This window comes from Stomoxys calcitrans, chromosome 1 (assembly GCF_963082655.1).
Source record: "Stomoxys calcitrans chromosome 1, idStoCalc2.1, whole genome shotgun sequence".
Lineage (NCBI taxonomy): Eukaryota > Metazoa > Arthropoda > Insecta > Diptera > Muscidae > Stomoxys > Stomoxys calcitrans.
In genome coordinates, this window is record NC_081552.1 from 205,364,913 (window position 1) to 205,417,940 (window position 53,028).

Sequence of the window (53,028 nt, forward strand, 5' to 3'; positions counted from 1 at the left end):
ATTTTGTCTTTAGAGAAAATTTCACTGAAATTTTGTCTTTAGAGGAAATTTCACTGAAATTTTGTTGTTAAGGAAAATGTTACTCAAACTTTGTCTTAAGAGAAAATTTAACTTAATTTTTGTCTTTCGAGAAAATTTCACTAAAATTTTGTCTTTAGAGAAAATGTCACTGAAATTTTGTCTTTAGATAAAATTTCACTGAAATTTTGTCTTTAGATAAAATTTCACTGAAATTTTGTCTTTAGATAAAATTTCGCTGAAATTTTGTCTTTAGATAAAATTTCACTGAAATTTTGTCTTAAGATAAAATTTCGCTGAAATTTTGTCTTTAGAGAAAATTTCGCTGAAATTTTGTCTATAGAGAAAATTTCACTTAAGAACGCCATACGCCGTTGCTTATGGCACCCCCCATCGGAACCATCCTGTCTCGTCAACAAATCTCAGTAGACCTACAAGAGGTACGTTCGCAAGTCCACCCAGGTCGCAGAAGAAAAGGCTTTCCAAAAAGGAGAGCCTACGTCCCTGTAAACACGGATATGAACACAGCAATTGCTCGATAGTGTCCTCATTATCCTCATCGAGCCAACTCCTACAGAAGTCTTTGTATGGTATTCCCATGCGCGCCGCCATGTGGCCTATGGCACAGTGCTCGGTTATAACCCCTGCTAAGGTACTCATATGCATCTTATCGAACGCCAGCAACGCCCTCGTTCTCCTCTGGTCGATGACTGTCTAGAGCGCCTTTGCAGTTCAGCAACCATCAATCGAGTCCCACCTTGCCACCGATGCCGCCCTGATCATCCACTTCTACTATGTTGAGTGGCTTGACAACTCCTCCTGGCGCACTCATCCGCCCTCTCATTTCCTAAAATCCCCTCATGTCCAGGAAATCGACCCGAAGCCTATCCGGGGGCTCCAAACAATCCGCCACGCATCTCGACCTCACCATCCTCGAACTTGAGCACCGCCATACTGTGCACATAAATCCTGAGTTTTGAGGGCGGTAAATCCCTTATCACCGTCACGCAGAGGTTAGCATGACGCTGAACGCCTGGGTTCGAATCCTGGCGAGTCCATCAGACCATGCGGCACGCCGTTCGGACTCGGAGGCCCCTTATCATTGAGCTTAGACTTGAATCGGATTGCACTCTTTGATATGTGAGAATTTTGCCCCTGTTGGAATGTTCATGACTGAAATTAGCAATTTGTAAATCCCTTTCCAGAATTTTGCTTGAGACTACTGTAATGACATAGATCTCTGCCTGAAAGACCGTACACTCGTCCGGTAGTCTCAGAGACATACCGATATTGAATGCGTCAGAGTAGACCCCCAATCCATTCCCTGACACCATCTTGGAGCCATCATTGTAGATCGAAGTCTCATTCTCCTCAATTACAGCATTCGCTCTCCATTAATTTCAACCAGGAAAACGAATCACGAATGCCCTCACCTCAGTCACTGGTGGCAATGGTGCCAGGTAGTCGGAGATCCTCCTCAGTCTACCCTCCGCATCCTTAACACCCAGAATAGAACTATGGCCGCAACCGTCCTCCTTCTGCATGCCGAGCTTCCTCAGGCAAGCTCGACCTTGGCGCCACAGTTCCGAATATAGGCCTCAATGGGCTGCATATCCAGCAGCGCATCCAGGCCTACCAGCGGTGCGGATTTCAATGCCCCTGTGACCCCGATGCACACCAGTCTCTGAACATTCACGAACTTTCTCGTACGTGTCTTGTGACTCACATCTTCCGTTGAGACTGTAGTCCCCCGAGACTGTAGTGTACATTGGCGTCACCCCCTAGCACAAGGTCATGCACCTTCCCCTCGCACCAACCGACCAGGGCCCGGACTGTGTCTGTAGGGGATTATCCACATCGTTAGGTAGGTACATGGTGTCCAGGACCAGCAATGATTTGCGGGGTCTCTCCAAGGCCACTACCGTAAGGTCTTCATCGCTGAAACGAGAAATCAGAGTAAGGTTCAAATCCCTATTGGCTACGATACAGTTTCTAATCTTACTTTCCGCTGGGGGGAGATGAGATTCAGAGTCGTGATCTGACTCCAAGCAGCTTGTTACCTCGCAACCAAGGTTCCATTTCTCCCCATAACCCTCAGCAGCTTATCCGTGGTTGCCTCTGAGTGGTGCAGGTTAATCTGCACTAAATATAGCCAGCCCATGCCCCCTAGTTCCCTGGGTGGTGTTGTCATTAACGGCGGGCAGGACCATTCTTACCAAACTTGATCTTTCTCAGCTGGAAGCCACCGTGGCGCAGAGGCGCAGACCATCAGAAAAATGTTTCAGCTGTGGTTTTCCCCTCCTAATGCTGGCAACATTTATGAGGTACGATGCCATGTAAAAACTACTCTCTTAAGAGATGTCGCATTGCGGCACTCCATTCGAGCTTGGCTATAAAAGGGAGGCCCCTTATCATTGAGCTTAATCTAGAATTCATTGATATGTTAGAAGTTTGCTCTTGTTCCTTGGTGAAGTGTTCATGGGCGAAAATTTTTTTTCATCTATCCCAGCTAGGACTTTAGGAGTGACAAAAATTCTGAACCAACCCTGATGCAGCGATCCTTGCCATAACCTTTATCCCTCGCTCGCCCCCTTACAATTGTCTCCGCTAGAAAATGCTTATTCTGCCCTTTAGGCAGCCTGAGTATGGCTTCGGAATCCACACTCGCAATGTCGTCCATCGGGGGATCTGATCAATCGGGACCAACTCTATCTTCATGCTAGGCCAAAGAAGGTAAAGGCCACCGATGCAGGTCGATGGAAAATCCTTTCTTATTACCGCATCCGATGACTTTGACGCCCTTGGGCCACTTTTCGCCATTGAAAGCCGCAACGGAATCATCCTCGCCTTTCCCAATGGCTTGCGATAGAACTCGGAGAAATCTTCGCTTAGCTTATTCCCTGGATTGGGCCTGTCATTTAAGTGACAGCGTTTCCTTGCCGGGAGGACCCTCCTGACCACCCTCTCTGGCTCTAGCGGCAGAATCAATAAAAGGCCGCAGCTTAATAATTTTGACCTTTCCTGAGCCTGTTGCTATGCGCTCGGTGCTTCCACCGGCGGTCTCGCTCTTGTCTGTAGCGTGTGTGATATGTCCACTGGTAGTGTTTGCGTCGGTGTCAGTTCCGGTATCATCCGATGTAGGGCTGCTTACGTTCCACGACAGTACTGTTCATCATAGTCTCGTACTACCTGACGTGGAACCTTCAGAGTGGATGGCTGTAGACCCTCCATCTTCCTCAGATACCGTAACGAGCGTTTGTAGCCTTCTTCCCTTTTCTGCGCGTCCGTCTTCTGTACTTTCCGCTTGTCCCCCTGTGAGGTACCCGCCACTCCACCAGGAGTTGAGGTTCCAGCTGCTGTCGGGCTTGAGGAGATCATCTTGGCGTCCTCTTCCTCTTTTTCCCACACGGGGTAACACTGATATATTTTTTTTGAAAAAATTTCGCTGAAATTTATTCTTCCTAAGGAAAAATTTAAGTGAATTTCAGGGGGCATGAACAGCCTGAAGTTAGTGCAGATTATCCTGCACAACTCAGAAGCGGCCACGGATAAGCTGCTTAAAGCTATGGGGAGAGATGGCGCTGATGTGGCCCTCGTTCAGGATCCGTAGTTACGAGGTAAAAAGGTTCGTGGACTCAGATCACGAAATCTGTATCTCATCTCTCCCCCTAGCGGAAGTTAAGATTAGAAGCCGTATCGTAGCCAGTAAGGATTTGAACCTTACTCTGATTTCTCGTTGCAGCTTTGAAAACCTAATAACGGTAGTGACCTTGGAGAGACCCCGCAAACCATTACTGGTCCTAGCCTCCATGATGTACCTACCTAACGATGTGAACCACCCCCCTATAGCCACAGTCCGGGCCCTGGTCGGTTGGCGCGAGGAGATGGGGTGACGCCAATGCACACCACAGTCTCTGAGGAAGCATGGATACCAACGGAAAAAGTGAGTCACAGGACACATACGAGGAAGTGCGATAATGTTCAGAGATTGGCCTGCGTTGGGGTCACTGGAACACTGAGATCCCCACCGCTGGCAGGCCTGGAAGCAATGCTTGATATACAGCCCATTGAGGCCTATATTCGGATCGGCGCCGCCAAGTTCGAGCTTTGGCTGAGGGAGCTCGGCATGGTAAAGGAGAACGGTTGTGGCCACAGTTCGATTCTGGGTGTTATGAATGCTAAGGGTAGACTGAGGAGGATCTCGGACTACCTGGCACCAGTGCCGATTGGGGTGAGGGCGCTCCCGATTTTCCTGGGTGAGATGAATGGAGAGCAAATGCTGCAATTAAGGAGAATGAGACCTCGATCTTCACCGATCGTTCCAAGATGGAGTCAGGGACTGGATTGGGGGTCTACTCTGACGCCCTCAATATCGGTATATCTCTGAGACTGCCGGAGGAGTATGCGGTCTTTCAGGCAGAGGTCTATGCCATTACAGTAGCCTCAAGAGAAATTCTGGTTAGAGATTTACCGCCCTTAAAACTCAGGGTTTATGTGGACAGCATGGTGGCGCTCAGGTCCTTGGGGGCGCTTAAGTCACTGAAATTTTGTCTTTAGAGAAAATTGCACTGAAATTTTGTGTTTAAAGAAAATTTCACTGAAATTTTGTGTTTAAAGAAAATTTTACTGAAATTTTGTGTTTAAAGAAAATTTCACTGAAATTTTGTGTTTAAAGAAAATTTCACTGAAATTTTGTGTTTAAAGAAAATTTCACTGAAATTTTGTGTTTAAAGAAAATTTCACTAAAATTTTGTGTTTAAATACATTTCACTGAAATTTTGTGTTTAAAGAAAATTTCACTGAAATTTTGTGTTTAAAGAAAATTTCACTGAAATTTTGTGTTAAAAGAAAATTTCACTGAAATTTTGTGTTTAAAGAAAATTTCACTGAAATTTTGTGTTTAAAGAAAATTTCACTGAAATTTTGTGTTTAAAGCAAATTTAACTGAAATCTCCCCTGTTGGATTTCATTTAGTCGTACACGACTGTGCTATGCACCAAGTCTCTTGTGTGCACTTGGCTATTGGATTTCCTTTGCAGCTTGGCCGTGGGATGTTGAGGGATTTCGGTTAATTTAACTGCACCAAACATCGAAATATTTACGGAATGCAAATTAATTAAGTCATGTTCCGCTCGCATTGTGCTTGCTGATCATAGCAAAAATTTGTTTGTTTGTTTCCACACTGGTCTTTGAGGGTTGGTGGTTGGCGGTTAGTGTGGAATGATTTGACTCGAATTCATTTCGATTTGATTTGGCCAAGACAAGTCGAGTCTATTTAAATGTACAAATTATTGTCATATCTTGGCTTTGGTATTTATTGCATTTTTATTTATATATTGTCTTATATTATTCGAATGCTAATGGCAATTTACATTAATTGCTGTTGATAGCTGAATGGGAATTTGAAAAGTTGGATTAATCTTAAACTCGAAAGGTGATTGTTAAAAAGTTTTTTTTTTACTCTTTAAGCAAGAAGAAGTATGCCATGTGTTACACTTACACTGGTAATCGTTTTGGCATTTAAAAATGTAACTCTCAATGGAAAACGATATACTTTGATTGAGCACCTAAACTATTGGGTTGCCCAAAAAGTAATTGCGGATTTTTTAAAAGAATGTAAATGCATTGTTAATAAAACTTTGAATGAACTTTAATCAAATATACTTTTTTACAATTTTTTTCTAAAGCAAGCTAAAAGTAACAGCTGATAACTGGCAGAAGAAAGAATGCAATTACAGAGTCACAAGCTGTGAAAAAATTTGTCAACGCCGACTATATGAAAAATCCGCAATTTCTTTTTGGGCAACCTAATACATTAACATAACGAAGGAGCCCAAACAGGGGCAAACTTTTCTCTTCTGAACAACTAGCGAAAGACTAATGTGATTGCATGACAGACAATTTGACCTTATAATGCTATTGCGGAAAATTTTCCTATAAGAGCAAACTGCGCCTGTACCAGTTATGAGTGTTGGTAAAACACAAACTGAATCCTCCGCTTCTGTTTTTCGACCAAGGGCACCCTTGGCCAACACCCTTTGTGTTAGAAAGAAACGAGTGTTAAGGAAAAATATTAACACCTCACTGGCCTACATGGTAATATAAAAATGATTTTTTTCAGGGCCTAGCAAAGTCCCTTTTTTATAAACTCGTTCAATTTTTTTATTCCTTTCCATAAGAAGCCATTCCTATGCATGGAGGCCACCGTAACAAAGAGATAAGCATAGCTTATCACATATCAATGAGTGTAGTCCGATTAAACTTTTAAGCTCAATGCCTATGCGCTATGGTGGCCTCCTGGGAAAAGGTTAGACCCCCAGAAAATTTGTCCTGAAAGGGGGGTAACAATTTCGTGCTCTACTCCCCAGTACCTTTCATTTGAGCCCCACTTTGAAATGGTTGGTAAATTTGTCCGATTTAGGGGTGTTTTGGTGAGTGTGGTGGTCCCCCAAACACTAAGCCCTGAAAATATATCAGCATCGTGCTCTACTCTCAAATATCATTTATTTGAACCTTATATTGCCATTGGCCTCAAAATTGGATATCAAATTCGTTTTCTAATCTCAAATATCTTTCATTTAAACCCCTTATTGCAAAAGTCAGCAAATATGTCCGGTTTGGGCTATGGACCCTAACAACTAAGAATAGCGAGCTCCACTATCTTTAAGACCCCAATTGTCTTGGTGAGCAAGTACGTTCTATTTGGAGGTTGTTATGGTGGTGGGACGACCCCTTTGACATTTGGTGCCGAATGTTGATATCAGATACGTGGTCTCCCCCAAATACCTCTCATTTGAGCCCCACTTTTCCATAGTCGGCACACATGACGGGTTTGGGGGGTGCTTTGGTGGAGGGGGCGGCCACTCAGTCACTTGGCCTTGAAAATATATATCGGATTCCTCTTCCACTATAAACTACTTCTTATTTGAGCCCCATATTGCAAGGGTTAGGAAATACCCCCAATATGCCCCATAGACACTTTCCCGACTTTTGATATCAGATTCAAAGACTTTTCATTTGAGCCCCATATGGCTATGGTCGTAAATTTGTCCACTATGGGGGATGTTTGCGGGGAGCGGCAGTCCCCAACCACTTGGTCCCACATTTATAGATCAGATTTGTATTCTACCCGCAATTACCTTTCTTTTGAGCCCTATATTGCCATGGTCGGTAAATATGTCCTATTTAGGGGTGTTTTGGGGGTTAGGGTGCTCCCCCAAATATTTGGTACGACAATTTTCTATCAGATGCGGTTTCTAAAGCACCAGTCAGAGTAAGACACATCGCAGATCCTGACTCACCATCCACCACCCTAACTCCCTTGGACGATTGACCGGTTCCCCATCCGAAAACCACAATCTATAAGCAGAGTACTTAGCCAGGTCTCCACCCACACCTCTCTCCCCTGAAGATCGCCAGTCCCGTGCAAGAATACATTGCCAGGCCTCCACGAGCCACACTATCCGGAGCGTCACCAGATCCACGTTGACGGGAGTACGTATCTAGGTCTTCTTTATGCCAGATTAACCACGACGTCACCCCGAACCGCTAGCGGAGTGCTTAGTCAGGCCTCCCAGTTACACGAGGCTCTGAATACCTCTGTAATAATCTGAAGATTCTGAAATAACACGCTAGACTTAAAAAACTACTACACCGTCTTTCTCTTCCACTGTCTCTGAAATTATAAATTTCTGTGACAAACCCTTCCCCCGTGAGGCTACCCCAGCTAATGGAGGAAACTCGTCGTTACAGGAGGTGGGGCGTTCCCCCTAGGTACCCCATCCAAAATTTGGATACCAAATTTTTGTTTCTAGGTTACAATAAGAGAGCACACACCCATCTCCGAGATCTGGGATCTTGTAACACCTCGAAATATTCGTTTAAAAGGCGCATTTATTGTCCGATTTCGCCGAAATTTGGGACAGTGAGTTGTGCTAGAACCCTCGACATTATTCTGCAATTCGGTCTAGATCAGTTCAGATTTGAATATAGCTCGATTTAAGCTTTTGGGGCCATAAAAGGCTCATTTGTTGTCCGATGTTGCCGAAATTTGGGAAAATGAGTTGTGTTGGGCTCTTCGATATATTTCTGCAATTTGGCCTAGATCGGTTCAAATTTTGGATATAGCTGCCACATATACCGATCGGCCGATTTAAGGTCTTAGGCCCATAAAAGGCGCATTTATTGTCCGATTTCGCCGAAATTTAGGACAGTGGGTTGTGCCAGGACCCTCAAATTTTTTCAGCAATTTGGCCTAGATCGGTCCAGATTTGGATATAGCTGTCATATAGACCGATCTCTCGATTTATGGTTTTGGGGCCATAAAAGGCGCATTTATTGTCCCATGTCGCCGAAATTTGGGACGGTATGGATGTGTTGGACTTTTCGACATATTTCTGCAATTTGGCCTAAATCAGTTCAGATTTGGATATAGCTGTCATATTGACCGATCTCTCGATTTATCGTTTTGGATCAATAAAAGGGGCATTTTTTGTCGGATGTCGCTGAAATTTGGGACGGTGAGTTTTTTAGTGCATTCAACATCCTTCCTCGTTTTGGCCCAGATCGGTCCAGATTTGGATATAGCTGCCATGTAGACCGATCTCTCGATTTAAAGTCTTGATCCCTTGGTCCCAGCGACTTATGGTAGGCTTTTGGACATCCATATTCTATGTGGTTCGGATCGGTCTATATTAGGATATAGCTGCCAAAAGGACCAAAATTGAACAGTGAGTTTTATTTATTAGAGCACTTAGTGTCCGTGCCGAATTTAGTCCAAATCGGACCATATTCCGATATAGCTGCTATGGGGCATGAATTATGCATTTTTCACCGGATTATGACGAAAGGTGATTTACATATATACCCAAAGTGGCGGGTATCCAATGTTCGGCCCGGCCAAACTTAATGCCTTTTTATTTGTATACATAGTATTTGGTTACGACTTTCAACAGTTGTTACAAGTATGACATCTTAAGCCCCTGGATGCCGCATTTGTTATTCGATTTGGCCGAAATTTCGTACGTAGTGTTCTGTTATGATTTCAAACAACTGTGCCATGTACGGTCCAAATCGGTGTATAGTCTGATATAGCTCTCTTATAAACCGATCTCCCGAGATGACATCTCCAGCCCCTGGAAGCCGCAATTGCTATCCGAATTGGTTGAAATTTTGTGCATAAAGTTCTGTTACAATTTCAAACAACTGTGTCATGTAGGGTCCAAGTAGGTCCACAACCTGATATAACTCCTATATAAGTCTTTTCGCGGAGTTGACGTCTTGAGCATTTGAAAATTGCGATAGTTGTCTGATTTGATGGAAATTTTGCACATAGTGTTTCGTTATAACATCCATGATAAGTAAACCATATACGTAGTTCAATCTCCCAATTATCCTTCAACGGACACTAAAAGGTTTAATTTTTCCCTTTTTTGGCAGAAATTTGGTACGTAAAGTACAGCTACGCCCTTCAACTTTGTGCATACTTTTGGCAGAATCCACGGTGGTGGTTTTCCAAGATTCGGCCCGGCCGAACTTTACGTGCTTGCTTACTTGTTATACCCTCTACTGTAGGATGGGGATGTACTAATTTCGTCATTCCGTTTGTAGCACCTCGAAATATTCGTCTAAGACCCCATAAAGTATATATATAATGGATAGTCATGACATATTTAGTCGATCTAGCCATGTCCGTCTGTCCGCCTGTCCGTCCCTCTTTCCGTCCGTCTGTCGCAAGCACGCAAACTTTCGAAGGAGTAAGGCTGGGAGCCTACAATTTTGTTTCCTATTGTTATAGGTCGGTTGGGATTGTAAATGGGCCATACGGTCCATATTTTGATATAGCTGCCATAACAACCGATCTGGGATTTTGACTTCTTAAGCATCTAGAGGGCGCAATAATTATTCGAAATGGCTGAAATTTTGCGTTAAGTGTTTTTTTTTTGTCTTGCAGCAACTGCACCACATAACTGTTCATAACCTGGCATAGCTCAGATATAAACCCACCTCCCTATTATATATCTTGACCCACTATAGGGTGCAATTCTTATCCAATTTTGCTGAAATTTTGTACAACGACTTCTCCTATGACCTTCAACATACATACCACATACAATCTTCATAGATTCATTATCTGATATTACACCTTAATCTCCCTGAACGATTTCAATATCATGGGCGGGACAACGGTCGTATTCTCTTTCTAGGCGTTCGTTGAAAATATCCTTGATCTGTTCGCTCTTGTCCTCTGTCGGGTGCATGGACGCAAATAAGGCTGATGTTGACTATTTTGGCCTTTATGCGGATTGTGGCTAGACTCTCATCCACCAGAATAAACCTGGAGACAAGCTGTTTCAGGGGGCAATTCTTATCCGATCACTTCTAACAACTGGTATGTTAGAAGTGATCGGAAATCGGTTCATAACCTGATATAACTGTCATATAAACCGATCTCCCGATTAGACTTTTTGAGCTTCTAGAGGGAGGGCCCTATTCTTATCCGATTTGGCTGAATCCGCGCTCATTCTAAAATCTCTGACACCAAGTTTCGAGGTGTCTCCCACCACTTGATCTTTCCATCGGGCTGTTGGTCTTCCCGGTTTGCGTGTATCACCGTGTTTGCCTTCGAAAGACTTCTTTGTTGGAGCTTCTTCATCCATTCTGACAACATGACCTAGCCAACGCATTTCATACAGCGAGTGTTTCATACAACGCCTATATTCTCCATTAACGCAAACTGGTCCATATATTTTACGAAGAATCTTTCTCTCAAATACTCCAAGCACTGCCTCGTCTGCTTTCACAAGTACCCACGCCTCAGAACCATATAACAACACGGGTAGTATCACTGTCCTGTATAGAGTAATCTTCGTCTGTCGAGAGGTGGCCTTGTTTCTAAACCGCTTACTTAGTCCAAAGTAGCATCTGTTTGCCAGTATTATTCTTCGCTTAATCTCAAAACTGGTGTCATTCGTTTCGGTTACGGCGGTGCCGAGGTGATGAAGTTGAGGTTCCCAACTTTCTCCATTTTCTTTATCTGCTCGGTGTACAAGGCGTTTTGGGAGTTGAAACCATTCATTTTGTCTTATCCCCATTTACTGCCGAACCCATTTTCACTGACTCTCGATTCTTTCAAAGGCTGCAGTTACTACTTCCGCTGATGTCGTCGTCATAGGCGAGTAGCATGCGTTCTCTTGTGATTAGTGTGCCATATCTATTTACATCTGCATCTCGTATAATCTTCACCAGCAGAATATTAAAGAGATCACACGATAGGCTGCCTCCTTGTCTGAAACCTCGTTTGGTATTGAAAGATTCGGAGAGATTATTTCCCATTCTTGCTTGGGGAACACGTATCAGCAAGTGTCATCCTGCAGAGTCCTATTAATTTTGCAGGGATACCAAACTCAGACATGGCTTGAAATACCTTTGAACGTAAAGAAGTATCGAAGGCGGCTTTGTAGTCAACAAAGAGGTGTTTTGTCCTTCTCGGGTCTTTTTCAAGATTTGACGCAGTGTGAATATCAGGTCTAAGGTGGATTTACCAGCTCCAAAGCCGCATTGATAGGGCCCAATTATCACATTGACTTTAGGTTTTAATCTTTCACACTGTACGCTCAAGGGTATCTTGTATGCGATGGGGAGAAGACTTACTCCTCTATAGTTGGCACATTCCGTATTGTCTCCTTTCTTGTGTACGGGACATAGTATGTGGAGGTTCCAATCATCGGGTATCCGTTCTTCTAGCCAGATTGCCCAGATAAGCTGATGCATACGCCTTATCAGCGTGTCGCCTCTGGTCTTAAATAGTTAATGGGGTAACCCGTCGGCTCCTGCTGCCTTGTTATTTTTTAGTCGGGTCACTTCTACCTGGACCTCATTCTGACTAGAAGGTAAACATTTTATACCATCATCAGGGATTGGTTTTGCTGTATTCTCTTCGCCGCCAACTTCGGACACTAGCAGTTGGGTAAAATGTTCTTTCCATATCCTCAGCATGTTATTTGTGTCAGTTACCAGATTTCCTTCTTTGTACAATATTTGCAGTAGGATGTGCCTGCACCAAATCCATCGGTTTGATGTTTAATTCTTTGGTAGAATTTCTGAGAAGAATGCTTGAAATCTCAATATCTGAGAAGTTTGCTCAAAATCGATTCAGATTTAGATATAGCTCCCAAATATATTTTCGTCCGATTTTTAAGAAATATTGCAATAAAGTGCTCATTTGTTAACCGATTCTCTCGTAATTTGGCAGAAAGAGTTTTTTTATGACTTTCGACATTGCTGATGAATTTCATGGAAATCGGTTTAGATTTAGATATAGCTGCTATATATGTATATCGCCCGATTTTCACTTCTAGAGCCACTACAAGCGCATTTATTGACCAATCTTGCCATAACTTTGTACAACGCTTACCTCGACGACTACCATAATATCTGAGAAGGTTGCTCGAAATCGATTCAGATTTAGATATAGCTCACAAATATATTTCGTCCGATTTTGAGAAATACTGCAATAAAGAGCATATTTCTTAACCGATTCTCTCGAAATTTAGCAGGAAAGATTTTCTTGTGACTCCCGACTGATTACTGGTTAATTTCATAGAAATCGGCTCAGATTTATATATAGCTGCTACATATGTATATCGCCCGATTTTAACTTCTAGAGTCACAGCAAACGCATTTACTGGTCAATCTTGCCATAACTTGGTACAAGGCTTTCCTCGACGATTACCTCAATATCTGACCTCAATATCTGAGAAGTTTGCTCGAAATCGATTCAGATTTAGATTTAGCTCCCATATACATGTTCGTCAGATTTTTGGTAATTTGCAATAATGTTGTCATGTGTCAACCGTAGTTATTACAGTTTGAACATATTTGCTCGAAATTTGATACTGATTGTTCAATAACCCATCTGAAAACATCCGCCGAGGTCCATCAAAATTGGTTCAGAATTGGATATAGCTGCCACTTTGTGCTTTTAGTGTAGGTGTAGGGTATTATACAGTCAACAACGCCCGACTTTTGCTCTTCCCTTTTGGTTTTCTTATGAATTGTATCATAAATATAAGCATCCTACAGAAACAAGTGAGTTGTGCCTTTAGATTAGGTTAGGTTTAAACAGCAGTCTGCCATCAGATTCACTTAGACGTTTTCGTCCATTGTGATACCAAAGGAACAGAAGAAGGAAAATGCCTTCTAGTTCCTAACTTTTAACCATCCGGATAGCTTTAAAAAGCCCAATAACTTGCGAATGTCAACGTCCACATAAATCAGACAGATTCTCAAAGCAATAAAAACCTAAAGTGGAACTCCTTCTTACTGCTAGTGCGGGACACACCCACAGAAGGTGTTCTTCGATGCCCCTACAGCTTCGGCAAAAGTCGTTGCTGGCAACCTTCAGTCTTTCAGCATGTTTTCCGATTACACAGTGACCTGTCATGACGGACACAATGTCTGAGACGTCTGTTCTAGCCAGTGACAGCAAAGCAGTAGACCTCTTCAAGTCTAGATTAGACCACATAGTTTTGGAATGCTCACAGGCCCCTCTTTGTGACCTTCTACCAATCGTTGTCCTTCGGGACTGGTCCTGAAAACTTAGCTTCCATGTCGCTAGAGGCATACCCACAGATTCCAGTATCCCTGGAATGTGTGGGGTAGTTCCTAGTCTCGCAAGCTCTTCCGCTTTTCAATCCCCTACGATATCTCTGTGGCCCGGCACCCAGAACATGTGAATTTTGAACTCTTCAGCCATCTCGTTGAGAGATCTGCTACAGTCCAGGGCGGTTTTTGTGTTCAGAAACACGTTCTCCAGGGATTTAACGGGGCTGCCTGGCTGTCTGAGAAGATATTTATGCCAATCGTCGTAATGACATTATATCTTAGCCATTTCACCACTTCCGTAATTGCAAGGATTTCTGCTTGATACACACTGCAGTGGTCGGGTAAACTTTTTGATATGACCAGTGCTAGATCTTTAGAGTACACCCCAAAGCCCACCTGGTCATTTAGTTTGGAACCATCTGTATAGAAGTCTATTTAATTTCTGTTACCAGGGATATCGTAGTTCCAATCGTTTCTATCAGGAATAGAGGTACAGTACATTTTATCAAAAAGCAGTTCAGGTAGGGTGTAATCCGCACTGCCTGGAATTTCGGATATTGTATCAAGGATAACACAGTGTCCGTAGCCGCCTCATTGCCATTGAGAAAGCTCCCTTAACCTCACGGCAATGGTCGCTGCAATTTGGGTAGCCTTAATGTCCAGAGGCATTAGATGTAGCATTAAATTTAGTGCATCAGATGGTGTGGTCCTCAGTGCGGCTGTGATGCACAAACAAGCCATCCTTTGGATCCGGTTGGGTATTGAACAGTAGGTGGATTTTTAAAGCGCCATCCACCAGAGCACAGCACTATATAGAGTTATAGGTGCGACAACTGCAGTGTATACCCAATGCATGTTATGCGGTCTAAATCCCAACTTTTGTCAATGGCTCTTTTGCAGGTTTGTAGGGCAAGATTTGCCTATCTTGCCCTTTCCAAAATATAAGATTTTAATTTCAATTTCCTGTGCAGCAAAATACCCAGGTATTTTGCGCTTTCTATAAATGGAATATTCTCTCTCCACCCAAGGAGCCAGATTCCACTGTTGGCAACATGTATCTGCTGCTTTACCACTTTAGGTAGCCCGTAGCCACCACATGACCAATGAGAAATCTCCCTTAACCTCACGGCAATGGTCGCTGCAATTTGGGTAGCCTTAATGTCCAGAGGCATTAGATGTAGCATTAAATTCAGTGCATCAGATGGTGGGATGGGATCCGGTGAAGTATTGAGCATTAGGTGGATTTTTTAAGCGCCGTCCACCAGACCACAACACCATATAGCATTATAGGTCTTACAACTGCAGTATATACCCAATGCAAGACACGCGGCCTAAACCCCCAACTTTTGCCAATGGCTCTCTTGCAGGTGTATAGAGCAAGAGTGGCCTTTCTAGCCCTTTCCAATTTCCTGTCCAGCAAAACCCCCAGGTATTTTGCGCTTTCTGTAAATGAAACATTCTCTCTCCACCCAAGGAGCCAGGTTCCACTGTAGGCAACTTGTATCTGCTGCTGAAAAGAACTACTTTTGTCCTGCATGGATTTATACCCAGACCATTTTAGGTAGCCCACTTTGCTGTTGCACGTAGAGCTTCCTGAAGTATATCTCTTAGAGTGCTGGGAGACTTTCCCTTAAACACAATTGCCACGTCATCAGCATACGGGACCACTTTTACGTCTTTTTCTTTCAGAGACAATAATATATATGTTAATGGCTATATTCCAAAGTAGAGGAGACAGTACACCTCCTTGAGGTGCTCCTCCGCTGAGTTATCTTTTAAGATCTACTTATCCCAAGCCTGCCGTAATGCATCTTTTAGTAAGTATTGGATTGCCCAAAAAGTAATTGCGGATTTTTTAAAAGAAAGTAAATGCAATTTTAATAAAACTTAGAATGAATTTTAATCAAATATACTTTTTTTACACTTTTTTTCTAAATCAAGCTAAAAGTAATAGCTGATAACTGACAGAAGAAAGAATGCAATAACAGAGTTATAAGCTGTGAAAAAATTTGTCAACGCCAACTATATGAAAAATCCGCAATTACTTTTTGGGCAACCCAATATGTTATTAATAAACTTTCGTACGGTAGAGTTGATGCCGTTAATGCGGCTGCTTTAGCTGGAATGGTGTGTTGCCTTCTGTATCCTGTAAGGCGTTTTAGATGTTCTGGCGTATGGGTTTCCACCTTTTTGCCCAAAAATAATTTTGATGAAATACTTATATTGCCGTTACCTTAGCCTATTTCTTACCACTTGACAGTTTAATCATCAATATTGTCATACCCAAGGGAATTTCTCGTAACACTTCACGGATTATATAAAATAATTGTAGGGTGTTGGATAGGCTATTTTTATCATAATGGCGTGGCACTTCAATGTCTTGATTCCAATAAGGAGTGTACATAATTTTAGTCTTTCGAAAGTAGTGGCAATGATAAGTTTAACAAAACCTTCTTCATCCAAAGGGGTTTTCCTGTTCACATTAGTGTTTGGCCTCAGTTGTCAAGTTGCATACACCAAAGCAGTGATGACCATAAAAGATGACATTCAAAAACTCAATGAGAAGTATAAATTGCAAATGAATGTTGTCATTGATTTGAAGGGCAATCAGAGCATGGACCTGATGGAAAACCTTGGCGATCTTAATGTTCCAAAAATCCTTATAAGCCAACCTGAGGCGGCCAAACACAACCTTTACAAGCTGTTCAATATGCAAATGCTTGCCATAGTCCAACTGGATATGACAAATCTAAATCTAACCTTAACCATCATGGAAAAATTGTTGTGGCGTCGGCATTTCAGCAAAATTATCATACAGTTCAAAGGTGATGAAACATTGGATGTCAATAAGGACTTGCTGTATCTCTTCCACAGATGTTGGCTACAGGGGCATACCTCAGTTCTGGTCTATTGGCGCAATACCACCTACACCTATACACCCTATCCCAGCATTCAAGTGCAGTTGTTGCATAGCTTTGGGGATTTTACAGAGCAGCAACAGCAAGATTTCCAACAATTTGAATTTTTTATACCTTTTATAGAGCTGCCACCGCGTTGCTTTAGTTATTACAATCGCAAAGGCCAACTCATAAGATCGGGTATTTACTATAAAATAGTGCAGAACTTCATAACGCATTACAATGGCAGCATTAGGCATGAATTCTTCGACCCCTGGAGCACAAGCTTGAACCGCGAAACCACCAATGATCTGGTCACCCATAAGGGCTATAGATTCATTACCACTCTGTTGGCGCGCAATGAGAACTATGAGAGCAGCGATGCCTTTCATTTTGGAAAATTCTATTTCATGGTGCCCGCAGGCAAGGAGATCAAACAGAGCCTTTATCTGTTTCTATCCTTCCATCCGCACATGTGGTTGATGATAGCCATTCTCTTGGCCATACTGTTTTTGCTCCTAGTTGTTATCGACCATCGCAAGCATGGCAAACATGAATATTTGGAATCATTTTTCAATGCCTTTAGGATCATAATCTTCATGAACGATGAAATATTCCCAGGCAGGACATTCTTCAATTATATGCTGGACCTGCTGTTCCTGGTCATTGGCCTGTTTCTTACCAATAGCTATGTTTGCAATCTGTCCAGCATGTATACCTCGCGTATTTATGAACCCGGTTTGACCACCCTCAAGGACATAGAACGCACTAAATTGCGCATCCATGTGCATTCTTTGGACTACGATCAGTACATGGCTGTGGAGAATATGCCCGCTGTGGTCTATGAACGCATGTTTGCTGGCAACAATACCGAGTTTTATTGGAATCGCCAGACCTTGAATTTTGTCACCATGTTCGCCAGCGGTGCTGACATTGTTGAATATCTGCTATTCCAGCAGCTGTACATGAGAAAGCCCTTCGCCGAATATATTCCCGAGCCCATGAACACCAATCCCAGTACTATAATAATACCCCATCGCTCACCCTTCCTTGAGTTCTTCAATCGCTATTTGTCCTATCTGAAGGACAGTGGAATTTTGAACAAGTTTAGAACGGACAGCCAATGGGACGGTGTGTTGGGCTCGAATATTCATTTCTTTCAGGACACCGAAGTCAATCGATCTTTATCAACGGAATATCTGCAGTATGCTTTTGTCATATGGCTAATTGGTGTTTCTTCGGCATTCATAGCCTTTATTGGCGAGCTTATGTGGTTTAAGAAATATGGGAAAATTGATCAGAAGACTCTAAAGAAAACTGTCCGAGGAGCACACCCAGATAAACGTATTCAATTTACTAATTAGTTTACACAATACAGATAAACTTTTGATGAAAATAATAAAATTTTTAATAATAAATGAGTGGATGCCTTGCTAAGGTTAATATCTTGCTTTGTAGTGGCTATACTAAATCATTCTCCGTTTGGGTAGTTCATATGAGAATGCTCCTTAGGCAGGTGAAGTTCGAAGATAAGCCATATCGGACTTTATCTATATATAGCCCCCATATTGACCCATCCTCCGATTTAAGAACTTAGGCCCATAAAAGCCACATTTATTATCAGAGTTTTTGTGTATCCTACTTTAATTTGGCACAAATCGGTCCAGATTTGGACATAGCTGCCATATAGACCGATCTCTTGATTCAAGGACTTGAGCCCATAAAAGGCACTTTTACTGTCCGATTTCGCTGAAATTTGGGACAGTGTGTTGTGTTTGTCCACTCAACATCCTTCTTCAGTTTTGCCCAGATCTTTCCATATTTTGATGTAGCTGCCATATAGACTAATCTGACGATTTAAGGTCTTAGGCCCATAAAAGCCACATTTTTTGTCCGATTTTGCTGAAATTTGGGACAGTGACTTATGTGAAGTTTTTCGACATCCGTGTTCTACATGGTTCAGATCGGTCTATATTTGGATATAGCTGCCAAAAAGACCAATATTTTGTTCTACAAAATTGAACCGTCACACAGTGGGATGCGTACAAAAATAAGTGGAAATAAGTCTGCCATTTTGGAACGGATAGAGATATCTTGATGAAATTTTACATGGTTATAGCAGTTATCCAGCTAAAATATCTAGCTATATGCTAAAATTCAGGGCCCTAAAAGTCCCAGGGGGCCCATTGGTGGGCCTTCGAAGTTGGTCACCTCGGCCCTACAAAATTTAGTTTGGACTTTCAAAAGCGCCTTTATGGTCCGATATTCAATTTTTTGTGAAAAATAAAGCTATTGGGTTGCCCAAAAAGTAATTGCGGATTTTTCATAGAGTCGGCATTGACAAATTTTTTCACAGCTTGTGACTCTGTAATTGCATTCTTTCTTCTGTCAGTTATCAGCTGTTACTTTTAGCTTGCTTTAGAAAAAAAGTGCAAAAAAAGTATATTTGATTAAAGTTCGTTCTAAGTTTTATTAAAAATGCATTTACTCTCTTTTAAAAAATCCGCAATTACTTTTGGGAAACCTATAAAATTTAAAATACCATAAAACCAAAACTACTAAAGATATCGTTCTAATTTTTCACAAGTTTATAGATGAATATCTTTTTAAAACAATGAGTACAAATTGTGGCCACATTTCTTGAGGAAAACACCCAAAAATGCCCACTCTGGGGAAAGATATTTGCAAAATTGGCATTTTTATACCCTCCACCATAGGATGGGGGGTATACTAATTTCGTCATTCTGTTTGTAACTACTCGAAATATTCGTCTGAGACCCCATAAAGTATATATATTCTTGATCGTCGCGACATTTTATGTCGATCTAGCCATGTCTGTCCGTCTGTAAAGTAGCTAGCCGGAGTAAAGCTAGCCGCTTGAAATTTTGCACAAATACTTCTTATTAGTGTAGGTCTATTGATATTGTAAATGGGTCATATCGGTCCATGTTTTGATATAGCTGCCATATAAACCGATCTGGGGTCTTGAATTCTTGAGCCCCTAGAGTGCGCAATTCTTATCCGATCAGAATGAAATTTTGCACGACGTGTTAGTTATGATATCCAATAACTATGCCAAGTATGGTTCAAATCGGTTCACAACCTGATATAGCTCTCATAGAAACAGATCTGGGGTCTTGACTTGACTTGAGCTTCTAGAGGGCGCAGTTCCTATCCGACTTGGCTAAAATTTTGCATGACGTATTTTATTCTTACTTTCAACAACTGTGTCAAATAAGGTTCAAATCGCTTCATAACCTGATATAGCTGTCATATAAACCGATCTGAGATTTTGACTTCTTGAGCCTCTAGAGGTCACAATTATTATCCGATTTGCATGAAATTTTGTACGACAGATTCTCTCATGACCATCAACATACGTGTGTATTATGGTCTGAATCGGTCTATAGCTTGATACAGCTCCCATATAAATCGATCTCTCTATTTTACTTCTTGAGCCCCCAAAGGGCGCAATTTTTATTCGAATTGGCTGACATTTTACATAGGTCTCCAATATATAATTTAATTGTGGTCCAAACCGGACCATATCTTGATATCGCTCTAATAGCAGAGCAAATCTTTTCTTATATCCTTTTTTGCCTAAGAAGAGATGCCGGGAAAAAAACTCGACAAATGCGATCCATGGTGGAGGGTATAAAAGATTCGGCCCAGCCGAACTTAGCACGCTTTTACTTGTTTAGTTAAATGTCCGTAGAGACCTCAATCCAAAAAGCAAAAAAATTTTGCACCATCCCATTAGTTATTACTTAGGGCAATGCAATTAGTTATTACTTAGGGCAAGAAAATCTTCTTGAAATCTTGTTTGTTTGTTTGTTTGATTGTTTGTTTGTGTTTTTTTGTTTGTTTGTTTGTTTCTGTGCTCCTTATAGACTCAGAAACGCCTGAACCGATTTTCTTGAAATTTTCACTGTTGGCGCATAATGATCCCGTGGTGAAAATAGGGTACTAAATTTTTGGAAGGGAGAGTGGGCCCTCCCCCTTACCCTAATTTGCCGAAACGCCAGATCTCGGATATGGGTGGTGCGATTTAAGAGAAATTTTGTGTGCTCCCTTATAGCAACTTACAAACAAAAATTTGGTGTCAAAATTTCGGATGGGGTACGTAGGGGTACCTACCTACCAAATATCTATATACACCAATCACGACAATATGGAACTCATATGAAAGCTATTTAAGATAAGAAAACGTATCTGATATCCAATTGTCGGACCAAGTGTTTGGGGGATCACCCCAACTCAATCGGACATATTTACCGACCATGCCAATATGGGACTCAAATGAAAGGTATGTGCGAGTAAAATACTAATCTGCTATCCAAATTTGGCACACAGTTGCTGGGGGTCCTCCCCTTCCCCGAAACACTCCCGAACAGGACTTATTTACTGACCATGGCAATATGGGGCTTAAATAAAAGATATTTGAGTGTGAAATACGAATCTTATATCCAGATGTGGGACCAAGTGTTTGGGGGACCACCCATCCCCGCGAACATACCTGAAAGAAGACAAATTTACGACCATGGCAATATGGGACTCAAATGAAAGGTCTTTGGAAGTAAAGCACGAATCTGATATCAATACTCGGGAAAAGTGTCTATGGGGCCACCTCACCCCCATAACACCACCCAAAAAGGAAGTATTTGCTGATATTGCAATATGAGGCTCAAGTAAGAGGTATTTTTGAGTAGAACACGAATCTGATATATATTTTTAAGGCCAAGTCACTGAGTGGCCGCCCCATACCCAAAAACACTCCACAAACCGTAAATGTTTGCTGACTATGGAAAAATGGAGCTCAAATGAAGGGTATTTGGGAGTAGACCATGAATCTGACATCTACATTCGGTACCAACGGTCTAGAGGACGTCCCACCACGATAACAACCCTCTAGTAGGACGTATTTGCTCACCAAGACAATTTGGGTCTTCAAGCACGTTGCTGATATATTTTCAGGGCTTAGTGTTTGGGGGACCACCCCAATCCCCAAAACACCCCTAAATCGGAATCGGGTATATTTACCGACTATGTCAATGTTGGGCTTAAATGAAAGGAATTGGGGGTTAGAGCAACAATTGATACCCACTTTCGGGACTAATGTTCTGGGGGTCTACCCCTTTCCCAAAATACCCCACAAACAGCAATTTTTTAGTGACCATCGCAATAAGGGGCTTAAATGAAGGTATTTGGGAGTAGATTGGGAATTTAATATCCTAATGTAGGACCATGGATTCAAGGCATCATCCCTTCCCCAAAACACCCCCTGAAGGGTAAACATTTTTCGACCATGCCAATATGTGGCTCGAATGGAAGGTACTTGAGATTAGAAAAAGAAATTGTTAACCAATCTTGGGGCCATGTGTTTGGGGACGTCTCATTCTTTAAACTCCCCTCAAAAGCAATTGCAAAATGAGTTTAGATGAATGATATTTGAGAGAAGAGCACGATGCTGATATTTTTCAGGGCCAAGTGTCTGGAGGAGCACCTCACCCCCGAAAACACCCCTAAATGAGACATCATGAGAATATCGGGCTGAAATAAAGTATTGGGTTGCCCAAAAAGTAATTGCGGATTTTTTAAAAGAAAGTAAATGCATTTTCAATAAAACTTAGAATGAAGTTTAATCAAATATAATTTTTTTATACACTTTTTTTCTAAAGCAAGCTAAAAGTAACAGCTGATAACTGACAGAAGAAAGAATACAATTACAGAGTCACAAACTGTGAAAAAATTTGTCAACGCCAACTATATGAAAAATCCGCAATTACTTTTTGGGCAACCCAATATTTTAAGAATGAAGTACATCTGGATGTAAGAAGAACTTAAATTCATAGACCAGCAAAGATCATATGGGATTCAGATTAAGGCACTTATATTGTTAAACTCTTTGTCAAGCGATATACTATTTTCGTAGCATGGAATTTCACTAAAAGCTCTTTAATTGTCGAAAATGCATATTCCAAGGAAACTTTTGTTCCACATAAAGTAAAAGAAGGCTCAGCGGAGTGGGCCCGGTCTAGCTAGTATATTATAAAGTTGGGGGATCTGCTTTGCGTTTTGAGAACTCGAGGGGTTTTCCCAGTTTTTTTTTTTTTTTTTTTTTTGTAAAAAAATGCCAATATTGTACTTCACAGATCTCCTATTAGAGTTAACACAATTAATAAAAAGTACACTTAAAAAGCATCTACATTAAGTCTTCTTTGACCAAAAATTTTTTTTTTTTTAATTTTCGCAGAGGCTGGTCTCTAATTTTGTTCTTTGTGAAAGAATTTCTGAATTCTTTTTTAACTACTGTCCCTGTACCCAGTAGCGACCACAATTTTCCAAAAACAAAAGTTTGAGGTATCTTTTCTAATTTCACAGTAACAGAAGAATTTTCACAATTTTCGATTTTGAAAAAATGTGAGGTGGGTTTATATGGGAGCTATATCTAAATCTGAAACGATATGGCCCACCTGCGATCCACACCGCCCTACATCAATTAGAAGTATCTGTGCTAAATTTCAAGCGGCTAGCTTTACGCGATCGACCGCTATTGTGTTTTCGAAAGAAGGACGGACGGACATGGCTAGATCGAATCAGAATGTCGAGACGATCTAGAACTGTGCCAAGTACGCTCTAAATCGGTTTATAACCTGATATAGCTTCCATATACACCGATCTCCCAATTTGACTTCTTGAGCCCATGGAAGCCATAATTTTTGTCCGATTTGGCTGAAATTTTCAAGCGGTGTTTTGTTACGAATTCCAATAACAGAGCCAAGTACTGTCTTAATTGGTCTATAACCTGATATAGCTCCCATTTGAACCGATCTGCCGATGTGACTTCTTGAGTCCTCACAAGCCACAGTTTTTGTCTAAACTAAAACTAACCTTCGGCGCATACGGACATACTGTGCGAGTGCTTGTAAACAAACCCTTCTTGAAGTCATTAAACTATACGCAGCATATTGATATTGCCTTTATTCGGTGGCGCTGAATTCTCCGCGCTAGTGCAAGTGAAGGTTTCGCAATGTGCGCGTGGATTATTGAACAATTAATTAATAAAAAGATTCATTTTAATTCTTATCAAATCACAAAAATTAATATAAGAGAAACTCTACCGACAGAGACGAAGATACAAATAAAAATTTATATACAAACAACAAACATCTGTTCTGCTTCAGCAAATACTGGCATAGAAGCGACAGTGTTACCATATCAAAAAAAAGGCGGCATCTGCTAATCAGCTGATTGTCAGTCCAGTCAAAACGGTGTTATCGACTCTGCTACGGTCGTTAATTTCAAAAAATGAGTTTCAACGAGTTTTCTTCTCTCGATTCTCCCCGTAACAGCTTAACCCTATTTAGGGTAAATAAAATGAAAGAATTAGAAAAAATCAATTCGGAGCTCATGCAGCGTATCCAATCTTTGGAACAATACTGTGCCCAGTTAAAAGAAGAAAATAAAATATTAAAACAAATGCCTATGGTTCAATGTACGAGTGCAAGTTCAAGTTATAATTCAAATGGAAGTACAAATTCCAAGCCTTGCGAAGATCAAACCATACACTACCAAACTGACGAGGAAGAACTAGCTCGAGAAACCGAGTGGATTCTACAAAAAAATAAAAAGAAAAGAAAAAAGTTAAATAATGATGTTTCTCCTCACCAAAATCAGCAAAGTGACAACGCACATCAAATTTCGCCAAAAAATAATATAAATAATAAAAATAAAAACGATGATAAATATCGCCCACCGCCAATAATGGTATCAGGCATTACTGACTACATAAAGTTTCATCATGATTTAAAACAAAATATTACAAGCTCGTTTTTAATTAAAATGCTAAGTAATGAAACATACAAAGTGAACACATTTAATTCTGATGATTATAGAAAGTTGACAAAACATCTCTTTTCAATCGGGGTGTCTTGGCATAGCTATGAAAATAAAAATACGAGACCAATTAAAGTGATGGTAAAAAATCTCCACTATGCAACCGATAAAGAATCAATAATTGATGACCTCAAATCTCAAGGTTTTAATGTTCTTGATGCCCAAAATAAACTTAAATTCAAAACTAAACAACCTCTTAATATGTTCGTTTTATCTTTTGATTCCAAAGAAGACATCCAAAAAATATTCAAAATAAGAAGTATTTGCCACTCCATTGTTCAAATCGAGGAAATAAAACAACAAAGAGTGCTTCCTCAATGTAAACAATGCCAAAGTTTTGGTCACACCAAAAATTACTGTAATAAACCTCCACGGTGTGTCAAATGTGCGGGTAAACATAATTCGTACGAATGCGATAAAGAAATAGACCGTCCAAAATGCTGTAATTGTGGTGAACAACATCCCGCATCATACCGAGGATGTCAAGTCGCCAAAGAGTTGCAGAAGCTAAGAAACAAGAAATTACAATCAACCAGTAAGCGTACTATACCATACACCAATATTCCACGAAATAGCAATGAAAACCCGCAATCATATGCGAGTGTCACCGGAAATATCGTTTCAGAAGCTCCAAACAATATACTGTCACAAATACTCAGTAGGCTTAGTACTCAAGAAAACTTTTTTAAAACTATTGAAATCAGACTAGCTAATCTCGAGAAAACATCAAACGTATCTAAACATGTATAACCCGCTTAAGATTATGTTATGGAACGCCAATGGCCTCCACAAACACCAAAGGGAGCTTGAAGTCGTGCTCAACAACGAGAAAATAGATGTTTGTCTAATATCAGAAACCCATTTCACTACTCAATCATATATAAGATTCAAAAATTACGAGGTGTATCATACCACTCACCCAACGAATACTGCTAGAGGAGGTAGCGCAGTTATAGTTAGGAAGTCGATAAAGCATATAGAAGATGAGGAAATAAAAACGGATGAATTTCAGGCTACCACAATAAAAATATTCACTAAAAATGAAAATTTACTCATAACAGCTCTCTACAGTCCACCGAAACATCAAATTAAATACGAACAATATAAACAGCTGATAGAAAAACACAACGACAGGCACATTATTGGAGGCGACTTTAACGCCAAACATACTCACTGGGGATCCCGATTAACAACTACAAAAGGCAGAGAACTACTCAAAGCGTCGAATGATACTGGTTGCTCAATAATCTCATCAGGTACACCAACCTATTGGCCAACTGATACAAACAAAATTCCCGACTTAATAGACTTTTTTCTGGTCAAAAAAATATCGACGTCCCGAATAAAAATAGAAAATGGTTTTGATCTAAGCTCAGACCACTCTCCAATCTTCCTTACACTTTTTGAAAAAATACTAACAAAAGAGCCTCCACCCTTTTTGATAAATAAATTTACCGACTGGCAATATTTCAATTTAATCTTGTGGAATGCAGATTTGAAAGTCGAAGCACCAATCTCTGTAGACGATTTGGAAAATGAAGTTGAAATACTAACTGCAACTATTCAGAAAGCCGCATGGCAAAGTACTCCTGATTATCGAAGTACTGCTTCTGAACAAACCTACCCGGTATATATTAGAGAAAAAATTCAACTGAAACGCAAAATACGTAAGAAATGGCAGCAAACTAGACATCCGTCATACAAGACACTCTTAAATAAAATCACTAAGGAACTCAGTGCAGAAACCAAACTTTTCAGAGATATGGAACTTAGGCAACATCTGTTGTCGTTAACAACTGATAAAAGTACCGACTATTCACTTTGGAAAGCAACAAAAGGAGTTAAGAGGCCTGTACCAAGAAATTATCCAATAAGAAAAGATGACTCATCATGGGCCAAAACGAATATGGAAAAGGCGCAAATATTTTCAGAACACATGGAGAACGTTTTCTCCAATAACAATGAAGTTCCAACTAATGGTAATGAAGGTATAGGAAATTTCGAACAAAGCATCGAGAATGTTACAGTTGGTGAGGTATATGCAGAAATAGGCCGTATGCAGCTAAAGAAATGTCCAGGTTTCGACTTAATAAATACTGAAATACTAAGAAATCTTACATATAATTGCATCATTAAAATAACCCAATTATTTAATTCCTGCTTCAAGTTAAGAAGAATGCCAACTTTTTGGAAAATTGCAGAAATCCGTATGATACCTAAACCAGGTAAACCTACAACAGAGGTAACCTCATATAGACCAATATCTCTACTACCAATGTTATCCAAACTGCTAGAAAAACTGTTTTTGAGTCGTTTAAACCCCATTATTGCAGAAAAAAATCTCATACCAGACCATCAATTTGGTTTTAGAAATTCCCATTCAACTATTGACCAGATACACCGCATAACTAATACTATTGAACAAAGCTTTGAGGATAAAAAAATATGTTCTGCTGTATTCTTAGATGTGTCGCAGGCTTTTGACAAAGTATGCCATGTCGGGCTTATAAGGAAATTAAGCAGGATGTTGCCTGAAATATATGTTGAATTTCTAAAATCATTCTTATCGGATAGATTCTTCAGAATTAAACAGGATGACTCCTACTCAGACATGAAGAAAATTGGTACAGGTGTGCCTCAAGGAAGTATCCTAGGTCCCGTCCTATATCTTTTATACACTAGCGATTTGCCAGAACCACCAAACTCAGTCATTGCAACTTTTGCGGATGATACTGCTATACTTACTGTGGCAGATACAGAGGAGCAAGCAATCACTAAATTGCAACAAGCTCTTAATGAAATAAATCGTTGGGCCTCTGTTTGGCAAATAAAGTTGAACCATTCGAAGTCGGTTCATGTAAACTTTACAAATAAAGCTACCAGGAACATCCCCGTGCATATAAATGGAGTCAGTATCCCTTATTCGGACAATGCGAAATATCTTGGTATGACCCTGGATTCGAAATTACGCTGGAAAGCGCATGTCAAGAAGAAAATCGAAGAACTTAATATTAAATGGTCAAAACTCAAATATCTTATGGGCAGGAAATCTGAACTTTCCATTCAAAACAAATTACTTTTATATAATCAACAATTAAAACCAATATGGCTATATGGCATCCAACTATGGGGTTGCACGCATAAGAAATATATCTACATGATTCAAAATTTTCAAAATAAAGTACTAAGGAGCATAGTTAACGCCCCTTGGTATGTTCGCAACAGTGATCTCCATAGAGACCTCCGCATGAACACAGTGTCAGAGGAAATATCAATTGCAGCAACGAAACATGATGCCAGATTACGCCTTCATGTAAATCCAGAAGCCATTAATCTCAATGATCCAAGTACCAGACGTAGACTGAATAGAACTAAACCCTATGATCTCTTAATATCATGAGCTTTAAACTTATTTATTTTCTTTTTGTTTCCAATGTAAAATAAATTTTCAGATAGATTATATAAAATTTACATATTTTCAATGATAATTATGTTAAATTTGAAAAAAATTGCTTGTTAGCTTCTTATTGAAAGCTAGTTGCAATTAAAATAAAAATAAAAAAAAAAAAAAAAAAAAAAAAAAAGTTTTTGTCCAATTTGGCTGAAATTTTGCAAGCGGTGATCCGTTATGACTTCTAACAATTGTCTCAAGTACGGTTCAAATCAGTCTATAACCTGATATAGCCCCCATATAAACCGATCTGCAGATTTGAATTCTTGAGTCCTCACAAGCCACAGTTTTTGTCCAATTTGGCTGAAATTTTGCAAGCGGTGTTCTGTTACGACTTCCAATAACCGTGACAAGTACGGACCAAATCAGTCTATAACCTGATATAGCCCCCATATAAACCGATCTGCCGATTTGACTTCTTGGGTCCTCACAAGCCACAGTTTTTGTCCAAATTGGCTGAAAATTTGCAAGCGGTGTTCTGTTACTACTTCTAACAATCGTCTCAAGTACGGTCCAAATCAGTCTATAACCTGATATAGCCCCCATATAAGCCGATATCCCTATTTGACATCTGGAGCCCATGGAAGCCACAATATGTGTCCGATTTGGCTGGAATTTTGCACATCGTATTCTGTTATGACTTTTAACAACTGTGCCAAATATGGAAAAAATCGGTCACAACCCTGATATAGGTCGTGTATAAACCGATCTCCCGATTTGACTTCTTGAGCCCATGGAAGCCACAATTTGTGTCCGATTTGGCTGAAATTTTGCGTGTGGTTTTCTGTTATGACTCTTAACAACTGTGCCAAGTATGGTCCAAATCGGTCTATAACCTGTTATAGCTCCCATTTGAACCGATCTGCCGATTTTACTTCTCGAGCCCATGGGAGCCACAATTTGTGTCCGCTTTGGCTGAAATTTTGCACAAAGTGTTCTGTTATGAATTTTGACATTCATGCCAAATATGGTCCAAATCGGTCTATAACCTGATATAAACCGATCTCCCGATTTGACTTCTTGAGCCCATGGAAGCCAAAAATTGTGTCTAATTTGGCTGAAATTTTGCATATAGTCTCTCAACAACTGCGCCAAGTACGATCCAATTCGGTCTATAACTAAATATAGCTTTCATATTTTAGCAGAATCCATGATGGTGGGTTCCCAATATTCAGCACGGCCACACTTAGCACGCTTTTACTTGTTTTCCTTCCATACTAATCGCTTCACTGCCTTGATTACATCCATCATATGCATGACGCGTCACTTTCAATAGTTTGGTCAAAGTCGACCTCCCCCTAACAAGGCGGTCTTGGTAGGATGATATAATTGCTGTGAAGAAATGGGATGTTCTTCGTGAAACCAACAGTTCGAAGAGCTTTGTTATTGCAATCAATTTCGCAATACTCCTGTAAAGGTATATGATCGCCAGTAATGAGGAAAATATCCTGTAGATAGCGAATCGTTGAATATGGCCGTATTTGTCGTTACCCCATCCGACGTCTTGGTGTCTTGGAACTCTTCAATGATTTCAAACAAATTAGCACCTCATCCTCAGTAGAACTAATCCGTTGGAAATAATTCAACCTTTTTAATGTCATTAGCATAGCTGGAACTGAAAGATAACTTGGTATAGCTGCATTGGAAAACGTCTGCGAACATGTCGCATATCTCCGAATCATCTGACGATTGTCTACACTCAAGCTTCATGCAACTAGAGAACTCCCGAACCATACTCTTTGAATGCACAAACTTATAAAAGCTGTTGGGATTACTGAAAAGATAATCCCCCATCCTGATAAGATAATCAGCATCATATCTAATATTCTCAATATTGTACTTGATCTCGAATAGTTGGTATAATTCAATTCATTTAATGATCTGCTTTCACCATTACTCTGAAGTCTCAGATGAGAATTATTCGACTTTGCACCACAGTGAAGTGGGACAGTCCTCTATAGCCCGGAACAGACAAATGGACATACGAGACACGAATATGGCTGCAACTATGTCAGCAGTGTAGCAAATTCGGATTCAATGGTAGATAATAGAAGACTTAGTAAACCATAGTAAATTAATTTGTCTAAGTGAGTCCGATTGCAGTCTGCCACTATACTATCACACGTAGCGGTGAGGTGGATGGATGGGCACAGCCTAAGACAAAATCATTGAAGAGCACAAGTGGTAACATTTGACTAGCAACATTGTTATGAGTGCATACCCTGGGGAAATTCTACAAATACGGAATATCAAATAATTAAAGGGTTTAATTGTGCTTTAAACCTATCATCATATGACCAGACATAAAGTCATGCTATGACCAATGTGAGATGTTAGTCTTTTCTTGAGAGCAGCCATGAATGGTAAAACAAAACGCCATCCAACAAGCCTTGCACTTATCCTATTTTTCCTTCATAATCATATGATGTGCCATGCACTTTACATTGAGGATATTATGCAACACTTGAATGCGGAATATGGATTTCAAACTAATTTGATGATTGATTTGACTGGCAACGAGCACACATGGGAGTTTCAGGAAAAATCTTTAGAAAGTAAAGTTCCGAAGATACTAATAACCCATTTGGATGCGACAACCAGTAATTTGTATAAGCTCTTCAATATGGAAATTCTAAGCATAGTTCGCATGGATGTGATGCATCTGAATCTTACTCTTAAGCTCATGGATAAGTTGCTGTGGCGTCGTCATTATACCAAAATTATTGTGGACTTTCATGGGGAAGGTGCGAAGGATGCAAACAACGAATTGCCCTATATTTTCCACAGATTTTGGCAACAAGGTCATGGCTCAGTGTTGCTGCATTGGCGCAATGCCACCTACACCTACACGCCCTATCCCAGCATTCAAGTGCATTCGGTGGCAAACCTTTGGGATTTTCAAAAGCTTTGGCAAATACGCAATTTTCAGCAGTACCTATTTAAGATACCCTTCATGGAGTTTCCACCACGCTGCTTTAGCTACCGCAATCGCAAAGGTAGTCTGATAAGGACGGGCATCTACTACAAAATAGTAGAGGCATTCATAAAGAACTACAATGGCAGCATGGAGTTTGAATTCTTAGACATTTGGAGCATGGGACTGAACCGTGAACATGCCAATGACAAGGTGAGAAATGGAGGATTTCATTTCATACCAACGCAAATGATTGCTAGTGAAATGTACGAAAGAAGCGATGCTTTTCACTTGGGGAAAAACTATTTTATAGTCCCCGCCAGCAAGGAGATCAAACAAAGTCTATATCTATTAGTTTGCTTTAATCCTTATATGTGGATGATGGTGGCCTTGCTGCTCTTAATCCTTTTCCTATTTATTGTTGTTGTCAATTATCGCAAGTATGGAAAAGGAAACTTAGTCGATTCGCTTTTTCATGCCTTCAAGATCATAATTTTTATATACGATGAAGTTTTCGTGGGCAAGACACTTTTCAATTTTATGCTGCACCTGCTGTTTCTTATCGTTGGATTATTTCTGACCAACAGCTATGTCTGCAACCTCTCCAGCATGTATACATTGCGCATATATGAGCCCGAGTTGAAGACCTTGAATGACATAAGACTAACTAAGTTAGGCATCCATGTGTTCGGTTTGGACTACGATCAGTTTTTGGCCCTAGAAAACATGCCGTCCATCGTCTATGATCGCATGTTTGTGGGAAATGATACCGAATTCTTCGTTAATCGTCAGAAATTGCAACTGATGAATATTTACATGGGTGGCGATGACGTCATCGATTATTTGTTTTTCCAGCAGCTGTATATGAGGAAGCCCTTGGCTAAATATATACCTGAGCCTATGTACACCTTGCTCTATACCATAACGATGCCGCATCGTTCACCCTTTATTGAGTTCTTCAATCGCTACTTATCCTATCTGAAGGACAGTGGAATCGTGAACAAATTTAAGATGGACAGCCAATGGGATGGTGTGATAAGCTCGTCTCTTAAATTCCTCCAGGATCCCATAACAAATCGTTCCATGTCCATGGCCTATTTGCAATATGGTTTTGTTATTTGGATTATTGGAATGTTTACGGGATCTTTTACGTTTATGTGTGAACTTTGTTGCTGTAAGAGCAGTATTATTTAAAAATTTTAAACTTGTTTTCAAAAATATTTAAACAACCTCTAAGATATGTGTATGCTTTTTAATGAAACTAACTTTTAAGATACTACCTATAAAAAAAAAATTGAAGGTTTCACAGATTGTGTAGGATTGGTCCAGAAGGAGCAATCGATTTTTGATATCTCAAGGGGGCGGACCCTCCCCTTTAACCCAAAAGCTTGACGGGTCGGGACAATTTGGGACTCAAATGCAAGGTATTCGGGAGTAGAATACGAATTTGATATTAACAAGTAAGAGAGTGCTAAGTTCGGCCGGGCCGAATCTTATATACCCATCCACCATGGATCGCATTTGTCGAGTTCTATGAGCGGTATCTCTTTATAGGCAAACAAAAAATATTAAATAAGAACTGTTATGCTATTATGCATTCATTTACCGTTCGAATCGGACTAACACTTAATATAGCTCCATATTAAGTGTTAGTCCGATTCGAACGGTAAATGAATGCTGCACATTGTAGAAGTCATTGTGTAATATTTCAGTTGATTCGGATAAGAATTGCGCCTTGTAGGGCCTCAAGAAGCAAAATTGGGAGATAGGTTTATATGGGAGCTGTATCAAGCTATTGATTGATTTAGACCATAATAGACACGTATGTTGAAGGTTATGAGAGAAGCCGTTGTACAAAATTTCTGCCCAATCGGATGAGAATTGTGCCCTTTAGAGGCTCAAGAAGTCAAAATCCCAGATCGGTTTATATGACAGCTATATCAGGTTTTGTTCCGATTTGCGCCATACTTAGCACAGTTATTGGAAGACATAACAAAACACCTTATGAAAAATTTCAGCCAAATCCGATGAGAATTGCACGCTCTAGAGGCTCAAGAAGTCAAAATCCCAGATCGGTTTATATGACAGCTATACCAGATTATGAACCGATTTGAGTCATACTTAACACAGTTGTTGGAAGTGATAACAAAACACCTCATGAAAAATTTCAGCCAAATCCGATGAGAATTGCGCCCTCTAGTGGCTCAAGATGTCAAGATCCCAGATCGGTTTATATGACAGCTATACCAGATTATGAACCGATTTGAGTCATACTTAACACAGTTGTTTCAAGTGATAACAAAACACTACGTGCAAAATTTCATTCACATAGGATAAAAATTGCGCCCTCTAGAGGCTCAAAAAGTCTAGACCCAAGATCGGTTTATATGGCAGCTATATCAAAACATGGACCGATTTGGCCCATTTACAAGCCCAACCGACCTACAATAATAAAAAGTAAACAGTTGTTGGAAATGATACGAAAACTCTACGTGCAAAATTTCAGTCGAATCGGATGAGAATTGCGCCCGGACTTTATTTAGATACAGTTGCCATATAGACCGATCTGCCAATTTAGGGTATGACGACCAATTTCGCTGAAATTTGAAACTGTGAATTATTTTAAGACTCCTGACATTCGACCTGAATATGGTTCTGATCGGATTACTTGCCGAACCGGGCCCACTCCGCTGCGCTTTCTTTAACTCTCTAATATCTTTTTATAGCCGAGTCCGAACGGCGTCCCGCAGTGCGACACCTCTTTGGGGTGTCCCCATCGCCCTGAATGCGGATATCGAATTCGTGCCATTGTAGCCTATGACGCTGAACGCGTTCAAATCCTGGCGAGAACATCGGACAAGACGGTGTTTATCCCTTCTTAATGTTGGCGACATTTGCGAGGTACAATGCCATGCATGGTCATTTAAAAAATTTTCCCCAAAGAGGTGTCGCACTGCGGGACGCCGTTCGGACTTGGCTATAAAAAAGGTCCCTTATAATTGAGTTTAAACTTGAATCGAAAAGCACTCATTTATGTGCGGGAATTTGCCCTTTCTCGGGGGGACTGGTTGCTTAGACCCGAATTTTAATACTATATTCGTTTTCTGGTCTCCAATACCTTTCATTTAATACCCTTATTGTGCCCATCGGGCTACTTTCGGATATGAGTGGCGTTTTTGGGGTAAGGAGGAGGGCCCGCCTCCACCCTTATCTAAAAATTGTATAGCCTTCTGGACAATCGTACACAATCTAAGAAAATTTTAAGAAAAACGGTTAAGCCAAGCGTTTTTGAGGGGTGGCATGACCCCCTATACTTCGATCTGATTTTATATGCCGATTCGAAATCTACTCCCGAATACCTTTCATTTGGTCCCCATATTGAAAGGAAGGTCCAATATGTCTGTTTGGGGGGGGTTCTGGTGTTGGGACGGCCCGATGGGTACTTAGACTCACATTTTAATATCATATTCGTATTCTACTCTCCAATAATATTCATTTGATACCTATATTGTCCCGATCGGTCCACTTTTGATTTTGGGTTGTATTTTCGTGGTAAGGGGGGAGGGTCCGCCCTCTTTAGATATCAAACAAGTTAAAACGAGTTAAATCGGTCATATTACCCGAGCGTAACAATATTTGCATTGCCCCACAGACGCACTGCGAACAAACCCAACCCCTCCAACCTCCCCGCCTCCCCCCCAATAGATATATTGACCTATCGTGACAATATGGGTTTCGAAGAAAAGAGTTTTTGGCGCAGAACACGAATCGTACTTTTATCCTAAAACCCATTTAGACCCAGCTTTTTTTAAATCGATAACATTACATGTTTGGTGGTCCTTGAGATTGTTGGTCTAAGATGTCGATGTCAAATTCCTACTTTGTTCTCGAATATTTTGAATATGAGACCCAGATTCGTACTCCACTTGAAAAACCCTCATTGTTATGATAGGTAGATTCAGGAAAAAGGATGACCACTGAACACTTGACGTCATATTTTTATGTCAGATTCGTTCTGCCTTCCATTTGAGATCCCATATTACCAAATCGCGCTACATGCCACTTAGGGTTGTTCAGTGGCTGGACAATCCCTCACACTACCCCCTTCTGATATTGATATATTAAGTGCACTATTTTCATCACATGACCATTTTAAACTATCTGAATACAAATAAGTATTTATTTTTTACCTTACAACATATGGGACTAATTACACAATGTATGTAAAAATACTGCACCCTCTTTCCTTTACTTGTTTTAAATCTCCATCAACTATTTAATTCATAGTGTGGCCATACCATTGGTTACTTTGACTCCTTTTAATGTTTACTTCAATGTTTAAATAAGTGCGTTGCCAAAGTTGTATGTAGCCGTTGTCAACATATTAAACCGCAAACGTCACTGTCCATAGCCGCAACTTAAGCTACTGACTGATCTTCATGCCAAAGAACACGAAGTAGGGCCACACGCATCACATCACCACACACCCACACCTCAATAGTTACCTTTTTCACATACTCTTTCTCTCTCACATACCAGTCACTTCTCGCACTCTCACCGCTAATAGTCCCCACCTATGACTTTGCATTCAAACAAATAACGGATTATTAAGTAAAAAGCAACAACTATTTGCTGTGTTTCTGTTTCCTCTACTTCTTTTATTGAAAATAAATTTCTCATTTTCATGGTTTTTCTTTTCGGAAAACTAATTTTCATATACATTTTGCATATCTCTGAAAAAATTTATTCAGACGTGTGGCCATAATGTGACCACAAACTCGCTTTTATAAAAGCCAACTACTGCATATGACCTGTAGTTATGAAATTTTTATGCCCTCCACCATTGGATGGGGGCATACTAATTTCGTCATTCTGTTTGTAACACCTCGAAATATGCATCTGAGACCCCATAAAGTTATATAATCTTGATCGTTATGTCATTTTCAGTCGATCTAGCCATCCCCGTCTGTCTGTCTGTCGAAAGCACGCTAACTTTCGAAGGAAATTTTGCACAAACACTTTTTATTAGTGTAGGTCGGTTGGGATTGTAAATGGGCCAAATCGGTCCATGTTTTGATATAGCTGCCATATAAACCGATTTAGGGTCTTGACTTCTTGAGCCTCTAGAGGGCGCAATTCTCCTCCGATTTGACTGAAATTTTGCGTAACACTATGAGAGAGTTCGAGCGACATATTTGTTATATGCAAAATTGTTTACAGAATCGAAATCATCCGTAGGTGTCTGCACAAAAAATCTAATCGTTAAGCAATACAAAGTTTAGCCCTTTTTTATGATCAAACTAGCTGGACAGTGCCCGCTCCGCTGCGCCTTCTTTCACTCTCTTATTTTATCTGAGCGCCATACTGTGCCGATGAGGAAAAAAGTCCTGCTTGGAGGTGCTGGTACGGCCTTTCAGATATTTCACCCCAATGTGGATATCCTACTGTTGCTCTATTCCCAAATTTCTTTCATTGCAGCCTTATAATGTTTTTGGGGTGAGCTGGTACCCCATGTATCAGATTCGTGCTCTAGTCTCAAATATCTTTCATTAGAGCCTAATATTGTCATTATTGGATTAAATTTCCATTTGGTAGGCTTCGGAGGTAGGGCGGCCGCCCTAGACTTCCCACCTTAAATGAGTACAGCAAATTTCTGTTTTTGAGTTATGGGGCGTAAATCGCCTCATCCATTTCCGAGATTTGGCGCTTTTGAAAACAGGGTAAGGGGAGGGTCCGCCCATTAAAGATTGGATCTTAGATCTACTTCAAACTCTTGGTTTGAAGAATTTGGGAATTTGTGCTCCCAAATACCTTTAATTTGGGCACCATATTGTCATGATCTGTAAATGTTTTGGGGAAGGGGTGGACCCCCAGAAAATATGTTCCGAAAGTGGGTATCAATTTCGTGCTCTACTCCCCAATACCTTTCATTTGAGCCCCACATTGACATGGTCGTTAAATATGTCCGGTTTAGGGGTTTTTGGGGAGTGGGATGGTCCCCCAAGCACTTAGCCCTGAAAATATATTAGCATCGTGCTCTATTCTCAAATATCATTGCCATTGGCCTCAAAACTGGATATCAAATTCGTTTTCTAATTTTAAATTCCTTTCATTTCAACTCCTTTTTACAAAAGTCAGTACATTAGTCCGGTATATGTATGGGCCCTAAAAACAATCAGTATCGAGCTCCACTCACTTTGAGTCCCAAATTGTCATGGAAAGCAAATACGTCCAATATGGGGGTTGTTATGGGGGTAGGAGGTCCCCAAGACAGCCCTGAAAATATATCAGCGTCGTACTCTACTCTCGAAACTGGATATCAAATTGATTTTCTAATCCCAAATATCTTTCATTTGAACCCCTTATTGCAAATGTCAGCAAATATGTGCGGTTTCCGGTATGGGCCATAAATACTATCAATATCAAGCTCCACTGTGTTGAAACCTCAAATTGTCTTGGTGAGCAAAAACGTCCTATTTGGGGTAGTCCCCTAGACAGTTGGTCTCGAATGTTGATTTCAGATTCGTAATCTACTCCCAACTACCTTTCATTTGAGCCCCATATTTCCATAGTCGGCAAACATGACCGGTTTGTGGGGTGTTTTGGGGAAGGGGTGGTCACTCACTAACTTGGCCCAGATTCGTGATTTACTACCAAAGACCTTTTATTTGAGCTCCATATTGCTATGGGCGTAAATTTGTCCTCCTTGGAAGTGTTGTTACGGAGGGGCGGCCCCCAACCACTTGGTCCCACATTTGAATATCAGATTCGTATTGAGCCCCCTATTGCCAGTGGTCTGTAAATAAACCCCGATCGGGGGTGTTTTGGAAGGGATGGACACCCAGAAGGGATGGGCCCCCAGATATCAGATTCGTATTCTACTTGCAAAAACCTCTCATTTTAGTCCCATATTGCCATAGTCGGTAAATATGTCCGATTTAGCGGTGTTTTGGGGGTTGAGGTAGTCCCCCAAACTCTTTGTCCCCCAATTGCATATCAGTTACATTTGCTACTCTTAAATACCATTCATTTAAATCCTATATTGTCGTGATTGGTAGATATATATATTTGATAGGTTTTGCGGGTGGGGCGGCCACCCCTATGTTCCCCATCCAAAATTCGGATATCAAATTTTTGTTTTTAGGTTACTATGAGAGAGCACACAAATTTTCGCTAAAATCGCACTACCCATCTCCGAGATATGGCATTTCTGAAAATTAATTAAAGGGGGAGGGGCCACCACGGGTCCATAATGCACCATCTGCGAAAATTTCAAGAAAATCGGTTTATCCGTTTTTGGGTCGATACGGAACATACATGCAAACAAACTAACAAATACAAATTCATTTTCAAATATATGACTAGCTGGACAGGGCCCGCTCCGCTACGCCTTCTTTCACTCTCTTATTTTATCTGAGCCCTATACTGGCAAAGTCTGGAAAAAGTTCTGTTTGGGGGTGCTGGTTCGGCCCTTCAGATATTTCGTCCTAATGAGGATATCATATTTGTGATCTTCTCCCAAATTTCTTTCATTTGAGCCTAATATTAACATTTTTCGCATATTTCGCCCCATCCATCTCCGAGATCTGGCCCTCTTGCAAATAGGGTAAGGGTAGGGTCCGCCCATTAAAGTTTGGATGCTAGATCTACTTCATTCTCTTGGCTTTGGTGGTGTATCGAAGTAGCTAAACCCTTTGCCCGAAAGTGGATATCGGATTCATACTCTAGTCCCAAAAACCACATATGAGCCACATATTGCTATAGTCCGTATATATGTGCGGTTTAGGGGGAGTTTAGGACATGAGTCGTCCCTGAAACAATTGGCCATAAAAATGGTATCAAATTATAGCCCCTTTTTGTCATACTTCACAAATATGTCCAGTTTGAGGGGTAAGTAGGGTAGGGCGGTCACCCACGCACTTAGCCCTGCAAATACATCAGCATCATGCTCTACTGTTAAATTCCTATTATTTGAGCCGTAATTGCAGTTGGTTTAGGGGGCGTTTATGGGGTGAGTCTACCCCTAAACACTTGGCCTCCAAATTGGATATCAAATTCGATTTCTACTATCAAATACCTATTATTTATTATTAGCCGGTTTGAAGGAAGTTTAGGGGCCGGACACTGAAATAATATCAGTATTGTGCTAGAGCACGATGCTGTTTGAGCCCCATAATTTCAGGCATTTACAAGGAGGCGATCAATATATTAAGGGCAACAAATCTCATTCTGATTCACACGAATTATTTTTTTTTTTTGTTTCTTTTGTTTTTCGTTATCTACATTCAAAACCACATTTCAAAGCTACCACTTGGAATACAACATTTTTAGAGATCCACAGGTCCTCCTGCGTCTATCACAAATTGACTATTCTGCTACCAAAGATCTTTTATTGCTGTACTTTTCTATCCTGATCGGCCTTCATATATTAATTTGAATTCCTTTTCTTTTTGGGTAGGATAGGGGGAGGGGGATTGCACTCTGACACATCCTTTCATTTGAATACAATATATTCCAGGACGTCATGCATGACAGTTTGGTGTTGTTTTTTGTTTTGGAGCTCAATGAGACTCTCCTCTCGATACCGCTGATTGTCTGCGGCTGTCATTACGTGAATTTCGTTTAATACCCATATAGTCTCAATCGGTAAACATGTCCGTGTGGGGCGTTTTGGGGGTGGGGAGGCCCCTCAGACACGAAGGAATAAATTAGTATGTCAGATTTGTTCTCTACTTTTGAATAGCTTTCATTTGATAGCAATATTGCCCAAAGCGGTGAAAGAGTCCTTTTGGGGGTTTTTTGGGGCTGGGGGACCCCCGTGTGCTTTGGGCGAAATTTGTATACCAAGTTCATACTCTACACTTAAATACCTTTCATTTGATACCCATATTGTCCTAATCGGTAAAAATGTCCGTCCGGGTGGGTTATGGGATGGGGCGTCCCCCTAAGTTAGTTGACCCCAAAATATTATATCAATTACATGTTTTTGGGGTACCATAAGGTGGCATGCACCTTAAATTAATGCACGCATATCCTAGATCTGGCGTTTCTGAAAATAGGGGTATGGGGGAGGGTCCGTCCCTCCTTTGGATATCCAAAAATATAGTACCCCATTTTTACCGGGGGCCCAAACTGTACCATCTCTGAAAATTTCATGAAAATCGATTCAGTCGTTTTTGAGTCTATACGAAAAAGACAAACAAACAATATTTTTATACCCACCACCATAAGATTGGGGATATACTACTCCAGTCATTCCGTTTGTAACACCTCGAAATATTCGTCTAAGACTCTATATAGTATATATATTCTTGATCGTCTCAACGTTCTTAGTCGATCTAGCCATGTCCGTCCGTCCGTCTGTGGAAATCACGATAGCGGTCGAACGATTGAAATTTTTCACAGATACTTAATAGTGATGTAGGTCGTTGGGGATTGCAAACGAGTCCTATCGGTTCAGATTTAGATATAGCTCCCATGTAAAGCGATCTCCCGATTTGACTTCTTGAGCCCCTGGAAGCCACAATTTCTATCAGATTTGGTTGCAATTTTGCATGTTGTGTTCGGTTAAGACTTTCGACAACTGTGCCAAGTATGGTCTAAATAGGTCTATAACCTGATATAGCTCCCATTTGAACCGATCTGCCGATTTGACTTCTTGAGTCCTCACAAGCCGCCATTTGCGACCGATTTGACTGAAATTTTGCATGCGATGTTCTGTTAGGATTTCCAACAACTGTGCCAAATATGGTCCCAATCAGTCTATAACCTGATATAGCTCCCATGTAAACGGGACTCTCGATCATCCTTGTTCGGTTTCTAGAAGGTTTAATTTTTGCTTGTATACATTCTCAGGTGGTGGGTTCCCAAGATTCAGCCCGGCCGAACTTAGCACGCTTTTACATATTATCCATAATACAGTTACAGAAGGAGTTTGAGAATTTTTCGATTTCGAACCATAGTGAGGATTGATTATAGCGATGAAACGCGTTTCAAAAAACCAATAATTTTTTGCTTTGTGGGACACTCTAATGGACATAGACACGTAAATGGCTTAAACTAGTTAAGAAGTATAGCAATTTGGGAATCGATGGTAGATAATAGAAGACTAAGAACGTATGACACCTTAGTAAAGTAATTTGTCTAAATAAGTCTGATTGCAGTCTGCCACCATAATATAACACTTTAACCTTCTCACAGTAGTGGTTAGGTGCAAAGACTAAGACAAAATCATGAAAGATTACAAGTAGTAACATTGGAATGAATGAATGCCCCAGGGGAAATTCTACAATTACTTGATACCTAATAATTAAGGTATTGTAATGTGCTTAAAACCTATATCACCAGGCATTACGTCATGCTATGAACAATGCGTGATATTAGTCTTTTCTTAAGTGCAGCCATGAATGGTACAACAAAACGCCATCCAACAAGCCTTGAGCTTATCCTATTTCTCCTTCATCTTCATGTGATGTGCAATGCACTTCACATTGGGGATATTATGCAACACTTGAATGCGGAATATGGATTTCAAACTAATTTGATAATTGATTTGACTGACAACGAGCACACATGGGAGTTTCTGGAAAAATCTTTAGAAAGTAAAGTTCCGAAGATACTAATAACCCATTTGGATGCGACAGCCAGTAATTTGTACAAGCTCTTCAATATGGAAATTCTAAGCATAGTTCGCATGGATGTGATGCATCTGAATCTTACTCTTAAGCTCATGGATGAGTTGCTGTGGCGTCGTCATTATACCAAAATTATTGTGGACTTTCATGGGGAAGGTGCGAAGGATGCAAACAACGAATTGCCCTATATTTTCCACAGATTTTGGCAACAAGGTCATACCTTGGTTTTGCTGCATTGGCGCAATGCCACCTACACGTACACGCCCTATCCCAGCATTCAAGTGCATTCGCTGGCGAACCTTTGGGATTTTCAAAAGCTTTGGCAAATGCGAAATTTTCATCAGTACGTATTTAAGATACCCTTTATGGAGTTCCCACCTCGCTGCTTTAGCTACCGCAATCGTAAAGGTAATCTCATCAGAACGGGCAACTTCTATAAAATTATAGAGGGATTCATTGAGCAATACAATGGCAGCATGGAATTTGAATTCTTTGATATTTGGAATATGGGTCTGAACCGAGACTATGCAAACGAAAAGATCAGCAATGCAGGATTTCGGTTCATACCAACGCAAATGGCTTACAGTGAAATGTACGATAGCAGCGATGCTTTACACTTTGGAAAAATCTATTTTATAGTCCCCGCCAGCAAGGAGATCAATCAAAGCCTATATCTGTTCGTTTCCTTTAATCTTCATATGTGGATGATGGTGGCCATGCTGCTCCTTATTCTATTCCTGTTTATTGTTGTTGTCAATTATCGCAAGTATGGAAAAGGAAACTTTGTGGAATCCGTTTTTCATGCCTTCAAGATCATAATTTTTATATACGATGAAGTTTTCGTGGGCAAGACACTTTTCAATTTTATGCTGCACCTGCTGTTTCTTATCGTTGGATTATTTCTGACCAACAGCTATGTCTGCAACCTCTCCAGCATGTATACATCGCGGATGTATGAGCCCGAGTTGATGACCTTGAATGACATAAGACTAACTAAGTTAGGCATCCATGTATTCGGTTTGGACTACGATCAGTTTTTGAGCATAGAAAACATGCCGCCTGTCATCTATGATCGCATGTTTGTGGGAAATGATACCGAATTTTTCGCCTATCGTCAAAAATTGCAACTGGTGAATATTTACATGGGTGGCGATGACATCATCGATTACTTGTTCTTCCAGCAGCTGTACATGAGGAAACCTTTGGCCAAATATATATCGGAGCCTATGTATACCCTGGTCTTTTCCATAACCATTCCACATCGTTCACCCTTTATTGAGTTCTTCAATCGCTACTTATCCTATCAGAAGGACAATGGAATCTTGAACAAATTTAAGAGGGACAGCCAATGGGATGGTGTGATAAGCTCGTCTCTTAAATTCTTTCAGGATCCCATAACAAATCGTTCCATGTCCATGGCATATTTGCAATATGGTTTTGTTATTTGGATTATTGGAATGTTTACGGGATCTTTTGCTTTTATGTTTGAGCTTTATTGCTCCAAAAGAAGAGTTAATCAAAGATTGTAAATTTGTGTTTGTCAATGGTTAAAAGTGCTTTAATAAAATTACCCTCTAAGGTAAAATGGATAACTACATTAATGCTTAGTTGGAATAACTAAAAACGTGCTAAGTTTGGCCGGGCCGAATCTTATAAACCCTCAAGCATGGATCGCATTTGTCAAGCTAACAAAGGATAATAGATAAGAATTGCTATGCTATTGTGGAAATAAAAATAAGTCTTCACAAAGGAAGTTGTTGAATCAGGCAGATATATGGCATTACTTTATTGAATGTGTCTTTTTGGAGAAGTGCCATCGAATTTATACTAAAAGATCGGCTGTGCCGGCGTCTTTCGATGGTTCCCCACAATCAATCTTTTCAATACACTTATTACTAATACATGCCAATATTTCTTACATCTAAGTTCTTTGTACAAAATATGCATCTAGTGCATATATGAAGTCCATTTCTTTATAAGGTCAATGTCTTTGCATTCTCCCGAAAACTGTTGTAGCAATGTCTGCGAAAGTGTTTAGCGGCCGTGACAATGAAAAGAGTTCGCTGGCCACCATGGTTGTGCATTTTCACATTTCTGCTTATGCTTAACTATCGATTGAGCGTTCATTCGCTCTTATTGGCTGTTGCTTAGTATAATTTGACACTCTCATATAGAGTTTTATAGTTGGTTGGTTGGTTAGCATGAATGCTTGAGTACGCTACATTATTGGAGCTATATTGGGTTATGAACCCATTCAGGCCATACTTGGTTTGGACGTTGGAGACCATAGTAGATGCCTTTGTGCAAAATTTCAAACAAATTGGAAAAGATTTGCTCCCTCGGAAGATCGATTTACATGGGAGCTATATCAGGTTAGGGACCAATTCAGATCAGGGCCCCAGAGCGGGTACTTTTTTTGCGCTCCACTCGCGCTTCGGCAAAAATTTTTCCGCTACCGCTCCCTTGCTTTGAATTTGACTATTTCTTTCTAAATTTTCTTCTTATATACACCGCGCTCTATGAAGTGTTATATACATTTTTTCATTACGTTTACAACATCAAACAATATTCAACTCGGTTTATATGTATTCTTGATCGCCGTCTATATCGGGCTTATCTTATCTTCTACTTCTTCTTCTTCTTATATATAAAAATCAATTTGTGTTTGTTTGTCGGTTTGTTTCGTATAGACTCACAAACGGCTGAACCGATTACCTTGAAATTTTCACATATTGTGTTGGTTGGTCTGGAAGGAAACATAGGCTATATAATTTGTTGATATCGGAAGGGGGGGCGGACCTTCCCCTTATCCCAAAAGTACTACCCAAAAATAAAAGTGGACCGATCGGGACAATATGGGACTTAAATGAAAGGTATTCAGGAGTAGAGTACGAATTTTATATTAAAAATTGCGTCCAAGTAAATGGGGGGGGGGGGGGGGCGCCCCAGCCCCAAAACCCCCTACAATAGGTTTAATGAACGATCATGACAATATGGGACTCTAACGAAAGGTATTCGGGAGTAGATTACGAATATGGTCAGGAAGGAGAATTGGCTTTATAAATTGTTGATATCAGAGAGGGGTGGACCCTCCCCCGTTACCCCATAAAATCCACCCAAAATTAAAAGTAGACCCCTCGGGGCCATATGGGTATAAAATGAAAGGTATTGGAGGGTAGAATACGAATATGGTATTAAAATTTAAGTCTAATTACCCATTGGGCCGTCCCAACCCCAAACCTCCCCCAAACAGACAAGATTCATGTCAACATGGGGTTCAAATGAAAGGTATTCGGGAGTAAATTACGAATCTGAAATACAAAATCAGATCGAAGTATAGGGGGTCACCCCACCTGCTAAAAACACCTCAAATGGGCATATGAACCAATCATGACTATATGGGATTTAGTTTATTTGTTTTTTCCGTGGAATCAAAAACGTTTGAATCAATTTTCTTAAATTTTTCACAGATTGTATAAGTGGCTCTGAAGGGAAACCTAGGCAATATATGTTTTTATTATCGGATGGGGGCTCGGACCCTCCTCCTTACCCCAAAAACGCCACCCAAAACCAAAAGTGGAACGATAGGCACAATATGGGAATCAAATGAAAGCTTCTTGAGACTAGAAAACGAATGTCCAAGTATCCAGCGGGCCGCCCCAACTCCAAAGCTCCTCCAAACAGATATATTCGACGTTCATGTCAATATGGGAATCAAATGAAAAAAGATCGGCATTAACCAGTCAGGAAGGGTAAAAGTCGGGCGGTGCCGACTGTATAATACCCTACACCTACCCAATAAGTACAATGTGGAAGCTGTATTCAATTCTGAACCAATTTTGATGGACCTAGGCAAGAAAATATGTTCAAACTGTAATAACTACCGTTGACAAATGACAACATTATTGCAAATTACCCAAAATCTGCCAAACATATGTATGGGAGCTATATCTATATCGATCTGGACAAAATTTGGCATGGATTGTTTTGTTACTGATCTTAACGTATCTGCAAAATTTCATTACTATCGGTTCAGATTTAGATATAGCTCCCATATCTATATACGGCCCGATTTGCACTTAAATGGTCGTAGTAGCTACAATTTTTAACCCATCTTCACAAAATTCGACATGGATTGTTTTGTTACTGATTTTAACATATCTGCAAAATTTCATTAAAATCGGTTCAGATTAAGATATAGCTCCCATATCTACGTACCGCCCGATTTGCACTTAAATGGTCGTAGTAGCTAAAATTTTTAACCGATCTGCAAAAAATTTGGCATGGATTGTTTTGTTACTGATCTTAACATATCTGCACAATTTCATTGAAATTGGTTCAGATTTAGATATAGCTCCCATATATATGTACCGCCCGATTTGCACTTAAGTGGCCGTGGTAGCTACAATTTTCAAGCAATCTGCACAAAATTTGGCATGGATTGTTCTGTTACTGATCTTAACTTATCTGCAAAATTTCATTAAAATCGGTTCAGATTTAGATATAGCTCCCATATATATGTACCTCCCGATTTGCACTTAAATGACCGTAGTAGCTTCAATTTTCAACCGATCTGCACAAAATATGGCATGGATTGTTTGTACTGATTTTAACGTATCTGCAATATTTGATTAAGATCGGTTCAGATTTAGATATAGCTCCCATATATATATATCGCCCGATTTGCACTTAAATTGCCGTAAAAGCAAAAATTTTTAACCGATCTTCACAAAATTTGCCACGAACTGTTTTCTTACTGATCTTAACATACCTGCAAAATTTTATCAAAATCGATTCAAATTTAGATAGAGCTCTCATATATATTTATTGCCCGATTTGCACTTAAACTGCCGTAGTAACTAAAATTTTCAACCTATCTTCACAAAATTCGGCATGGATTGTTTTGTTACTGATCTTAACATATCTGCACAATATCATTAAAATCGGTTCAGATTTAGATATAGCTCCCATATATATGTACCTCCCGATTTTCACTTAAAAATGGCCGTAGTAGCTTCAATTTTCAACCGATCAGCACAAAATTTGGCATGGATTGTTTGGTACTGATTTTAACGTATCTGCAATATTTGATTAAAATCGGTTCAGATTTAGATATAGCTCCCATATATATGTATCGCCCGATTTGCACTTAAATTGCCGTAAAAGCAAAAATTTTTAACCGATCTTCACAAAATTTGCCACGAACTGTTTTCTTACTGATCTTAACATACCTGCAAAATTTCATCAAAATCGATTCAGATTTAGATAAAGCTCTCATATATATTTATTGCCCGATTTGCACTTAAACCGCCGTAGTAACTAAAATTTTCAACCGATCTTCACAAAATTCGGCATGGATTGTTTTGTTACTGATCTTAACATATCTGCACAATTTCATTAAAATCGGTTCAGATTTAGATATAGCTCCCATATATATGTACCGCCCGATTTGCACTTAAAAGGCCGTAGTATCTAGTTTTTAACCGATCTTCACAAAATTTGCCACGAACTGTTTTGTTACTGATCTTAACATATGTGCAAAATGCTATTAAAATCGGTTCAGATTTAGAATAGCTTCCATATGTATATTCCGCCCGATTTGCACTTAAATGGTCGTAGTAGCTTCAATTTTCAACCGATCTGCACAAAATTTGGCACAGATTGTTTTCTTGCTGATCTTAACATATATGCAAAATTTCATTAAAATCGGTTCAGATTTAGATATAGCTCCCATATTCACATATATTTATATATTGCCCAAATTTATAATTGTAGGGTAGGTGTAGGGTATTATATAGTAGGCTCCACCCGACTTTTGCCTTTCCTGACTACTTTATTCTTGTTGTTATCCCAAACAGTGATTAAGAAAAAATCATAATTTTCCCATCATTTCGACGTATTGCTATGGGAAATCCATTTGTGACCCTTAAAAGCTTATATGTTTAAATGCTTTGGAATAACTCCCTCATCAATCAAAGAAATAGACTTTATTTACCCACATTGAACTTTCTGAAGTAAAGTTGACAAGCTCTGCAATAATCAGCTCACTGTACCCCGACTGTGCTGTATATTAAAATTTGAGTTGCGCCTAATAAATCCTGAGATTACCCCGCATAATGCTCCAAGGCACAAAATAATGTGAAAAAAATCTGTCGCAGCACATAAACTGCAGTCTAATAATTCATTTTAATTACCCTGTTTTTCATCTGGTGAACTAGTTTTAACACTTAAATGTGCAAAATAACTTAAAAAAAAAACACACACTTTTATTTGTGCGAACAGCATGATTATTCGGTCAAATATTTTTTTCCTTCCCAAGAATAATGGAGGGATGTATGGACGGGACCCTGACGCATTCGAAATTTAATTTATTATAAAAAACACTTAAAAGCAAAAGCAATTAACGCCACTGATTATTTATGATATGCAAAATGTAGAGACATCATTTGATTATCATGATACATTGTATGTTGATTTATGACATTAAAGTCGGGCAGTAACTCACCAACACCCTATGTGTTTATCTCAACGACATATTTAGAATAATTCAAATTGCCAATTTCCCACGTACACTTGTAGACAAAATAGAAAAAAAACAAGTAAAAAGTTTGGCTGGGCCGAAATTTGGATACCCACCACCTCGGGTATAAATGCAAACCATTTTTCGTCCGGTGAAAAATTCATATTTTATGCCCCCATAGCAGCTATATCGAAATATGGTCCGATTTGGACCAAATTCAGCACGGACTTGAGTGGTCTAATAAGTACAAGTCATTGTTCAATTTTGTAGAACAAAATATTGGTCTTTTTGGTAGCCATATCCACATATAGACCGATTTGAACCATAAACGATACGGATGTCGAAAATCTTGTGTCATAAGTCACTGTGTCAAATTTCAGCGAAATCGGCTTATAAATGTGCATTTTATGGGGCCAAGACTTTAAATCAAGAGATCGGTCTATATGGCAGCTGTATCCAAATCTGAACCGATATGGGCCAAATTGAAGAGGGCTGTCGAAGAGTCCAACACAACTCACTGTCCCAAATTTCGGTGAAATCGAACAATAAATGCGCCTTTTAAGGGCCAAAAACCTTAAATCGAGAGATCGGTCTATATGGCAGCTATATCCAAATCTGAACCGATCTGGGCCAAATTGAAGAGGGCTGTCGAAGGGTCCAACACAACTCATTGTCTTAAATTTCGGCGAAATCGGTCAATAAATTACGCCTTTTATGGGCCCAAGACCCAAAATCGAGAGACCGGTCTATATGGCAGCTATATCCAAATCTGGACCGATCTTAGCCAAATTCAGGAAAGATGTTGAAGGCCCTAACATAACTGTTCCAAATTTTGGCACAATCTGACAATAAATGCGCCTTTTATGGGGCCAAGACATTAAATCGGCGGATCGGTCTATATGGCAGCTATATCCATATCTGGACCGATCTGGCCAAAATTGAAGAAGTATATCGAAAGGCCCTAACACAACTCACTGTCCCAAATTTCAGCAAAATCGGATAATAAATGTGACTTTTATGGGTCTAAGAACTTAAATCATCGGATCGGTCTATATGGGGGCTATATCAAGATATAGTCCGATATAGCCCATCTTCGAACTTAACCTGCTTATGGACAAAAAAAGAGTCTGTGCACAGTTTAGGCCTATTATCTCTATGTTTAAAGACTGTAGCCTGATTTCAATAGACAGACCGACGGACATGGCTAAATCGTCTTAGATTTTTATGTTGATCAAGAATATATGAACTTTATAGGGTCGGAAGTGGATATTTCAATGTGTTGCAAACGGAATGACAAAATGAATATACCCCCATCCTTCGGTGGTGGGTATGAAAACAGTAAGGAAAGGAATTTTGGCCATGAGCCTTCCATTGAGGAACAGGGGCAAACTTCTTATAAATCAATGAGTACTGTCCGATTCAAGTTTAAGCTCAATGATAAGGGGCCTCCTTTTTATAGCCGAGTCCGAACGGCGTACTGCAATGCGACACCTGTTTGTGAAGAAGTTGATACATGGCTGCCAAACCTTATGAAACAGTACCTCACAATTGTCGCTAGCATTAGGAGGGAATAACCACCGCTGAAATTTTTTTCTGAAGTTCTCTTCGGGATTCGAACCAAAAGCGTTCAGCTTCATAGGCGGACATGCTAACCTCTGCTCTACCGTGGCCTTAATTTTGCATATCTATTGAAATATCAAATACAATATTCGAAGGTTTTCTTACGACAGGCCCTAAATTGTGGCTACTACAAGTTTAAAACTCCATATGGGATGAAAACTATGTATGGAAGTCAGAGACGTAGCCAACGAGTGGGGACCGGAATTTATTTTTCAAAAGAAAAAATTTCAAAGAAATTTTTGAAATTTTTTTCTAGACGAAATTAAATTTTTTAAAAGACAAATTTCCATTCTTTACTTATTTTTATTGGCTATGACAGAACATTTGTTCCACTAGACGAATGTAGAATAGCGTTACAAGCGCCTCGATCTTCTGCGTTCATTCTAAAATCTCTGACATCAAATTTTGAGGTGTCTCCCACCACTTGACCTTTCTTTCCATCTGGCTTGTGGTTGTCCCGGTTTGCGTGTACCACCATGTATGCCTTCAAAAGACTTCTTTGCTGGAGCTTTTTCATCCATTCTGACAACATGACCGTTGGCTAGGTAGTAGCCCTTGTAGCTTGATACATGTTACCATGCTATCTTCGTCATACAGCTCATACAGCTCGTGGTTCATACGTCGCCTATATTCTCCATGAACACAAACTGGTCCATATATTTTACGAAGAATCTTTCTCTCAAATACTCCAAGCACTGCCTCATCTACTTCCACAAGTACCCATGCTTCAGAACCATACAACAACATGGGTGGATTCAGTGTCTTGTATAGTGTAATCTTCGTCTGTCGAGAGCTGGTCTTGTTTCTAAACTGCTTACTTAGTCCAAAGTAGCATCTGTTTGCCAGTATTATTCTTACCTTTATCTCAAAACTGGTGTCATTCGTTTCGGTTACGGCGGTGCCGAGGTAGATAAAGTTACTGACTATCTCAAAGTTGTGGTTCCCAACTTTCGCCATTTTCTTTATCTGCTCGGTTGTGCAAGGCTTTTTGGGAGTTGAAACCATCCATTTCGTCTTATCTCCATTTACTGCCAGACCCATTTTTACTCCTTCTATTTTGATTTTTTCAAAGGCTGCAGTTACAACTGCCGGTAAACGACCTGTGATGTGATGTCGTCGGCATAGGTGAGTAGCTGTCTCCTTGTCTGAAACTTCGTTTGGTATTAAATGGTTCGGAGAAATTCTTTCCTATTCTTGCTGAGGAACGTGTATCAGCAAATGTCATCCTGCAGAGTCTTAATAAATTTTTCAGGCATATCAAACGTAGACATGGCTTGAAATACCTTTGAACGTAAAGGAGTATCGAAGGCGGCCTTGTAGTCAACAAAGAGGTGGTAGGTGTTGATTTGTCCTTCTCGGGTCTTTTCCAGGATTTGCGCAGAGTGAATATCGGGTCTATGGTGGATTTACCTGGTCTAAAGCCGCATTGATAAGGCCAAATTATCTCATTGTCTTTAGGTTTTAATCTTCACACAGTAAGCTCGAGATTATCTTGTATGCTATGGGGAGGAGACTTATTCCTCTGTAGTTGGTTCATTCCGTCTTGTCTCCTTTCTTGTGTTCGGTACATAGTACGCTGAGGTTCCAATCATCGGGTATGCGTTCTTCTAGCCAGAATGCGCAGACAAGCTGATGCATACGCCTTATCAGCTTGTAGCCTCCGATCTTAAATAGTTCATCGGGTAACCCGTCGACTCCTGCTGCCTTATTGTTCTTTAGTTGGGTCACTGCTACTTGGACCTCATTCTGACTAGAAGGTAAACATTCTATCATCAGGAATTGGTTCTGCGGTATCCTCTTCGCCGCCAACATCGGACACTAGGAATTGCGTAAAATGTTTTTTCCGTATCCTCAGCATGCTATCTGTATCAGGTATGAGATTTTTTCTTTGTTTTCGCAGGAGGATCTGCACCAAGGCCATCGGCTTGATGTTTAATTCTTTGGTAGATTTTCCGGACTTCATTCTGACTCCTGGACATCTCAATTCGCTCACACTAACTTTTTTCCATTTTCTTGTTCTTTCTGAGGAATAGACGTTCCTTTCTTTCTATATCCTCATCACCATATCTGTGTCAGTTACCAGCTTTCCTTCTTTGTCTCTGCAGGAGGATATGCCAGCACCAAAGGCATCATTTTGATGTTTAATTCTATGGTAGAATTTCCGGACTTCATTCTGACTCCTGTACATCTCAATTCGCTCAGACTCACGTTTTTCCATTTCCTTGTTCTTTCTGCGGAATAGACGTTTCTCCTCTCTCCTTTTCTCCTGATACCTCTCCTTCATCTGGCGCGTTGCTACTGATTGCAGGGTTGCTCTATATGCCACATTCTTGACTCCAGTAGCATCTCGACACTCTTGGTCGTACCATGGGTTTCTTGGAGGAGGAGGCTTCCGGCTCCTAAGTACGGATTTCGCGGCATTTTCCTTGGAGTGGGCAATAGTTTGCCACTGCGCCATTATATCATCCGAACAAGGAGTGCTTTCATCAATCAGTTGGGTCAGTCGAGTAGAGTATGCCGCTGCCATTTGTTGTGTCTGCAGCTTTTCAATATCCAGCTTCCGTGCAGTGTCAGATCGTACTTTCCTCGCCATGTTCAAACGGGTGCGAACCTTTGCTGCAACAAGATAATGATCCGAATGCGCAATTGTTATCCGATTGGGATGAAATTTTGCACGACGTGTTTTGTTATTATATCCAACAACTGTGCCAAGTATGGTTCAAATCGGTCCATAACCTGATATAGCTGCCATATAAACCGATCTTGGGTCTTGACTTCTTGAGCCTCTAGAGTGCGCAATTCTTATCCGATTGGAATGAAACTTTGCACGACGTGTTTTGTTATTATATCCAACAACTGTGCCAAGTATGGTTCAAATCAGTCCATAACCTGATATAGCTGCCATATAAACCGATCTTGAGTCTTGACTTCTTGAGCCTCTAGAGTGCGCAATTCTTATCCGATTGGAATGAAATTTTGCACGACGTGTTTCCTTATGATATCCAACAACTGTGTCAAGTATATTTCAAATCGGTCCATAACCTTATATAGCTGTCATATAAACCGATCTTGGGTCTTGACTTCTTGAGCCTCTAGAGGGCGCAATTCTTATCCAATTTGAATGAATTTTGGCACGTAGTATTTTGTTATGATAACCAACAACTGTGCCAAGTATGGTTCAAATCGGTTCATAACCTGATATAGCTGTCATATAAACCGATCTGGGGTTATGACTTCTTGAGCCTATAGAGTGCGCAATTCTTATCCGATTGGAATAAAATTTTGCACGACGTGTTTCGTTATTATATTCAACAACTGTGCTAAGTATGGTTCAAATCGGTCCATAACCTGATATAGCTGCCATATAAACCGATCTGGGATCTTGACTGCTTGAGCCTCCTCGGTCTATAGCCCGATACAGCTCCCATATAAATCGAACTCTCTATTTTACTTCTTGAGCCCACAAAGAGCGC

General features: G+C 40.2%; 3 protein-coding genes across 3 annotated transcripts; all 3 read left to right on the top strand.

Annotated features, from left to right (window-relative positions):
• Nucleotides 1-16,054: 16,054 nt before the first annotated feature.
• On the top strand, nt 16,055-17,884 carry LOC106090044 (uncharacterized). Its single transcript, XM_013256091.2, has one exon. The coding sequence runs from the start codon at nt 16,055-16,057 to the stop codon at nt 17,882-17,884; it is 1,830 nt and encodes a 609-aa protein (XP_013111545.2).
• Nucleotides 17,885-30,223: 12,339 nt separating this feature from the next.
• Nucleotides 30,224-31,975, top strand: LOC106090045 (uncharacterized). The gene has a single exon (XM_013256092.2). The coding sequence runs from the start codon at nt 30,224-30,226 to the stop codon at nt 31,973-31,975; it is 1,752 nt and encodes a 583-aa protein (XP_013111546.2).
• A 9,175-nt stretch (nt 31,976-41,150) lies between these two features.
• LOC106090046 (uncharacterized) lies at nt 41,151-42,944 on the top strand. Its single transcript, XM_013256093.2, has one exon. It carries the CDS (start codon nt 41,151-41,153, stop codon nt 42,942-42,944), a length of 1,794 nt encoding a protein of 597 aa, XP_013111547.2.
• The last annotated feature ends 10,084 nt before the right edge of the window (nt 42,945-53,028 follow it).

What these genes read in the sequence shown, in the direction of transcription:
- LOC106090044 (XM_013256091.2), top strand. Translation starts at nt 16,055, where the DNA reads ATGATAAGTTTAACAAAACCTTCTTCATCCAAAGGGGTTTTCCTGTTC.
- LOC106090045 (XM_013256092.2), top strand. Translation starts at nt 30,224, where the DNA reads ATGAATGGTAAAACAAAACGCCATCCAACAAGCCTTGCACTTATCCTA.
- LOC106090046 (XM_013256093.2), top strand. Translation starts at nt 41,151, where the DNA reads ATGCGTGATATTAGTCTTTTCTTAAGTGCAGCCATGAATGGTACAACA.